This window comes from Salminus brasiliensis, chromosome 12 (assembly GCF_030463535.1).
Source record: "Salminus brasiliensis chromosome 12, fSalBra1.hap2, whole genome shotgun sequence".
NCBI classification, from domain to species: domain Eukaryota; kingdom Metazoa; phylum Chordata; class Actinopteri; order Characiformes; family Bryconidae; genus Salminus; species Salminus brasiliensis.
Window position 1 is genome coordinate 10,024,022 of NC_132889.1, and position 72,089 is coordinate 10,096,110.

Genomic DNA, 72,089 nt, shown 5'->3' on the forward strand with positions numbered 1-72,089 from the left:
ATTTAAAAACAAACCTTCTTTGTTCCTTTTTTAATTTCAAAAGAGTAAGCCACAATAGACCTGTGCAATTCAGAAGCACATTCCCACATTTGTTATTGTGATACATGTACGTGTGCACACACACACATACATATATATATATATATGTATGTATGTATGTGTGTGTATATATATATATGATATATATATAGAGAGAGAGAGAGAGATATATAGATATAGATATATAGATAGATATATATACACCTTGTATACATCTGTGCTTACATCCACATTAAAAAGTTTCTTACAAACTGGTAAATACTAGTTGTATGTTACGATTTCTTGTCACATCAATGTATATTAAAATGGCACAAAATGTCCTTAATTTCTTTAAACACAATACAGTTATGGAAATTAAAAATGGCCTTTAAGCATCTGGCAACATCACTGATGCATCCCAAACCCCTGATGTCCTGGGAATTAAACAGGAATACAACAGTTTTGTATCGAGATTTGCAGATCATCTGTATGTGAAATTTGTTTTCTATAACCCCCTCTATACTACTATAGATCTTGCATCCTTATTTTTACATTGTCCAAGTTACCTAATTTTTATTTGTCTTGCCTTCAGAGCATTAGGGACAGCTGACTGGAGTGTCAGTTTTCTAGCTGTAACACAGCATGCATATGTGTAAAATATGTTTCCCCAATAAAAAGGTTTACTGTTTATGTGAAAGTATTCAGTTAATAACTGATTTAAGTGTCATCTTTGTAGTTAATCTTTGGAGTACAGGAAAACATTCTGTCACACTAGACTTTGTGTGCCATCAGGAATGGACAAATGCTTCCATTAATAGTTTTAAAAATGATGGTAACTGTACATTTACATATCCTCATCATTAGTAAGGCCTAAGTAGCACAACCTATAGTAGCATTCAAGTGCAATTGTAATGTAATATGTAATGTCATTAAAAGACATTTTTGAAGAAAAATGGGTGCAAAATTTTAAGAAAAGAGCACCTCAACTGTTTAGCACAGTGGTAGATGGAGCATGCTATGGACTTGTGTTGCAGTCAGTGGCATGGGGGTCTTTTAAAATAAAATAAAATAGCACATCAAAAAGGCTGAAGATGAATATAAAATTGTTCCTATACATTTAACTAACCTAGCTATTAACAGTAAGACTTATTTTGCTAACGTTATGCAACAACACATGAATGCTAGTATTTTTTAAGTGAATCCATTTTACTTCTACCAAAAGCTCCCCCTGCCACTGGCTGCAACTCAAGCCCAAAGCATTGTCGATCAATCTCCGTGCTTAACAGCTGGATAGGTGTTGCTCTTTTTATGAAAATGCAGCCAAGCATTCTCAGCAATCTGTTTTAAACTTTGAAAACATCTGACACTGATTTTGTGTTAAGGATGCTGAAAACGTTTTTAAATTTACTTTTTGACATTTGTGTAGGTGTCACAGTAAAATCTAAATCATATTTGTGGTACACATAACACCACTATATCAGACCTAAAAGGAAGATATATCAGAATAAATATTAACATTAGCAACACCCCCCATAACAACTGCACGTATGTATGGCCCAAGCACTGATAGAGAAATAAATGATTCTCCAGAAACACCACCGACTGTACTTTGGAAAACTGGCAAAGCGGTACTAAAAGGCAAAACAATCTCTTACTCTTACCATACGAAGACAAAAATACAGAAAACGAGACTAACCTACAACAGAAAATCAGGGAATTATCGAATGAAATGAAAAAGAAAAAAAACAGATACAACTAAAAATGAATGAATGGAAATGTAAATCACAATATAATGAACTCATAAATAAGAAGACAATACAATTAATACAACAACTAACAACAGAACATTTTGAACACAACAACAAATGTGGAAAATTCCTTACTACGTAAAACATGACAGAAAAAACAACAATCCCAGTAATTAAGAAACATGAGATCAGGATGATTAGGCAAATATAGAAATCAATACTCATTAGAACATGATCCACAAAGAAATGCACAGACTATTCAATTTGATACATCATCACACAACGTGCCATAAGTTAGAAACTGCAATAGTCACTGTAGATGCAGACAAAGCCTTCGAAAGTCAAATAGATATTCCCATTCACTACATTACATAAACTAGGGTTCAGAGAATGATTTATAGACTAATAGATACACTTCCACACACTTCCAAGGCCACAGTTAATACTAACCGACTAATATCCCAAAATTTCACACTGCAAAGAGGTGCTAAAATCAGCCTGTGGGCAGTTGCTCAAACTATACAAATCATTGAAAGACTTTTCAGAATCTCAGATTACTTCATAAACTGGACTAAATCCACTGTTTTACCATTTAATATGGATTTAGCATAAACTCTCCCTATTCCTGTATGCACTCAACATATCACATACCTGGGCATTATAGTACCCACCCAGCTGTCTAAGTTTCACACACTTCATTTGAATCCATTACTCACAACTAAAAACAATGATATCTGCTGGATGAATCTCCCAATCACAGAATATATATCATCTATCAAAATGACAGTATTACCTAAAATACATTTTCATATTTTACATTCAACCTTCAATATTCAATATTATACATTCAACCTCCTCTTACCTGGTTTAAAACCTTAGAGTCCATCATCTCCAAATTCTAATGGAAAAAACAGAATCAAATAAACTACATTACAGAAACACAAAACTGTGTTTCCTTGAAGCGCCTAATTTCCAACAATATCTCCGCAAAGCAACTACAGTATATAATTAAATGGGTAAAATCAAATCAGATGAAATATGGAAAGATAATTTAAGACAATATAAAGTAATTCACAGAGAACACTAAACTGGATAAAAGCTATATAAAATGGCATTATCTGATTCTGTTTACACTTGTCATGTCCGCGTCGCAGCACCCACCCCCCGGGTGCGGACCCGAGCAGCGGCCTGCAGGCTCTCATGAGGACTTTTAGGTTGACGTTCGCGTTCATGTCATGCTTCACGGACTCTTAGGTTGACGTTCGCGTCCATGTCTAACTTCATGGTTTGGTTATTGTCATGTGTGTTTAATCTATGTTCATTGTTTTGGTAATACGTTTCACCTGAGGCTGCTAGCTCCCGGATTCTCTCCAGCCTCAGGTGTGAACAGGTGTCTTTGCTTTGCCCAAGTTTCTTTGTCACGGTTATATTTCAGTTTATCTTTTTCCCTGTAACTTTGCTGCATTTTCTTGTGTTTACCCTGTTCATTGTTTTAATAAACATTCTCGCATCGAGCCATCCACTGCGAGTGTTCACCCTCATAGTCAAGACCTAGCCAGTCATGACAACACTAACATACATGCTTTATGGCACTCTACGCCCATCAAACATTTCTGGCTTGTTATAAACTTGTCAACTAACTCCATTACTGAAACAGCCTACCCCTTTATCCCCATCACTCTGTCTCCTATGTGACACATCAACAACAAACCTAAACCAAGACGAAAGCAGAACACTTTGGGTGGCGCTAGCTACTAACAAACTGGAAAACATAATTATTAATCAGTGTGGAAAGTCACTCACAGAACATATAAAAATGCAGAAAAATATGAGCATTTACTATTAAAAAAAGACATTGAACACATGAAATTATGGACAATGCAACAACCTTTTTCAACAGATTATCCACATACGACTAACACAACCAGCATACATCTATAACCATTTTACTAATCTCACTTCTATCTGAATGTTCCTATACATGCACACACACACATACACACACACATCAATTCATCAACCCAGTGCCTATCTGTCTGTGCCCTGGTGTCAGTTCTGGACTGTCAGCAGCTGTTTACACTGCTCTGCCAACTAACTAAAAGACTATGGGCTATGCTGCTTGAAAGTAAGGCATTACCCTTCTGCTTCAGTCTGCTGTAAGCTTCAGTCCCTCACAGTGTTGTATTGTATTGTATTAATTTTTTTTGAGTCCTAAACAGCTGCTTAAAGGAGTCCATGGTAGGTAACTCTTGGGACAAGGATAGAAGAGAATTTCTAAAAGTTTGTAATTAGCATCACTGTAACTAAAGCTAATTAAGGTTTGAAATTGATAAGTTATTTGAAAAATCTCTTGGGTCACCCATACTTTTGCATGGTGCTTTCCTGTTTTCCACTCAATACAATAGCACAAAACAAAAATAATCCACTAATCGTGCTTAAATTGTTACCTTTTTGTAGATCAGTTCATCTTCTAATATTGTAAGTCACAGTGACAGAAACTTTCACAAGACGAACACAAATGTTTAAATGCCACTGAAAATTTGCAAATGTACCTAAACAAGACATATACAGTTGAAACCAGAAGTTTACATACACTATATAAAAAGTATATAAAAATGCATTTCTCTCTCTCTCTGACATTAAATCAAAATATTTTTTCCCCAATTAGGATTACCAAAATTATTTCTATTTGCTAAATGCCAGAATAACGAGAGAGTGATTTTTTAAGGTCATTTTTATTACTTTCTTTAATTTAGATTTCTTTACACTTAACAGCCTTTATATTTCAATGTGCCATGAATTAACATGAACGTAAACACTAAACTCAGTCTGACCCCTGATGTAAACTGCTGATGCTGTGTTTATTACTCCGAGGCAATTCTGGGATTGAGAGAGGTAGGGTTGGAAAAAGGCTGTTTGTATGGTATGGCATGTCAGCATTATGCGGCTCCAGGACAAGCAGTCGGGGGGTGACGGTACCATCCAGAGTGCTCTGTGGTGCAGGTGTGTTGTAGGGGGTTGGAGACACAACATGGATTGAAACACCAGACTGACCATGCTGGTCAGAGTCCTCAACAAACTCTGTCAACTCTGACCCAACTGCAAAAGAACAGAGTCATGTTAAGAAAGGCAAGGTCAGACTAAGGTCAATCTAGCTTTAGGGGACATCACTCATTTAGTTGTGTAACAATACTCAATCTGTACATCATAGCCAGCAGAGCAGCACCAAGTAACGGTTAAAACCCTCACTCAAGATAATAACCAGAAATACCCAGTAAGGCCTGGGATTTAAACCTGTGACCTCCTGATTTTTGGCACAGCTCTCATCCATCTTATTCCCTTATGTCTCTTATTCTAATTATTTAATTACTTAATTGCATATGCTGAAAAGAACATCCTGCCTACAGTGATTCGGATTAGCTTCCTCTGACATAGGAGACCTGCAGTGTGGCATTAGGCATGGTGCCAATAAATTCATGTTCATGTTCTAGAGAGTTCTATTCTATTGGCACTACTTCTCAACAGGGACTTGACATATTTTTTCAGTTTTTTTCACACCACATTTACTACTTACACATTACACATTTACAACTTAAAATGTCTAAAACTAGAATCAGGTGCACCATGTAAGCTTTAAATGATTAGAGAGGATTTTGAAGGGGCCTGTCTTAAAATGCCTAAAAGTAGAATCAGGCGCAACACATCAATTGCAAATGATATGCACTTGTTAGAGAGCATTCTGAGCTAGACATTTAGTTTGGTTTTCTGTTGATTGTTCAGCAATTTTTTTTCATCTGTTTTTTTTCCATGTTATGTAGCATACTGCAAGCATAGAGTTCTACGAGGTCGCAGCAAAGGTTTCCTTTATATGACTCTTCCATGAAAATGATGTTTGACAAACAGTGCTGCTGAGTAGAACGGTGCACCAACATGTTAACTTCTTGACAAAACTTTTAAGTTCTTGGCAGCCATATGAGGGACTAACAGTATACAGTCTGTATGTTCATCTCCACACTATTGTGACATTGTATTGTTAGCCTGTTAATTTATCAACTCCTATCAACTTTCGGAATTGCAATATTATATTGAATGCTTACTTAAAGAAATGTTATCAGAAATAATCAAGCCTGACTTAACAGTAAACTCTTCTTTCAGTCTTCGCTATATACCAAAAACTCTTACACTAGTATATTGTCTATGTTTACACCAAGGGCCAGTGTGCATGCTACTATTTAAATGTTTCCATATTGGTTGAAAGAGACTTTCCTGCATAGCTTTGAAATAGCTAAGTATTTCCAGCTTAGATGTTTGTATAATTTACAAACCTTTTTTTTAAACCAGCAATTTAGTGTTAGTGTAAAAAGCAGTTAAAAACACTACACTGGCAAAGAGAGAACAACGTGCTAAGAACTGCCACTGCCAACTTCAATGAACATGTCTTAATGAATTGAACCACCCTAATGAATAGAAATGAATAGAATTTTTTTTTATAAATATGGTCCAAGCCATTGGGGAACTGTATTGGGGAATTGTGAGTGTATGAGAGCGTGAGTGAGTGGGTGCAACCTCTGCTCTCCTGGTGTGTCCAAAACTCTTGCACCATTTTAGCAATGTCACTTTCCTCACGGAGTTCCTTTTGCCACCGTCTTAACTCTTGCACATCTGGACGCACACGAATCTACATACACAAAAAAAACAAAAAACAAATACAGCTTCATCATACAAACACATTTACACAAAGTACAGCTTAAAGAAAAAGTAACTGAAGTCTATGGAATTAATTTGGAAAAAAATGTGGTCTGATTGTAATATAAGTCACAATTTAGACACATAATCCAACTAAACAAATAACACAAACAGTTGTACTGTTCATTTCTTTTATTTAGCACAATGAGTAAACCTCCACAGTGCAAAGGTTTCCTACAGCTGCAAATAATTTGCACAACGTTGAAGAGGAATTTTGCATTATTCCTCTCTCCAAATATGTTTCAGTTTATTAATATTTCTAGGATGTCTTGCATGCATAGACCTCTTCTGGTCATGCCACAGCATCTCAATTCCTCAGTTGATTTACCTGTGCGATTTGGGTCATTGTCTTGTTGCATTATCCAATGTCTCTTCAGCTTGAGGTCATTGTCTACTGCCCTTACATTCTACTGTAAAATGATTTGAAACACTATGAATACGTTGTTTCCTAATTGATTGTGCCGGAGGCTGGCACATGTCTCATGGCAAGTGTTGCGAGCAAAAGCACGGAAAGAGAGCTAGCCCTAGCCATCTGGCTATTCCATCGCAATTCCTAGCAAATGTTTGCTCCCTCAAGCACAAAACTGGACTACATTCGACTCGAGCGAACTACCCACCATAAGTTCAGAGACTGCTGTGTTTTAGCCTTTGTGGAATCGTGGCTTATCGCCAACATTCCAGATCATTGCAGGAGGCAGTATGCAAACTGTACGAGGCCACCAGTGAGCTGCAGAACAAACACTCGGACAGACTCATTATCCCCGGAGATTTCAACCATGCAAATCTCAAGTCAGTTCTCCACAAATTTCATCAACATGTGGACTTTGCAACAAGAGGAGCAAAAGCACTGGATCTTGTTTGAACAACCATCCCTAGCGCGTACCGGGCACAGCCCTGCCCCCACGACACATTCTCTGATCACAAAATGACAATTCGGCACCCAAAGCAGTCGAGCAGGAGTTGCGTCTGACTGTGGTGGATGTGAGGAAAACTCTACGCAGAGTCAACCCACGGAAAGCTGCAGGACCGGACAACACCCCCGGGAGAGTGCTCAGTGCTCATGTGCAGACCAGCTGATGGATGTTCTCACAGACATCTTCATCTTCTCCCTGAGCAGCTCCACTGTCTCAATGTGCCTCAAGACCACCACCATCATCCCGGCCACCGTGTCCTGCCATAATGACTACACTTCCATTGCACACACTTCCATCACCATGAATTGCTTAGAGAGGCTAGTCGTGAGGAAAAAGGATCAGGACCCAACTGCCCTCTTCACTGAACACCCACCCTTCACACAAATTGTTCTCCCATCCTGTCCAACACAACAAAACTCTGCAACAGCTATTTCCCACCAGCAATCCGACTTCTCAACTCCAAAGACTAAATAGATAGACTCCTCCATACACACACACACACACACTCATTCACCCAAGATGTGAATCCCAGACAATGTAAAAGCATTGCACTACATGCTACCTCACTACATCACTGGACTCGTAGTATGCCCATTTTATTTGGGAAATAACCCTATTTCCCACTACTGTTTCAATCTGATTTATTTATTTATTGTACCCTGCCCGTACAGTTTCTGTGTTGCACTTGTGTTCTGTCGCACTGTGTTGCACCATGGTCTTGTAGGAATGTTGTTTTGTTTTTTACTGTGTACTCTGTATATAGTTGAAATGATAATAAAGCCTCTTGACTTGACTTGAATTCAACTGTGTATCAACACATTTTACAGAACACACGTGTGCAGCACAGAAGCAGTTCATGACCTCAGGCTGAAGAAACATTAGGTGATACAACACGATTAACGACCCAAAGTAATATATAGAAGTCAATTGACTAAATTGACTTGTATGGTTGAAAAAGATGGTGATATGTGTTTTGGCATTACCAAGCCAGTGTTCTGACCTTAACCATGTCAAGATGCTGTGGCATGACCTAAGAGGGCTGTGCATACAAAGCATCTGATGAACTGAAACATATGTGCAGGGAGGAATGCTTTAAACTTAAAAAATGTTCTACCTTTTTAAACAGTTGAGCAACAGTAATACCAATCTAAACTCCTGGCATTAATATGCGTCCTGGGTGATCTGATCTGACAAATGATTGCCAAAAAAAAACATTTAAACACACTATAAACGAATTTCCTGTGACCGCTTGTGATTAGATTTCTCACAAAATTTCCTCATGTTTCTGTACAGGCTGTTTGAGTTTTGGGCAGTGACGTGGTTGATGTGAGCAGTGCTTTGTATAATAATATAATAATACAAGACTCGAGCAACACTCTTAACTTTACATTCACATACCTGTGCAATCATTCAAATGTAAGTTAATCTGGATAAGAGGATAAAAAAGAACAAATACAGAGGACTCTTTTTCTCAGGTTAAAAGATGGCAGAAGAGAGCAGAAGCTACATTCACAAGCAACCTGCAACCCTTCAATCTTCACATACATGCCCCATTCTCTAACATCTCCTTTCCTTGCTTTCATTGTGAAACTGGGTCTGTTATATAAGCAATGCTGTGGTGAAGAGGGGAAGATGCTGATGGTTAATTCAGTGGGTGTTAGCAAGCAGCTCCAATCCACAACAGTAAAAAGGGATAATATACAAAAGGAAATGAGGGGCGAGGGTCAGCAAGAAAAAAAAGGTAGATATGTGAAGTTGGGCAAGGGTTGTGCTTCAGCTGTATGTGAGTAAGTTTAACTGCAAACGATATCTTTCATAACATATGTTCAGGATCAAAATGTATGATTTGCGTATGAGTTTGAGTATTTAGTGAAACATCCACCTGCAGACATCAAGTAGCTTGTTAGAGCTATGTCTTTTTGTATTAATATTAAGATTCCTCACAGCTGTCGTTTCATGACATAACATTAAAAACTCCATGTACAAATATCCAAATGAACCCTTGCACAAGCTTATCACATTAGTAGCTGTATTTATGTTTTTTACTTTTTTTAATAAGATTTTTTTCTTGAAGCTCCAAAAATACTAAAAACTCATTTGCCAATGTAAGCGAGCAGGAAACTGCTCAAAGTCAAATCCCCTCAAGTCTCCAACTTGCAAGTTCAAGGTCACAATTAATGTCACGTATAGTATACATTTATTTTTATGTTTGACAAGGGTTTGACATATGAAAGTGTGCTAAAAACTGTATTCTTCTTCATTATTTTGGTTAACACGTTCCACCTGTGGCTGACGTATTTAAGGAGGGCTAGCGCTAGCTGCCGTTTGCCAAGATTTGCACCCAGTGCACTCAATGCACACATTGTGCCCATCTATCGGACTAATCGTCGGACTCAGTGGATAGAAGTGGTTCAGTTGGACTCATGGACTCACGGAAAAGAAGTGGCCTCAGTATTCAACGTGTCGAGTTTGTTGTGTCAGTCAGATCAAGTCAAGTCAGATTTATTTGTATAGCGCATTTTACAATAGTTGTCGTCACAAAGCAGCTTTACATAATTAGTAATTAGTATAAGACAGAGACAAAAAAGAAATAACGTAAGATGAAGGATCAAAGACCCCCAGTGAGCAAGCCAACAGCGACAGTGGCAAGGAAAAACTCCCTCAGAGCTGGAGGAAGAAACCTTGGGAGGAACCAAGACTCACAAGGGGGACCCATCCTCCTCTGGTCAGAACTATTTAAACATTATTGATAAAAATGACCAAACTAGGTACAACAGATAGTTAATAGTGGTGATATTAATAGTGGCAGATAGTTACGAGTCCATTTAGGTTTTAACATGGTCATTAAACAGGTAGCAGTGGTAGGAGGGTGTGCCGCTGGTCTGTTATGGGTGGTGGTGGGTGGGGGGGTCTGATGGTCTGATTTGTATGTGGCAGGTGGTCTGGTGCAGGTAGAGTGGACCTCAGCGGGCAATCTTCCAGCAGGTCAGGCTGGGTGGCCATTTTACTCGGAGAAGGTAAGAGTGGGTTAGTACTGAGAGGATTTTATGGAATGTTGAGCAGTATCAGAGTGTGTAAGAAAAGGCTCTTCCCCCTGCTGAGGTTTTGCTGAATTTTGGGAATGAGTAAGAGGCCAGCACCCTGAGATCTAAGCAGTCTTGATGGTTCGTAATATGGAATAAGATCCCGCAGGTACTCAGGAGCGAGGCCATGTAGGGCTTTATATGTTAATAGAAGAATTTTGTATTCAATACGGAATTTAACTGGGAGCCAATGAAGAGCTGATAGAACTGGACTGATATGGTCAAAATTTCTAGTTTTAGTAAGTACCCAGCTGAAGTTTATTGAGGTTCCTGCTGTTACTCAAATGATAAATCTGAGTCGAATGTAACACCAAGATTTTTAGCTGCTAAACCAGGAATAAAGGAAGCATCAGCCAAGTCTAACACTAAGCCGGATAGTTTTTCTAGTGTCTTTTGGACCTAAAAGGAAAACCTCTGTTTTGTCACTGTTAAGGAGAAGGAAGTTATGTGACATCCAGAGTTTTATATCCTTTACACAGTCCTCCATTTTCTGTAATCTAAATTTATCGTCAGGTTTGGCTGATATATAGAGTTGTGTGTGTCATCTGCATAACAATGTAAATTAACGTCATTGAGCCTTGCGGAACTCCATATCTTACTTCTGTGTAATTTGAAGATAAATCTTTTATCTTTATAAACTGATAGCGTCCCATTAGATATGATTTAAATCACGATAGGGCTGTTCCTGTGATTCCAACCATGTTCTCTAATCTTTCTAGTAATATAACATGATCTATTGTATCAAAGGCTGCACTAAGGTCCAGTAGGACTAATAAAGATACATAGCCTTGATCAGAGGCAAGAAGGAGATCATTCGTAATCTTTACTAGGGCTGTCTCTGTGCTGTGATTGGGTCTGAATCCAGATTGGAATTTCTCATACATGTCATTTTTACTCAGGTATAAGCAGAGTTGTTGGGCCACAGCTTTTTCTAATATCTTGGATATAAATGTTAAGTTTGAGATGGTTCTGTAATTAGACAATACATCAGGATAAAGGTTTGGTGTCTTGATTAAAGGTTTTATGACTGCTAATTTAAGGGTTTGGGGTACATGCCCTAGGCTAAGAGATGAATTTACAATTGTTAAAAGAGGTCTGATTATAATTGGGAGAATTTCTTTTAGTATTTTAGAGGGAATTGGGTCGAGTGGACAGGTTGTACAATTTGCTGAGGAAATCATTTTTTTTGAGATCTCACTAAAAAGAAGGGATTGTTTTTGGGGGTTTTTTATCAGCGAGGCCAAATGAGCTGAGCGAGCTTTAATGAGTGCCTTTCTATATTGACTAAGGCTGTCCTTTCACGCAGAGTGGAACACCTCTAGGTTGTCCGCCATTTACGCTCTAGTTTCCGCACTGTTTGTTTTAAGATACGAGTTTGATCACTGTACCACGGTGCAAGCCCTTTTTGCCTTGTCATTTTACTTTTAAATGGTGCTACTTTGTCTATGGTTGATCGGAGGGTATTTTCTAAATCGTTTGTTAATTTAACTAGCTCCGTTTGGTCTGACGGAGTGTAAGCTAAGGTCGATAAGGGTGGGAGGTTTTTAGTAAACTGTACAGCTGTCATTGCAGTTATTGCGCACTTTAGACAGTGTTGGGGGGACAAATTAACATTTTGCCTAAGATGTAGCTCAAAGGAGATTAGATAATGGTCTGATATTACTGAGCTTTGAGGTAGAATATTTAGATGATCAATGCTAACACCCAGGGTCAAGACTAAATGTAGGGTATAGTTACAGTAATGTGTGGGTCCAGTTACATTTTGTGTGATGCCGACAGAATCTAAAAATGATACAAACGCCTTTGTTAATGGATCGTCTGCTTTTTCAAAATGAATATTAAAGTCTCCTAATATTATAACTTTGTCGCTGCACACTGCCAAGTCTGCAGCAAAATTCAGAATAGGGCCCTGGAGACCTATAAATATTAAGATAAGATAATCCTTTATTAGTCCCGCAGTGTGGAAATTCTCAATTAGTGTGAATGCATTTTTATTTGTGGCTGGATTAGATATATTAATGTAGATAATCTCAAAATAAGTGAAGGTGTTACAGTGGTTTTGAATAATATCTAGTGTATTCTGGTAGATAATGCATACTCCACCTCCTCTGCCTGATAATCTAGGACTATGTACATATTTATAATATGTGGGGGTGGCTTCATTTAGTACTATATATTGATCAGGTCTAATCCAGGTTTCAGTGAGGCAGAAAACATCTAGTTTCTGATCACATATAATTTCATTTACAATGACTGCTTTTCCAGGATAATGATCTAATATTAAGTAGGCTGAGCTTTAGGTCTGAGGTAGTGCTGTTCTTGTTTGAATCTGTGAATTTAACACTGATTAAATTATTAAAGCAAGCTGATTTAAATATTCTATGTTTGGCTTTAATTCGGGGCACAGACACAGTCTCAATACTGTGAGCCTACTGTATCTAGTGGACTTTTCCTGCTGTAGCTAACTTGGCTCACTGAACAGACCAGCGATACGGATTGAACCTTAGGAACGTTTGGGGGCTACTTCAGGAGAGTGAGCTCATCTCAAGGAGCTGCAAAGTTTCACATTTTGCTCTCGGGTCACGCTGCACAGCGCACCTTCTCAAGCCCCTGGGGACTAGGATTGCGCCTGCCTGGGGCACTGATCATCATCAGCAGTGGACTCAAGCCACAGACACCTAGACCCTGCACAAGTTCAGTGGTTGTGGTCTTTGTTTGGTTTCTGGTTTTCACGGTCACGGTCATGGTTTGTTTGGTTTCTGGTTTTCACCTTTGGGGGCTACTTAAGGAGAGTGAGCTCATCTCACGGAGCTGCACTCGCATAGCGTATTCAGGGTCAAGAGCTCAGGAAGCGAGCTACACGTATGCACGGTACTCATGGTAGCGAGCCCCACCAACGGATCGGTTCAGTCTTTTGGGTTTGGCGGCTGATCTCTCTCACACTCTAGTCACTTAAGTTCAAGAGCGCCTGACGAGCGCAGTCCTTTGCTTTGTCTAGTTTCCCCATGCACTGCCTGTAGGTTTTTGTTCATGTTTTAGTTCTAGCTCAGCCCCGGCAAGCTAGCCTAGCCCTTGGGTCTCGTCAGCCTCAGGTGTGCATCTTTGTTTTGCCCACATTCAGTTGTCACTGTTGTGTTTTGGTTGACCCTTTTTCCCCTGTAACATTTGCTGCCTTTTCTTGTGTTTACCCTGTTAATTGTTAAATAAACGTTCTCGCTTTTGGTCCATCCCCCTGTGAGTGTTCACCCTCTCTGTCTGACCTAGCCACTCTTGACACTGAATATATAAAGTGAATAAATAAAAAAAATAAAAAATAAATCTGTCTGCACACAAATAAACTCCAATGCCAATATCCAATCTTCTGACTCATGTATGACGAATTTCTAACACCCTGTACAAGAAGGGTAAGCCACACAAAGTAACTGCAGTAACATGGATCTTTAATCCATACAAACATCGCTCATTATTTAAAACATCACTGCAGTGCCACAAGCCAATTTCCTCCAAGCCATGCCGCATGTAGTAGTTTGTGGTAAAGGAGTCCCAACCAATTATTAAGGGTACAAATGAACATACTTGTAAGAAGTTGAACATTTCTGTAACATCCTATTTTTTATTAAATCATGATTCTTCATAAGATTGATCTCATGAAATATTCTAACAATTTCAGATACTGGATTTCTGGATTTTCATGAGCAATAAACCACACAAAGCCATTAGCTTTTACATTTTTTTAAATTCTAAACAACAATTACCTTTTTTCTCTAAACTTTTCCAAGATTAGAATTTTGTACACACAGAAAACATGCAAGACAAACATGGCTTCATGACTCTAAAACACTAGTATGAGCATGCCAGGGGATGGGGAAACTAACACCTATCAACAAAGTCTGATGTCGAGCAAAAAACAGTCCATAAAACGTGCCAACAGCTTCCAGATAAGGTTAGAAGTCTCTCCCAACTTTAAGCAAATTTTCATAAAGATCTTCTCACTGTGTTGTTTAAACAGCAGGTCTCCATGACTCGTTATTAAACACAGACCCAACCCGATTATTACCAGAAAAAAAGCTTGAAAATGGCCCTATTTTGGCAAATTCCTTCATAAACAGGATAACCGATAATTTCCTGCTCAACACTTACTCTATTGTTGGAAAGCCGTTGGAATTTTAATATAAAAATGTTTACATATCGCAAATAAAGAAAATAAGTGAAAGATTAAAAACAGCATTGTAATGACATGAAAACAAACAATTAATGGAACAGCTGTTCAAAAGGATCTTCTCTTAAAACGTGTATGCATGAGTGGCACTGAAATATCTTAATTTAATTTGTTTAGCAAATGTCAAGGGCCAAGGGCATTTTAAGGGTGTGTACACAAAGGGGTCTCATTTGTAACTGTGCTTTTAATCACGTACAATAATTCCACAATAAAGAACTAGAGATGCATCGATCCGATACTCTGATCAGAAATTGGTTACGATTCTAACAAAAGGAGCTGGATCAGAGTAACCTACAGACATGATACACATATCATAGCAAGCAGCAAGGCCCTAACTATCAACTAGTCAGCAAGTAATGCTTATAAACTAACGTTATCAATGTACACAAGGCCTAAAGCTGGTCCAGGTTTTTTTCTGGACCTCACTGATTGTTGTCTTAAAATAGGACACAGCATAATGTCCCTTATACATTTTGCATATGTGTGTTTCAAGTAGGTAGTCATGAGACACTCCAACCTTTCTTGGAAAGCAAAAACGAGAAAAAAAAGAGAGAACAGACGGCCAACAGCACAGTAAATAAGATAACAATTTGTTTCATCAGCAGTAACAAAAATACATAATATTGTCAGAAGCCAGAGAGATTATAGGCATAAAAACAGATCTAAAAGTAGCACTCCTCCTTTAGTCCTGAGAACAGACATTTACTGACACATACATACATACATACATAAACACATTTATTACTCCGGTGTTTCACTGGTGTCAGCCATCTTATATAACATTACCCAGAGGCAGGGCGAGAGAGACCACAGATGCCCCCTTTAGTTAATCATACTAAGCTGCTCTTAGCAAGTGTAGCGCTACAACAATGAATTTGTTTTATTTTGCTACTATTTCCAAACATTTATCTGCAATATTTACGTCTTTTTTGGTCATATTGATGTGCAAAGGCAAGCATCAAACTTGGTATTTTCTTCTGACTTAGCATCTGCTTTGCTGTGACTGAATTTGATCCTTGGATTCTGAAGCTCTTCTGCCTCTAGTGCAGGATCTAAATTTAGCCAAGAACATAACTCACCCGCCCAGAAGGACAAGACTTAACACAGCATTACTGATTACATAATCAGTAGGACTAAAAATTGATGCCTTGACAAAGAGAGAGAGAGAGACAATATTTAGTACACTGAGACAAATGTGGCACTGGTGGGAGTGGTTAGAGACCACATGATGACATTAGATAAGAACTTTGTCTGTGTTCATCTTTAAGTTGTGGGAACTGTTTTAAGTATTAAGTTTTAATATGTTATAATAATCATATACATCTCATGTATTTGATCATACATTTTATCCTTTTGATTTACACATAATTTACATATAATTTACATATAGGTTAATATAGTTTTTGGTTAGGGGGAAGGGATGCTCGAGACTGATCCCACCCCTACTGTGCTATTTGTTTCTTATCCTCTACTTAAATTTGTAATCTGTAATGTTATAACACAAGCAAATTTGCAAGCAAATGTTTTCTTTCACATTCAAACTTTGACTCATGGTCATCTTTTCACATTTTGAGATTTCAACAGACATTCATTAGGACTGTGAGTTTTCACATAGTTTTAAGTTCATCTTAATCATGCTGATGGCTACTCAGATCTGACTGGATGATGATAGCTAATGGTTTTAAGCTATTACATTAAATAGAAATCTGATAGGCTGATTGGCAAGTGACAGCCATATTGTTTGTAAATGTCAACATGTTTTTAATAATTACCTTAAATACCATAAATAAGTAAAAGTTATTTTTAAGGTACATTTACACTTATTGTTTGCTGGTCCCAAGTGCTGCATCACATTTAAAACATTAAACAAAATGAATCATAAAACATGAATATACCTGCAGCGTTTTTAATGTATACTGTGGTATGAAAATCTATGGTCACCATACCGTGTATACCGTTGCTTAATACTGCTACTGCAACTTATTAAAGAAAAGAATTAATGCATACTAAAAATAATCATTAACTGAAAACACAACTGTTCATTAGAGCTTTACCTAACATGTGTCACGCCCGCGCCGCCGCGCCCGCCCCAAAGGCGGTCCCGGGCCGCAGCTCACAGGAAGAGATTAACTATTTGTTACTGAACCATGTCGGGTTTATTCGAAGGAAGGACTTTTATGTTGAAATGGACTTTTGGGTTGACACCCCTTGTCGCCATTTTGGTTTCTGGTTTTGTTTGTCATGTGACTGTTCATTGTCTGGTTAATGTGTTACACCTGTGGGCTGGTGTATTTAAGTAGGGCTAGGGCCAGCTGCTGGTTGCCGAGGATTACCCTTAGTGCACCACATGCAACCAGGTTATTCAGTTAACGGTATAGACTCAGTATTCACCGGTCTGGTCTGTAGAGTGCATCCTTGTACAAGAGGACTCTCTCTCTACCTAGCTAGCTTAGCAGGGGAAGCTAACTAGCTAGGCAGCTCTCATCTCAGGGTCCGTTAGGGAGCTACTGTAGGTCTGTGGCGATCGTTCGCCAGGCTTCTTCGGTTCTGCAAGCTGGGGTCCTGGAGCTCCAGGAGTGAGCGACTCTCCAGCTTGCTTCAGCAGTTAGCTCTCCTCACCGTTGGACCGGAACAATCGTCTAGGTCTGGTGGCTGACTCCTCACGCTCTCAAGTCTAGTAAGTTCAATGTGCCTGACTAGCGCTACTCTTTCTGTCCTAGTTCATAGCTTTCCCAGGCTCGGATTGGAGGTTTATGTTTCTGAGTAATGGTATTGGCTCCGCCCCGGCAGCTAGCACTGCCCTAGTGCCTCACCAGCCCCAGGTGTGTTCCTTTTGTTTGCCCAGTATGGTTTGTCACAGTTTTGTTTAGTTCTTCCTTATCCCTAGTAATTGGTGTTGCATTTCTGTTTTGTTTATGGTTTATTGTTATCAATAAACTCCTCGCTTCGGTCCATCCCCTGCGAGTGTTCTCCTGTCATTGTCAGACTGAGTGGATCATGACACATGTAGCTTTCTTATTTATTTATTTTCAAAAGGAAGACATTTTAAGGGTCAATGTAAAATATTTATACTATGTATTATGTATAATAAGACTAACAACAAGGGGGAAAACTTTGAAGTACCGTATTCTGTGATAACGTAAAATTGTGATTTTTTTGAAGTGGTTATCATAATGTAAAAATCTTATACTTAACAACCATACTATGACCAGTTTCTACACATTGACAGTTTTTCTTATTACAGATTGCCAAAAGAAACCTTTTTCATTTTCTAAATTGAAAGAGACAACAACTGCTGCTGATATTTGCTTAGCAAATGTAAGCAACCAAGTTTTATATAAATAGATATGGAAACATAAATATTTCTTAGGTTCTACAGTAGAGGAAATAAGTATTTGATCTCCCACTGATTTTGAAAATTTGTACTCAAATAATTAAACAGTCTATGAATTTTATGGTAGCTTAATTTTAACAGTGAGAGATGGAATATCAAAAAGAAAATAATATTAAAAAATAATTTGCATATCATTGAGGGAACTAAGTATTTGATCCCCTAAAAACATAACTAATGTTGGCTCCCACAGACCACTGACACACCCTAATCTCAGTGTAGTCGTTACCTGCATGAGAGACACCTGTCCCAAACTGACACCTGCCAAGAGACTCAGTGACACTCCAACATCTTCAGCATGTGTAAGACTAAAGAGCTGTCTAAAGATGTCAGGGATAAAATTGTTGACCTACACAAGGCTGGAATGGGTTACAAAGCCATAAGTAAGAAGCTGGATGAGAAGGTGACAACTGTTGGTGCAATTATTTGGAAGTGGAAGAAGTACTAGTACCTAAGTACCTAGGCCTGGAGCTCCATGCAAGATATCACCTCATGGAGTCTCACTGATCATGAGAAAGGTTAAGAATCAGCCAAGAACTACACGGGAGGAGCTGGTTAATGATCTCAAGGCAGCTGGGACCATAGTCCCAAAAAAAAAACATTGGTAATACACTGAGACATAATGGTTTAAAATCCTGCAGTGCACGCAAGGTTCCTCTGCTCAAGAAGGCTCATGTCCAGGCCCGCCTTAAGTTCGCCAATGAACATATTAATGACTCCAAAAGAGACTAGGAGAAGGTGCTGTGGTCAGATGAGACCAAAATTGAGCTCTTTGGCCTCAACTCAACTCGACGTGTTTGGAGGAAGAAAAATACAGAATATGACCCTAAGAACACCATCCCCACCGTCAAGCATGGTGTTGGAAGTATTATGTTTTGGGGGTGTTTTTCTTTTAAGGGCACAGGCCAACTTCACTGCATTGACTGGAAGATGAACAGGGCCATATATCGCAAAATCCTGGGTGACAACCTCCTTGCCTCTGCCAGGGCACTGAAAATGGGTTGTGGATGGGTCTTCCAGCATGACAACGAACCCAAACCATACAGCCAAGGAAACAAAGGAGTCGCTCCATAAGAAGCATATCAAGGTCATGGAATGGCCTAGCCAGTCTCCTGACCTCAATCCCATAGAAAATCTATGGAGAGAGCTGAAGCTTCGCGTTTCCAAATGCACGCCTAAAAACCTTAAGGATTTGGAGATGATCTGCAGAGAGGAGTGGGCCAAAGTGTGGGCAAACCTTATTAAAAAAACTACAAGAAACGTCTGACTGCTGTGCTTGCCAACAAGGGTTTTGTCACCAAGTATTAAATGACGATTTCCTTCAATGAAATTCGTATTCTTTTTTATTTCTCATTTCATGTCATTTTCTCAGTCTTTCTTTTGATATTCTATGTGTCACTGTTAAAATAAAGACGTTTGATTTATTTTTTGTATTAAAACGTTTTAAGTCAGTGAGGGGGTCAAATACGTATTTCCTCTACTGTATGTTTTTGTTTGGATATGCATAGTAAACAGTAAAAGGTGCCCCAGATTTTCATTTGTCTCATAGTCAAGTTAAAGAAAATCCATATTTTAAATGTCAATTAAACAGTCCTATAGCTTCTTTAAGGAGTGAGTTTTCTCAGGCCACTGAGTAATATTTAGCTGCTTATCTTTGTAATACAGTTTTGGCACCACCTATAACGAAACTTTGTTACTGTGTAATTAAGTAAATTAACCCTGATTTCCAAAATGCCGAAAGTTAAAGACATCACTTTGAATGGTGCCATAGAGTATTTAAAAACTGTTCTGCTGCAGGGTGAATTACCCTAATGTGGGACATTTTTGCATTTCAGTTTTCTAGAATATGTTGCAAAATGCAGCAAATACATTAAACAAAAACCTTGTATCATGGATGTATCATAATCACACACACGCGTAACACACACTTCATGTGATTGTACCTCTTACAATGTTACTTTGTCACGCAAAGCCTTGCAATATCCATCAGTTTTTTAATGTTTGACATCATTTGAATCTGATGATAAACCAATAAAATAGTCCAGAATTAGTACAATCTTTTTACTTCCATTGGATGTTAATTCATTTTTGCCATCTATAGTAAAGCTGTTGCTTTGGATATGCAAGGCTTTTGCATGACAGCAATCATTTATCTGTTGCTAGACAAACAGTGTGTCTGATCAAAAAGCTGTAAACAAGCCCATTTAAAGTTTCTGCTATTTCTTCTTATCTTCTATCCAGACCATTTATCTTCTTAATTTGTCATAACATATTGAGGCAACAGGCCATATATGGCAATGGAACTGCTTATCAGTCGATTAAACAATTACTTTTGAAAGTGAAAAAGGAAAGGACTACGTAAAATGTCTTCAAAATCTAACTGATTTCTGCAATAGTCAAACCATTTGAAGTAAAGTTTACACTACATTCACATTTGATTGTTTCATTTCAAATCCATGGTAGTATACAGAGGGGAAAAAATACAAAAATGGTCACTGACTATAGGAGCATAAACCAAAAGGACTATCCTTCCAACCGCTCCACGGACAATGCTATCACCACTACCCTTCATCTATCTCTCTCCCACCTGGAGAAGAACACGTACACCAGAATGCTGTTCAACTTAGCATTCAACACCACTGTCCCACAGAACCATATCGGAAAGCTAAGCCTGCTTGGCCTCCCTCAGTAACTGGGTCCTGGACTTCCTGACTGGGAGGCCCCAGTCAGTCCAGGTTGGGAACAGCATCTCCAGCACCATCACACTGAACACCGGGGCGCTCAAGGGCAGTTTTCTGCTGTTTACCCTGCTGACTCATGACTGTGCAACAAAATACAGCTCTAACCACATCATAAAGTTCGCCCAACAGTGCTGGGTCTGATCAGCAAAGGCAACGCGTAAGCATACAGAGAGAAGGTACAGCAACCAAGGAGATGGTTGTTGACTTCAGGAGGGCACAACACAACCACTTTCCGCTCATTATTGAAGGGTCCTTTGTGTAGATCGGTAAGAGTTTGTTGATGTCCACGGAGAACCTCTCCTGGACTCTGAACACCAGCCCTACAGCCAAGAAAGCCCAGCAGTGCCTACTTCCTCTAGAAGCTGAGAAAGGCCCGTCATCCTCCACCCATCTTCTACAGAGTCATTATAGAGATCATCTTGAGCAGCTGCATCACTGCCTGGTTTGGAAACTGCACCATCTCTGACCACAAGATCCTCCAGCGAACAGTGAGTACAGCTGAGAGGATCATCGGAGCCTCTCTCCCATCCATCATGGACATTTACACCACCTGCTGCATTCGCAAAGCAACCAGCATTGTGGATGACTCCACCCACCCTTCTCACAAACTGTTCTCCCTCCTGCCGTCGGAAAGAAGGTACGGCAACATCCGGTCCAACGCGACACCACTCTGCCACAGCTCCCCCCCCGAGTCAACCTCCTCCATACATAAACCCAAGAGGGTGAATCCTGCACTTTGGTCCGGCATCCTGACTGGGAAAATCACAGCCTGTTTTGGGAACAGCACCAAACAGGACAGACGTGCTCTCCAGATCGTAAAGGACCTCTGCCATCCAAGCAATAGACTTTTCTCTCTCTTACCGTCAGGGAAGCACTTTTGCTCTTTGAAGGCAAACAGAGAGGAGAGTTTTACTTGCACAACATTTTGTTGCACTTCCACATTTTGCACTTTAAACTTGACAACTCACATTTAGTGTATATATTGCTATTTCTATTCTATACTATATATACAGTGAGTCCAAGAAGTATTTGATCCCTTGCTGATTTTCTTTGTTTGCCCACTAATAAAGACACTATCCTTCTGCACTTTTAATGGTAGATATATTCTAACATGGAGAGACAGAATATCAAGACAAAAATCCAGAATATAATTTTAAAGAATATATTTTAATTAATTTGTATTTCAATGAGGAAAATAAGTATTTGATCCCTCTTGCCAAACACACTCAATACTTAGTGGCAAAGCCTTTGTTTGCAAGCACAGCGGTGAGACGTTTGTTGTAGTTAACCACAAGTTTAGCACACACACCAGGGGGAATTTTGGCCCACTCTTCTTTGCAGATCCTCTCTAAATCATGAAGGTTGGTGGGCTGTCGCTTGGCAACTCTGACCTTCAGCTCCCTCCATAGATTTTCGATCGGATTGAGGTCTGGCGACTGGCTGGGCCACTCCATGACCTTAATGTGATTTTTCTTGAGCCAATCCTTTGTTGCCTTTGCTGTATGTTTAGGGTCGTTATCATGTTGGAAGACCCAACCACGGCCCATTTTCAGATCCCTGGCAGAGGGGAGGAGGTTGTCCCTCAGGATTGTGCGGTACATGGCTCCATCCATCTTCCCAGTGATGCGGTGAAGTAGCCCTGTACCCTTGGCAGAGAAACACCCCCAAAACATTATGCTTCCACCTCCATGCTTGACGGTGGGCACAGTGTTCTTGGGGTCATAGGCAGCATTTTTCTTCCTCCACACATGGCGGGTGGAGTTGAGGCCAAAAAGTTCAATTTTGGTCTCGTCTGACCACAAAACCTTCTCCCAATAACTTGGTTCATCTTTCAAATGATCATTGGCATACTTGAGGCGCGCCTCCACATGTGCTCTCTTCAGCAGGGGTACCTTTCGGGCACTGCAGGATGTGAATCCATTGTTGCGCAAAGTGTTGCCAATTGTTTCCTTGCAAACTGTGGTCCCAGCTGCCTTCAGGTCATTTGCTAACTCCTGCCGAGTGGTTGCAGGACGATTTCTGACTGTTCTCAGCATCATTGCCACCCCACGAGGCGAAATCTTCTTTGGAGCACCGGGCCGAGGTCTGTTGATTGTCATGTTATACTCTTTAAACTTTCTGATAATTGCACCAATAGTTGTTACTTTCACATCCAACACCTTACTAATCTTTTTGTAGCCCATTCCAGCTTTGTGAAGGTCAACAATTCTGACTCTGAGGTCCTGTGACAGCTCTTTGGTTTTACCCATGTTGGAGACTTGAAATCTGTGTGATCTGTCTGATTCTGTGGACAGGTGTTTTTCACACAAGTGATTAGTGAGAACAGGTGGCTTCAGGTCAGGTAACAAGTTGATTGGGAGTGTCTAACTGGTCTGTAAAAGCCAGAACTGCTAATGAATACTAAGGGATCAAATACTTATTTCACTCCATGAAATACAAATCAATTAATATATATTCCTTAGATTTATTTTCTGGATTTTCTTTTTAATATTCTGTCTCTCCATGTAAGAATACATCTACCATTAAAAGTATAGAATGATCATGTCTTTATTAGTGGGCCAACGAAGAAAATCAGCAAGGGATCAAATACTTCTTGGACTCACTGTATATATATATATATATGTTTTATTATGTATATTTTATTAATTGACAATGTATTATCTTCTTTGCTTATGTATCTTCTTTGCTTATGTTATTTTACATATTCTACATTATTCCATCCTGTTGTTTCATGTGAGCAGACAATTATAAAAGCATTTCTCTGCCAGTTGTACTGTGTATAACTATGTATGTGACAAATAAAACTTTTAGATGCTTCAGATCATCCAACACATTTTACATGATACAGACAACACAGGTAAACACACAATGCAGCTTTTAAATGATCATTTCATTAGATTTATTCAAAACCTATCCTCCATTTAAAAAAGTACTACAATTTATTGAAAAACTTCCGAACTTATCAACCTCAGTCTAATTTCCATCAAACCCAATGGACAATGTGGCACTGCTTAAATGTAAAATGACAAGGCAAAAAAAAGCTTGCAGCGTGGTACAGTGAACAATACGGTAATTAGAGTATAAAAGGCGGTCAACCAAGCTGAAGGTATTCCACTCTTCCTAGAACCATTTATCTCCTCTGCAAACTGTACAACCTACACACTTGATTCAATTCCTTCAAACTACTAACAAAATAAATACCCCCAGTTATAATCAGACCTCCACTCTGCATGATAGTACAGAGTATAGAAGGCCATTCAATATAGCTTGTCCAATAAATTTCCCCTCGCTGATATAGAATAACAAACAATCCTAGAATACTTGTGTGTATATACTAGTGTGATTTCTAAACTTATTAAACCTCTACTTTTTCAATATTAACAAAGAAAATATTAGACAACCGGAATTAGAGAAAATTATCACCTCAAAGATCACCTGTGGCCCAACACCTTTGCTCATACCTGCATAAGAACCACATGTATGAGAAATTACAATCTTGATTTAGACTCTATCATAACACAGACAGCTTTAATTACGATAACAAACTACTTTTCCTGCCTCTGATCAGGGCTGTGTGACCTCAGTGCAGCTTTTGATACCATAGACAATATCTAGAAAGGTTAGAAAACATGGTTGGAATCACAGCAAAAGCTGGGTGTCACATAACTTCCTCCTTATAAATAGTGGCAAAAAAGAGGTTCTCCATTTTGGTTTCAAGCCACAAGAAGGAAACTTAATAGACATAACAGAAATAGACTTAAAGTTAAATTTGGCCCTAAAGATCTTGGCATCATAATTAATTCAAAATAATTCCAATCTGGATTCAGACCCCATCTCCTTCTTGCCTCTGATCAAGGCTATGTATCTTTATTAGCCCTACTCGACCTCAGTGCAGCCTTTGATACATTCGATCACGCAATACTATTAGAAAGATTAGGGCAAGTAAACTCAAATTTATTTGTAAAGCACTTTTTACAAATGTTGTTGTCACAAAGCAGCTTAAAACAATCAGTAATTAGTAAAAGACAGAAAAAAAGAAAAATAAATAACATAAAAATACATGAAAAATCTAAGACCCCCAGTGAGCAAGACAACGGCGACAGTGGCAAGGAAAAACTGCCTCAGAGCTGGAGATAAAAACCTTGGGAGGAACCAAGACACACAAGGGGGACCCATCTTTCTCTAATTATAAATTATTGATAAAATTTTTGATTACTGATTTAAAGATTGACTGTATCTGAGTCCCTGAATTTTGGAAACTACTAAGAAGCCAGCACCCTGAGATCTAAGTATATGTCAGCCCCCGGGCCGCGATTCCGGGCCACAATCCACAGGCTCCTGGGGTCTTTTAAGTTAATGTTGAGTTGATTTCTATGTTCAGGTACTTTCTGTTTCACCACCCGTTGTCTACCAAGGACTTTTATGTTGACAGCGGTCGAAGTAAGACGCCATGTTTTCTGTTTATCTCTGATTTGTTTCACCTGAGTGCTGGGGTACAAAGGGAGCAAACGCAGATGCCTCGGCGCCGAGAATTACTCTTGCGATGCCAAGCTGTGAGGTTGGCTTCACGTTCAGGAGACTTCTAGGGAGGTCTACGAGTTCAAGTAGTGTATGCTCTATCGGAGCGGTTTCACGTTCAGGAGTTCACTGTCTGGTTCACCGGTTGGTCGCCAGGGAGATTTGGCGTCCGGTTCCCTTGCACCCTAGTCGAGTAAGTTCATCAGCGCCTGACGAGCGCGGTTTTGGGGTGAGGTTTTTGTTTGCTAGTTTCATTGGTTCCTTTGCGTTCTAGCCTTCTCTCCCGTTTGATTTGTCCCCTCTCGCTTTGCTCCCGGACTACTTTCCAGCCTCAGGTGGTCTTCCAGGTTAAGCCCCATTTCAGTTGTCACCTGTTTGTTTTCTGTTTCTGTTTATTGGACCCTGTACTTTGCTGCCTCGTTTTGGTTGTTTGTTTGTTTTGTTTGGTCATTAAAGACTATTTCCTTGCATTGCTCTGTCCCTGCGAGTATTCCCTTGTCTCGCCTAGCCAGCATGACAGAATTCTCGGCCGACACCCTCCGAACAGCAGGGATGGACGCCTTGGATCACGCTGTTCGCGCCCAAGGTCAATTCTTGGGGCAGCAGCAACACACTCTGCAGAGCGTGTCAGAGACTGTCGGCCACCTGGCGCAGCAACAGGTGGGCCAGCAGCACCAAGTCACCCAACTAGTGGGTGACGTTCAGGGGCTCACGAATCTAGTAAAGACTTCGTTGGAGCCTGCTAGCTCTCCCAGTCCCGTCTACACACCCCATAGCGCCAACCGGATACGTACAGTGGCAATCCGGAACTTTGCGAGGGGTTCTTGCTTCAGTGCGAGGTATTCTTTAAGAACTCTCCGACCGGCACTGACCAGGCGAAGATCGCCTTCATAGTATCCCGGCTCGCAGGGAGGGCTCTGGATTGGGCCACTGCCACCTGGACGAAGCTTAGCGAAGGATCCCTCTCGGAATACCTTAAACATTTTAAGGCGGTGTTTCTACACCCCCGAGAGGGACTCACCAAGGGCGACCTGCTGCTGCGCATGGAGCAGGGCTCCCGGTCGGCTGCTCAATACTCCCTGGAGTTCCGTACTCTGGCGGCAGGGAGCGGATGGAATCAGCCGGCCCTCTTGGCCCTGTTTCGTAACGGGTTGAACCCCCGTCTGCAGCGGGAGCTGGCCTGTCGGGGCGAGACGTTAGAGCTGGACGACTTCATCACGCTCGCGATCCGGCTGGACCAGCTCCTAGGTCACCCTACTCACCCTACTCTACTCACCTGGGGGATCGGTCACCTGCCCCAAGAAGCAGGCCAGCCAAGGTGCGCCAGGGAGTATAGTACTCTCCAGTTCAGCGGGTACGGCGGCCTCCGCCTCACCAAGTACACCGGAGAGTGAGCCCATGGAGGTGGGTATCGGCCGCTTGGCACCGGAGGAACGCAATCGTGGGGCATCGTCGCAGAGACTGCCGGAGGAGGATCCTGATGGCTTCCCGCCCAAACACCGATGGGCGCGGGGAGGGGACTCCTCGCGCTAATGCGGTGAGTCTGCCCGTTCCGGGGCTAGTGTCAAGGTCGATCACGTTGCCAGTAGTAGTGACCTACTAGTCCCAGTGTGTGTGTGTTGCAGCGTTGATCGACTGCGGTGCGGAGGGGAGCTTCCTGAGGGCCAACATCGTGGAGCGTCTGAGAATCCCGGTGGAGGAACTCCAGAGACCTCTCCGCATCACCTCCCTGGACGGGCAGCCCATGGGTCCTCGCCCCATTACCCACGTGACCACTGGGGTCCACCTAGCCGCGAGTTTCTTATACCAGGAGGAGGCCTCACTGCTGGTACTCCCGGCCTCCGAGCATGCTCTGATACTAGGTCTGCCATGGCTTAGTAAACACAACCCTCACATCTCCTGGCCAGACAGGGAGATAGTATCTTGGTCCTCATATTGCCGCACACACTGCCTCAATCTCGCCCCCCTTAGCATCGGGTCCACCTCTGTGGAGAGCCCTGAACCAGAATCCCTAGTCGTCCTGCCGTCCGAGTATGAGGACCTTGTAGATGTCTTCTCTAAGTCCGGTGCTGCTAAGCTTCCCCCCACCGCCCGTACGACTGCGCCATTGACCTAGTAGAGGGAGCGGTCTTACCTAAAGCACGTGTTTACCCCCTCACTAGGGAGGAGGAACGGGCGATGGAGGATTATATAGACGAAGCCTTAGTCTCCTGTCACAAAGTCTCCTGTAGCGTCAGGGTTTTTCTTCATTCAGAAGAAAGGGGGGGGGTTGAGGCCGTGTATAGACTACAGGGCACTTAACGCTATTACCAGGCGCTTCCCCTATCCCATGCCGTTGGTCCCGTCTGCCCTCGAACAGTTGCGGGGGGCCCGGGTGTTTAGCAAGCTGGACTTGCGCAGTGCGTATAATCTCGTGCGGATCAGGGAGGGGGACGAGTGGAAGACGGTGTTTATGACCACCAGGGGGCATTACCAGTATCGGGTCATGCCAGATGGCCTAGCCAACGCCCCCTCTGTCTTCCAGTCATTCATTAATGACGTCCTGAAGGACTACCTCGGACGATTCGTGGTGGTCTTTCTGGACGACATACTGGTGTACTCCCCCGACCTGGTCACCCATGTGCGCCACGTCCGCCTGGTCCTGGCGAGACTCAGGTCCCACCAGCTGTTTGTTAAATTAGAGAAGTGTGTGTTCCATGTGCCGGAGATACCTTTTCTGGGTTACATTATCAGTGAGCGGGGGGTTCTTATGGATCAGGCAAAGGTTCAGGCGGTCCTGGATTGGCCGTCACCAGGCTCGGTCAAGGAAGTACAGAGCTTTCTAGGGTTTGCAAACTTCTACAGGAGGTTCATTAGAGACTTCAGTAGTTTGGCAGCGCCCATCACGTCATTGCTTAAGGGAGCCCCGCGGCGCATCACTTGGACGCCGGCCGCGGAGGACTCGTTCCAAGCACTCAAGCGTGCTTTCAGGTCGGGCCCATTGTTGCGCCACCCCGATCCCCGTAGGCCGTTCGTAGTGGAGGTGGATGCCTCCAGTACAGGGGTGGGGGCCGTCCTGTCACAAAGACAGGAGGTAAGCGACCGCTTACACCCCGTTGCGTTTTACTCAAAGAAGCTCACAGGAGCAGAGCGGAACTACGGGGTAGGGGATCGGGAGCTCCTGGCGGTCAAGATGGCGCTGTCCGAGTGGCGTCGGGAGACCGTGTATAGGTCTCCACACGGGACATGCGGACTGGTCTTCCATCACAGAAGTTGGCAGCTAAGTACATGGGTCCATACGAAGTTGTCAAACATATTAACGAGGTTTCTGTTAAGGTTCGTTTACCCCCTCACTCACGTATACATCCGGTGTTTCATGTGTCGCAGCCCAAGCCTGTGGTGCCTGGGCCCCTGGACGAGGCCACCCCGGCGGACACGCCACCGGAGCCTGTAGAAGTGGAGGGGACCCCCGCTTACACGGTCCAGCGAATACTGGACTCCCGACGGCGCGGGGGGCCGACTTCAGTATCTTCTGGACTGGGAAGGGTATGGTCCGGAGGAACGCTCCTGGGAACCGGCTGGAAATGTCCTGGACCCGGCATTGGTCCAGGAGTTCCATGAACGCTGTCCGGACAAGCCGGCTCCCAGGCCTCGCGGTCGCCCCAGGAAGTTGTGGGCCCCCGCCCGTGGAGGACTCACCAGTCAGCAGGGGCCACGGCCCGTCTCGTCGGACCGAGAGGGCCCATTCTTGGACAATCCGGGTTCTCAGGTGTATGGCCGGCGACCGTGGCGTCCCCGTCGGGGGACCCAACCGGCCGCCTCGGGGGGGGGGGGGTACTGTCAGCCCAGCGGCGCCGCGCCCCCCCGGGGGCGATTCCGGGCCGCGATCCACAGGCTCCTGGGGTCTTTTAAGTTGATGTTGAGTTGATTTCTATGTTCAGGTACTTTCTGTTTCACCACCCGTTGTCTACCAAGGACTTTTATTTTGACAGCGGTCGAAGTAAGACGCCATGTTTTCTGTTTATCTCTGATTTGTTTCACCTGAGTGCTGGGGTACAAAGGGAGCAAACGCAGATGCCTCGGCTCCAAGAATTACTCTTGCGATGCCAAGCTGTGAGGTTGGCTTCACGTTCAGGAGACTTCTAGGGAGGTCTACGAGTTCAAGTAGTATATGCTCTATCGGAGCGGTTTCACGTTCAGGAGTTCACTGTCTGGTTCACCGGTTGGTTGCCAGGGAGATTTGGCGTCCGGTTCCCTTGCACCCTAGTCGAGTAAGTTCATCAGCGCCTGACGAGCGCGGTTTTGGGGTGAGGTTTTTGTTTGCTAGTTTCATTGGTTCCTTTGCGTTCTAGCCTTCCTCCCCCCGTTTGATTTGTCCCCTCTCGCTTTGCTCCCGGACTACTTTCCAGCCTCAGGTGGTCTTCCAGGTTAAGCCCCATTTCAGTTGTCACCTGTTTGTTTTCTGTTTCTGTTTATTGGACCCTGTACTTTGCTGCCTCGTTTTGGTTGTGTTTGTTTGTTTTGTTTGGTCATTAAAGACTATTTCCTTGCATTGCTCTGTCCCTGCGAGTGTTCCCTTGTCTCGCCTAGCCAGCATGACAGTATACTTGATGGTTTATAATATGTGATAAGATCTCGCAGACACTCAGAAGCAAGACCATGTAGGGCTCTGTATGTTAATAGAAGAATTTTGTAGTCAGTACGGAATTTAACTGGGAGCCAATGCAGACATATCTTCAAATTATATAAAAGTAAGATATGTTCTGCAAGGCTCTATTTTAGGACCGTTATTATTTACATTATACATCTTACCACTGGGAACAGTTAAAAGCAGACATGATGTTAATTTCCATTGTTATGCAGATGACAGCTCTATATAATCAGCAAAACCTGACAATAAATCCAGATTAAAGAAAATTGAGGACAGTGTAAAGGATATAAAACTGGATGTCACATAAATTCCTTCCTCTTAACAGTAACAAAACCGAGGTTCTCCTTTTAGGTCCAAAAGACACTAGAATAGGAAGACATAAGAAATGAAACCAAACGATTTGTTGTATTTCATTTCCTATTTTAAATTAAAATCATATGGAGCTCTAAGTGGTCCAGTGGACGAAGGCGCTGCCCCTATGAGCCGAAGACAAAAAATCAAAGAATTTTGTCTCTACATAATATGGGGTAGGGGATATGGAACATTAAATTTGCTGATGACATGACAATCGTGGGCCTGATCTCCAAAGATGATAAGGCAGCCTACAGAAAGAAGGGTTAGCTTTCTGTCACACTGGTGCCAGGAAAACAACCTTTCTCTTAAGCCCAGCGTATTATCGGGATTCAGCTTCCAAACCTTCTAGATTTATACACCAGCCGCTGTCTGAGGAAGTCAAAGAGGATTATTAAGGACTTCACCCACACAAGCCACTGCCTGTTCTCACAGCTGTCCAGCAGCAGGAGGTACAAAAGCTTGAAGACCAGAACCAGTCCAGATAGCTTCTATCCTCTAGGAATTAGACTGCTTAACAAACAATAGCAAAGTGTATCGCCCAAAGTCCACAAGCTATGTCATCTGTATCATCACACCTCCTCCCCATACAAACACATTCTGCACCCTGTACTTACAACTGAAACTCCTATGCACTGTCACACTGCATCCACAAAGACTTCACCCCACCCGCACTACACCTGAATTAATACCCATCCATTTTCTAAATAATGTAAACATTTATATTTTATCAAACCTGTACATTTAAGCTATTGAGACTCGTGCAATATTATAAACAGATAGTATGTATAGTGTGTGTAAAATGTGTGTACATGTATAGTATAAGTTAATGTGTAAATATTCAGTATTTCTATTTTGTAAATGTGTGTTCTTTTGTTGTACTACTGTGAGGGACAATGCATCAACATTTTTCACTCACTTTACACCTGTGTAATGGGACGTGACAATAAACTTCATTTGATCTTAAGTTTAATCTATGTAAAAATTTCATGTGATTTTTTTCCAGGTACTATGAATTCTGCCTAATAAAATGGAGATTAAACAAGTTTGCACATTATAAAATGACTGGGGGCCCAAGCTTTGGAAAAAAGGGGTCCAACCTGTCCTCCTGTGTTTATCTCTGTGTTGATAGTGCTGAGGGTTTTTACTACTATATGAGGAGAAAATTACAAAGAGAATTACAAAGAGACCATGGCTTATGACAAGTGGTAAACATAACAATGGGGAGGACTTCTGTATAAGCATAGTCAAAAAATGTCCAACTGCTGCAAAATGGGTATTAAATAGATATGGGTTGATGTAAGCTCTGCTTTGTTTTAAAGTGTATTAACTGTCTTTTAGAATTGGAAGGAGTTTGAAGCTGAACTTGCAATTTGCAGGCGGTCCTCTGATTTAGTTTTTCTGATGTGGAAAGTATATTTATTCCTTAAGTGCCTAAAATAAAGCTATTGATCTATATCCCAATTTCTTCTGGCAAGGGATTATGATCTATTCCTTGCATTCAGTAAGGAGGATATTTCGCTGACCATCCAGAGGTTACACCTATCTTGCATGTCTAACATTTTTTATTGGGGGCATGCTTGTTTACCACTGCCAGAAATGTGTTCCTAAAATGGTCCAACACTAAGGGCATCTGGGATTTCAGTGTTTCAAATTCCTTCCAACCACTATCTGAGAATCTGACGATTTAGATATATTGGAAAAAAATAGATCTATTAAGTCTGCTCTGAAAAAAAAAAAAAAAACTGTAATTTGTTAAGGCTACTTCTGAGTTTGTCACTGTTTGTTTTAACCAAGAATCAGATACTACCACTTTATCTGGATCAGACTGTGAAATGAATTGCTCATGGTTAAATGTATTACGAATATGCTTTTTCTTCAATTTGAAAAGCAGTTGTTTAACACAGTCAATCAATGACTAGACTGACATATAGACAGACACACGTGGCACTCTCACTACCAGTGACGCACATGCAAAAATAGTACAGATTTATACAAACTGATAGACTAACTATGCAAAGTTACACTATTCACTGGCAGGAGGCACGGGTGCGGATAGTCTGGGTCCATACTTATATGGTCTTACTTTGAACCTGAGGCAAACTGATCGGCCCTGACTTCACTCATTCTAAAGAGGTATGCAGGTTCTGGGATAAACATGTTTTTGTAGCATGTTATGTAGTTTCTGGTGATATACAACCACTCAAAGCAACATATGATTAACATTACGTAGTGTAGTAGCTTATGCAAAGCAGCCTCAACACACATTCGTAATTTAGCGAGAAAGCGGAATGTCTGATGGGGAGGGGGAGAGTCTGGCAGACCCTCCTCTCACGCAAAGGCTCTGGTTAGAGCTCAGCCACTTTGATAAATGCTGCATATCTTTCATGCCTTTCTTTTTACATGCTGTTAATAAACTGTGGTAACTGCTATCCAAGTGTGCCTTAAAACATGACCAAAGAAGTCAACTAGCTTGGTCAAGCTGATAGACCAGGTACACTATTAAACTCAAATTAACACACACACAAGCAAATGTAATGTTACATAAGGTACATCTCAAATATCATATCAAATATCAAGTATATTATCATGAAAAGAAATCCAGTCCAGGTCATTTAAAATTAATTTCAAATTATTAGAATATCTGATTTAGATTAATTTATTAATTAATAATAAATAATAATTTATGTATTATTTAATTTATTATTTAAAATACAGTGTATCCATCTGTCTAGTTCAGCACACTTAACCACAATCATGGGGAAAACTGTGGACTTAACAGTTGTCCAGAAGACAATTATCAACACCCTCTATAAGAAGTGTAAGTCGCACAAGGTCACTGCTGAAAGGGCTGGCTGTTCACAGAGTGCTGTATCAAAGCATATTAATGCAAAGTTGTCTGGAAAAAATGGAAATGTGGTAAAAATAAAATAATAAATAATAATAAAAAGGTGCACAAGTAACGTCGAGTAAAGTCATAAAGTCGATTCAAAACTCTGGACTGTTTTAGTGCATAAAGAGCAGATACAGACATACATTTCCATTAAAAAAAATAGGACAATAACTGCTGCATTTTAAATATCAAGCCACCCCTTAATCAGAGATGTCAGAAGCATGTAACCTGGGATAGGGAGACAAAGGACTGGACTGTTGCTCAGAGGCCCAAAGTTCTCCTTTTAGATGAAAGCACATTTTGCATTTCATTTCTTTTAGAAATCGGGGTCGAAGAGTCCTAGAGGAAGCGTGGAAAAAGTTCATTGTGAAGTTTTCGTAGTCTGTGATGGTTTGGGGTGCTATGTCATCCGCTAGTGATGGTCCTTTTTTTAATCAAGTCCAAATTCAACGCAGCCATCTACTAGACAAATTTAGAGAATTCCATGCTTCCATCTGCTTTCAAGCCTTATGGAGATGCTGATTTCTTTTTTAGCTGGACTTACAGTGCCTTGCAAAAGTATTCTTTTCAACCTTTTGCCATATTTCAGGCTTTAAACATTAAGATATGAAACTGTAATTTTTCATATAGACTCAACAACAAGTGGAACACAATCATGAAGTGGAACTAAATTTATTGGATATTTTTAACTTTTTTAAGAAATAAAAAACTGAAAAGGGGGGCGTGCAAAATTATTCGCCTCCCTTGCGTTAACACTTTGTAGTGTTACCTTTTGCTGCGATTACAGCTGCAAGTCGCTTGGGGTATGTCTCTATCAGTTTTGCACATCGAGAGACTGAACTTTTTGCCCATTCTTCCTTGCAAAACAGCTCGAGCTCAGTGAGGTTGGATGGAGAGCGTTTGTGAACAGCAGTTTTCAGCTCTTTCCACAGATTCTCGATTGGATTCAGGTCTGGACTTTGACTTGGCCATTCTAACACCTGGATACGTTTATTTGTGAACCATTCCATAGTAGATTTTGCTTCATGTTTTGGATCATTGTCTTGTTGGAAGATAAATCTCCGTCCCAGTCTCAGGTTTTTTGCAGACTCCAACAGGTTTTCTTCCAGAATGGTCCTGTATTTGGCTCCATCCATCTTCCCATCAATTTTAACCATCTTCCCTGTCCCTGCTGAAGAAAAGCAGGCCCAAACCATGATGCTGCCACCACCATGTTTGATAGTGAGGATGGTGTGTTCAGGGTGATGAGCTGTGTTGCTTTTACGCCAAACATAATGGTTTGCACTGTGGCCAAAAAGTTCGATTTTGGTTTCATCTGACCAGAGCACCTGTTCCACATGTTTGGTGTGTCTCCCAGGTGGCTTGTGGCAAACTTTAAACGAGACTTTTTATGGATATCTTTGAGAAATGGCTTTCTTCTTGCCACTCTTCCATAAAGGCAAGATTTGTGCAGTGTATAACTGATTGTTGTCCTATGGACAGAGTCTCCCACCTCAGCTGTAGATCTCTGCAGTTCATCCAGAGTGATCATGGGCCTCTTGGCTGCATCTCTGATCAGTCTTCTCCTTGTCTGAGCTGAAAGTTTAGGGGGACGGCCGGGTCTTGGTAGATTTGCAGTGGTCTGATACTCTTTCCATTTCAATATGATCGCTTGCACAGTGCTCCTTGAGATGTTTAATGCTTGGGAAATCTTTTTGTATTCAAATCCGGCTTTAAACTTCTCCACAACAGTATCTCGGACCTGCCTGGTGTGTTCCTTGGCCTTCATGATGCTCTCTGCGCTTTAAACAGAGCTCTAAGACTATCACAGAGCAGGTGCATTAATACGGAGACTTGATTACACACAGGTGGATTCTATTTATCATCATCAGTCATTTAGGTCAACATTGGATCATTCAGAGATCCTCACTGAACATCTGGAGTGAGTTTGCTGCACTGAAAGTAAAGGGGCCGAATAATATTGCACACCCCACTTTTCAGTTTTTTATTTCTAAAAAAAGTTTTAAAAATTACATTTTCATATCTTTATGTTTGAAACCAGAAATGTGGCAAAAGGTTGAAAAGTTCAAGGGGGCCAAAACTACTACCAAATGGTTTACTGACCATGGTATTACTGTGCTTGATTGGCCAGCCAACTCCCCAGATCTGAGAGAGAATCTACGGGATATTTTCAAGGGCAAGATATGAAACACCCAATCTAGCGATACACACAAGCTTAAGGACACTATCAAAGCAACCAGTGCTTTAATAACATCTCAGTAGTGCTACATAAAACCATAGCAACCACCTACAATACCACAGGAACCAGTGGGGACCACTTCAGCTGCACAACTATTCTGTGTTACTTTCAGGAGATGCACTTTTCTAGTCTTGTATTTGTCCGTTGTTCAATTTTTTAAAAGCGTAGAAAAACATGAACTCACTGAACTAATCATGGTTGTCTGGCATAGGCATGGCAATTTTCCAAACCTTGAGGTGCATAAAAAGTCTGGTAGAGAGTGAAATCATGGGAAATGTAACATCAGTCTTGTGACTGGCCAATGTACTGCTCATGTAAGCAGAATTCAAGATAAGGTCTACCTTGGTTACATGAAGAATATTGTGAAATATATCATTCATTTATTTATTTAACATGTAAAGTAAAATAACATACTTTGAACATGTATATTCTCATAAGATTACCTTAATTAGAAATAAAGCATCTTAAATAAAGCAACTTCCCTTTGGGCTTTAAATCTCACCTTGTAACCTTTCCAGAAGGTCTGGATGAAAAGTGCAGCCTGCTCATCAGTCAGTAGCATAGAAAAAGGGATAACTGCCCTTGGACTACGAAACAAAAGAGCAAAATGATTATCTTCTATAGTTTTTTGTAAAAACAAAGATAATCTTACATTAAGACTGTAGTAGGTTGATTCAGGTCATGAAAAAGATGCAATTAGTTCAAGGTACATTAACTTGTGTTGAAAAACAAGATGCATTAGAGAAGTAAAAGAGGCACTGCTGATATATAAAATGAATTTCAGTTCTTTAGACAAGGACATGCAATTTTGTGAAGAAAACCCTCTTCCACTCACTGTGTGCTGAGCCAGTTGGAGACAAAAGGAATCTCATGGAAATCCAGGGGAGTCTGACCAGTCCTCTGCTTATTTTTGCTGAACAAGAGAAAAGAACAATGCATTGAAAACACTTATTGGTCAGTATAAATGATGCTAGAAATTATGAAAGAATATCAAAATAGAAGTTGGGATATATAATTGACTAATGTAATTTACTTACTTGTACAGCCATTCAGTCAAAAAGTCACAACCATTAAATGTAGTTCTTTCTTTCTATAAGTAACAGATAATAAGATTTTAAAGTTATAGCTTAATGTAATCATATAACATAATTGCAATTAATTCAATGCAAGTTACAGAACCCTAGACTTCTTAACGTCTGACCTTCATACAAAGGTGTTTTTTTACTGCTTCTCTCAACATGGCCTCTAATCCGGGCAGCAGCACAGGAAACACAGTTTTTTCCAAATACTGAGTGTTGGGGCCTGTGGATCAATAATATGCTTAAGTAACACTTAACTGAACCCTGTTACACTGGAATGTTTATGTCACAAAAAATACACTATAGTATATAACTATACTATAGGCTTCTTTTATCAGCTTTAATTAAGCTTATCATGTAGCCTAAAATGTCTGTTTCTATTTTCAAGATTTTGGCCATCATTAACAAAATGAATATCTTTTTTACCAAACAAGAATTAACTGACAAGAATTAACCGTGGCTTAGTTTTGGATTTATATATCTCTCCCTATTAAAAAAAAATAAAGGTGTTGTCTAGATAAAATTTGATTTAACTTAAATTAAAAAATACAAGTAAATCAGTAATCTGTAATATATATTGTTTAATATTCCTCCCAATCCAAATTGTTTCAACTTTCCTGAGAATATGTGGACATGAAAACTTGAACAAACCTTGCATTGTCATTCAAGCGTCGGGTTAGAGCGCCGGGTTATCGATAACAGGGTTGTGGGTTCGATTCCCGGGCTTGGCAAGCTGCCACTGTTGGGCCCTTGAGCAAGGCCCTTTACCCTCTCTGCTCCCCGGGCACTGGAGTTGGCTGCCCACCGCTCTGGTTGTGTGTACTCACTGCCCCTAGTTCACTAGTGTGTGTGTGTGTTTACTACCACAGATGGGTTAAATGCGGAGGACACATTTCGCTGTACAGTGTACACTGTACAGTGACAAATACGTGCACCTTTACTTTTTACCCTTTGAAGAAAAATGAATGGTTCACCTGTCTCACCTGACCACAGGAGCCATGTTTTTTTCTCTAAAGACCTCATTTCATTTTATGTAAACGGTAAAAAGATGCTAAATATTTGTCTCATCTGTCAACATGACGTTCTCCTACAAAGGACTGTGGCTTCCTCAGTTAAGTTCTGGCAAACTTTCATTAAGTCACAAGGTGCAACACAGTCAGGTTGTTAGGAAGTTCTTCAGCCAGTATTCGAACATTCCTTCGTTGCTACCTTCCATAAATGCTTCTCTTCCATCCACATACAGGGAGCATTGTTACTAGTTTTTCAATGACTAAATATTTCTTGCCATTTAGCAAAATAAATATCTCAAGGGCTCATTTGCACCTCTGTGTAAAAAGCGCAGAATTAAGAAACAAACCATGAGAGAACTCTAAGATAAAGGTTGAGAGTTTCTTCTAAAAACCTGTTTCAAATCTAAATTTCCTCTGATAAAAATAAGTAAATAAATACACTGCTTATGGTAAATTATGTTATGTTATTAAAACATCACTCATTTTGAACTGTGAAACAGTCTGTGATTAGCCATGTCCTAAAGCAGCTCATCACACGAGAAACAGCCTAAGCTTTTTCAAAAACATCTGTTCACATAAAAAACAGACACTAAGATTTAATAGCATTAGCAGCACTTAGAAGTTGGCCCTACTGACTGAATTTAAGGCTTTTCATGTTTCTGCTATGGATGTTCTCTTACGCAGGCCAATTGACATAAAACAACATTAAACACAACTCACATAATAATAAAAAATGGAAAAATGGAAAATAAAGTAAATAAACAAACAGAAAAAAGTTACAATAAAAATTCTAATGACGCACAGTATAAAATTCAACAAGATCTTGCATCACCCTATGTCAGTCAATCTGGTCAAATTAGTTTTTTATATAGTCAAAGTTGGGCTGCCACACCTCATAAAACATTTCCAAATTGTTTTTCAAAAAGTATGTAATCTTTTCTAGGGGTACACACAATCCAAGGAATATTGAGCTCATGTTTACAGGTACAAGCAACACAATTTTTAAGTGCAATTAAAAGGATTTTAATATGCCTTCTAGCAAACCCTTTTTAGGGTTAGAATTGGTCAAATTACCCAATAGGCAAACTTTTGTATCTAATCAAAAAGAGATGCCATGAATCTCAGATAATGTGCTGCCAGAAGTCATGTACTTTAGGTCATGACCACGTAGAGAAAGTACCATCAATAACACTAAAAACCCATCTATAACACAGGGGAAACATTTAAATTTAAATTCTGTAGCTTAACTGGAGTATAATAAAGTTGATATAGAAAATTAAATTGAATCAATCTATATCTTGAGCTCGTGGTTGAAGTGACACCATCCCTACAAAGATCTCCCCACAAATTTGGATCTATAGGCAAACAAAGTTCTTTTTCCCTTTTTTTTTTAGATCTATCTGGATTGTGTATTGACTTTTTCCGTGTATAGACCTAGTCTAGGAGATTTACCTAGACACAAAAATGCCTGATTAATCTATTAATTGAGGAGAAAATGGATTTTGGTATTTGTATTGGCAGAGATTGAAGTAAATAAATAAAAAGAAATTTGTGCAAGATATTAATTTTACCAGCCTTTATTCTACCCAGTAATGAGAGAGGGAGGTCTAGGCATCTATCAACATCCACAAAGGGGCAACATTTAATTTAAATAAATCCCCAAAATTACTAAGTGTCTACTTAAGTGTCTAATACCAGTGGTAGTACTGCTAAGGGGAATTTATGGCTTATGGAGTTATAGTTTATAATAATAGTATAGTATAGTTATAGTATAGTAATCAAAAAGTGGAAGAATTTCAGATTTATACAAGTAAATTTTATATCCGCTAAACAGACTTTATGAATTCAGGATTTTTACTATTAGACAAAGATCCTACATGATTAGTTAAATATGGTAAAAAAAAAAAAAAATGTCAGCGAATAGTAAGATTTTATAGGTAAATGGGCCTATTTGAAATTTGTGAATAAAAACGTTATTCCTGATAGCCTCAGGCGGTGGTTCAATAGCTAAAACATCTTGTCTACAGAGTCTTGTCTACAGACTCTAAAAGTGTTAAAATGTGTAAAAGACATACAATTAGTAACAAACAGTAAATCACTAAGTGACAAAGTGGAATGTTGGAATTTTTGTGGAATTTTTGTCATGTGTGAACTATATTTGCCAATCTGTATTTTCTATTTTGCAGTCATATGATGTAAGTGAGACTCACAGGCATCATCAAGCCACCAAACTAAAATAATGTTTATTATTATTATTATTGCTGCTGTACTAAACAACATTAAGCAATATAAATGTAATAAAAATACTCCTGAATGTCACATAGCATATTTAAAACTAAGTGGTTTACTGTAGTATGAATGGGCAGACTTGCACATTCTTATCTAAGGCCTAAATTATAAGGTTGTATTATGTATGAAATCATTAGGCCTAATTACTATTGACCGATACTCAACGTTATGACACTCAGACTCGAAAGGTCAGATCTCAGATCACATTGGAACTGGGTCAAATTAGAGTATATAGACATCAGTTGGAGTTAATGTGTTTGTGAAATAGAAATTCTAAGGCTAGAACCAATTAATGGGGTTTCTGTCTCAAGATGAAGTTACAAAATAAAACACATTGCTCACTTTCTTTTGTGGCCATTAACAGACAAGCTGCAGAGAAGAACACACTTGTGCAACAGTGATATCCATCCACAATCAGCATTCAGCAATTACATGAGATTACATGTTTTCAGATTATGTGTAAAACAGTATGGAAAAAATGTCCATGTTGCTTACCAGGAATTATATTAATTACAATTTATAAATGTTTTTTAAAAGACATTTCTTTAGTGTTTGTTTAGTAATATTACCATCATATCTTAATATTGTTCATGTAGTGTCAATATTGTTCATCATGTTTTATTCACAGCATTTATACTATCAATGCAGCTCCCCAACTTAGGTAAGACACTGTTCTAATTAACACAAGTAAATTTACTTTATTTTTAGTGCAGTTTTTAATCTTATAATCCAGACTGACTGACCTACCTGACTCCCAGTTTAATTCAACTGTTGCTGCATTTGTGCATTAAACAGCAAAAACAGCAGAAAACAGACAAACGTTTCATGGAAGAGTGGTTTAAATCATTATATTCTGACATATTGAACTGCTGTTCTGTGTACTGTGTAAGTCTTACTTAAATTCTCCGCTCCACCTTACCACCAGCTACTCTTTTTAGAAAATTATCCCCTCCATTCCATATTAAATAGCGCAGCAGTTAATGTGCACATTTCAACAGCAGAATGTAGCTGCTGCAGCATTTAAGGTGGAACTGGAAATTAGAATGAGATAACTTTAGCCTTGTTGCTAACTCTTACCATCCCTGCTCTTATCAATTAAAATAAAGCTTTTCTTTGTTTTGTATAACGAAATGAGGTCACTTATGCACAATGTTTAGGGTAGTTTTGTGTTTCTCACTGCAGCAGTTAAAACCAGAGGGCGCTCTGCTATAAAACCAAGGATCAGAAGTGGACTGGGATTTAAAAGCAGACATCCGGACCCAGTAAAAAAATGCCTGTGATCCCTAGAAGTCGTGGTGCATGAAAATGTAGGGCAGAGCTAAAAAAATCTTACTGTCGCTCTGCAAGCAGAATAAGGCAAGGCCTAATTCTGGCAAAATGCACTCGGTGAACATATACTTAACCCCTCAGACTTATCACACCGGCCAATACGTCTCTAATTTAGCCAATCCTGAGAGCAGAGACGGTTGGTAATCTCTTGCTGTATGTCGATAAACACACTGACTTATTTTTTCTTTTTAAAGCACTTACTGGCCATATACCTTTATACAACACAACAATGCTCATAAAAATAGCAAATTACATCACTCTTAGCAGTATAACCCTTCAGGTCCAGAAGTTTAATTGAACTGGGAAAATCTGCTTTCAAAAACAGTGCACCAGCTGGTGTCCATCAATCATTAAAAACTCTTCTTTTATTTCAATCTAGTTAACATTTGTTTTGTTAAATATGTCTGCTTTAGTTGCCTTTTTTACCATTCATTTAACATTCTTTATTTTATTTTTCCTTATTATTATTTTTAGTTATTGCTGAACCATAGTTTCTTGTTTTATGCTGAACTATTATAATTTATTAATATTATATCTGACTCATTTTACTATTCAAATTTCTTGTTTTCATTTTTAATCTATATTTTATGTATATGCTAAACTGTAAATAAAGATCGCCCTCAATGTAGTTTAAATAAAGGTTCAATTGAATTGATCAGATCATATTCGCAAGTTAAGGATTACAGCTGTTTTGTGCAAGGCTCCTTGGTCACAGGATGCTGCATTCCCTTGTTCAACTGCTAGAACCACTAAAACCAGAGTTGCACTGCACTCTGTGTGCTGTATTAGCCAGTCTGGTGTTTTGTTAGCATATCTGTGTCAAATTCTACTATTTGTAAAATGCATAAAACTGATGTATCTCGCAGGGATAGAAGAGAAAAGACTTAATACCACAAACCAGATCCTCTTTCAAGACTCCTATATTTCACTAGTCAAATAGCTACCTGCACATCTTCTTGCATGCAGTATTATGTTCATTTTTACAAATCGATAGAGCTTAGAAATACTTTCACTACCACTTCAATAATAAATTTCTTCCATTTTAAGGAACTTGTTCCAAGGTCAAAATAAGAGCTATATGGTGTGCTAAGTACAAGGTATGTGGTTCAAAGAAAGTGGATGGTGAGTGTATACTGTAAGAGAAACCTAACCATACTTACATTGCTGATTCTCTAGAGTAGGTATAGTACTGGTAGAAGTGGGAGGCTGCTCTCTGGATAGTGAACATTTCTTTGAAACATGATATAGAGCCAGAACAGCAGGACAGTGGAGTTCCTGTATGTTCCCAAACAGTTCTGAATCCACTGCAACCTAATGAAAGGCATAGGAATACTAAATTATTCACTTGACTTCATGTTAAAACAGCATTATGTATTATGTTTTTATGCTTTCACTGATTTATTTAAAAGAGTGAGACATATGTCCTAAAAAAGAAAAAAAAAGAATTTGGTGGTGTTTTTTCTGTGTCTTGAACTAGAACATTGCACAGAGTGGGTGAAATAATTCAGGAGGACTACCTCAAAATTCTTCAGCATAACCTTAAACCAGAGCTAGGCGATTAAAAAATGGACCCGATTGGGTTGTGGGATGGTTATAGCAGGTCTACATTAAGCTTTTGGAATGGCCTTCTCTATGTTCTGATGAAACAGATTGATTTCAGAAAAACCCAAAATGATCCAAATGTATGCACCAAATTTGTGTTTATTTTTCTATTAAAGATGTGTGTTGTACACTGAAATTTGAATTTAACATTTATGTCCATGATTAGTGGATTATGTGCATGTAATACACAGCTGCAAGTAATAACATAAGTATTTATGCCTGTTCAAACTCCTATAATCAGTCTAGAAGTCTAAAATAAAGCAGTCAATGCTTACAAGGCAGGGGAAGGCATTAAAAAAATGCTTGTGGTTTCTGCAGTGCAGACTGTTATTTTAAAAATGGCAGTTCAGAGAAACTGTGAAGATCAAGTTAAAATCCTGAAGACCAAAACAATTCTCAGAAGGAACTGCTTGTATGCTAAAAAGGCAAATCAAAACTCCCATATGACCATGTCAAAAAACTAAATGTTTGAAGTATGCTGTGGGACATCTAGAGAAGCTACATGAGTTTTGTAAACAAGTGCTGTGAACTAATAAAGTCAAAATAGAACCAGACACAAGCAGCAAAATGTATGTTAGGTCAAAGCATCTGTTTGGCTCCAAGTGGCTGTGCGTTCCATTGTGCAGCCATTATGGCCTGGGAGTTGTAAGGTCTCTCTCACGTTGAGTAGATGGCACTCTCTTCTCTCATCACTCTTAAAAGTTGTTGGCAGACACATATTTCTGTTAGCTGGTGTGGAAGAGCTGGGGACCCTGAGCTTTCCTTAGAACGAGTCAGCCTGGTGATATGTATTCACATGTATTGGAGGAGACCTGTAGTCTTTACCTTCCTAGTGTCAGGAGCATTGGTAGTGCTAGGGGGAGTCAACTGGCAGTACCAAATTGGAAGAAAAGGGGAAAAAATCAATAAACAATTATTTTGAAAACATCTGTTTAAAAGGCTAAAGCTAACAAGAGGATGGCTACAACAGCAGGATAATGATCCTTTGCACTGGTTCTCACAGTCCCCTGTTATGAAGGTTACGAAGGTTTAGTTTAGAGTAATGTTATAGTAAAGTTCAATATAATATAAAACTTTCACATTATAATGAAGATACAAGAACACCAAAAACCAAAAATGTGTTAAAATCACAGATAAAGATTAAAATATATCTGACCAACATTGGCATGTGCTTCCTCATGGTGCTTTGGGTGACAAGGGTGCACATCAATCCGTGCTCTGTGCAGTTACAGTTGAAGGCCGTAGTAGCATTGTACCCTGTTAGAATAGAAAAGAATCAGTCATTGGCCACAAGTTTCTCAGATTTAAAGTGTAGTGCTATCTTAATTTAGATACGTTACTAGACAGAGAATCGTTTTAGAGATTTCTGCTCATCTGTGCCTGTAATTCCCTGAATGTAGTCTGGACTGGTCACAGGAAATTCCGAGTAATGTTAGCAGTGTCAACGGGGCTTAAAACTTGTAATTTCGGACATATTACGTTGGCCTCTTTGGGAATGCTTAACTGGTTAAAGCAATTAAACAATAATGAATTTGGAGGGAAAGATATGCCACCCTAAGTCCTAAAAATCAGCATTCAAACAATAGAAAATGTCCGTGGTAGCAAAATAGCTAGCTAGCTAGCTATCTAGGTAACTAGCGCCTTACGGAGGAGATGAGGACAACTCTTATATAAAAACGTGTAGTTTTTTCAATTTATTTTGTTGCTGATGTATAAATAATACGTCTAAATATATGTATTAATGTAGCTAAAGATGTAGCTTACTATTAAATATCTGTTTCCAGGTTAGTTTATGTCCCGTCAACTTGGCCATAACAACTAGGAGATCAACGTCTCTGGTGTAGTGATTGTTTACCAGCGGTAACTAAGGAAGCTTCTTCTTCTTCTGCATTAGGCAGAGTAGACACTGCCTCTCTCGGTTTCAAATCGGCACTACCCCGCTCCTTTAAAGTATAACATTAATCCACAATAAACAATTCAAGTATTAAAAGAAAAGAAAAAGTACTGCCGGTATACATCTTGGGACATATAAATCTATAATAAATCTATTATTAAATTGTACCTAATTTATGTTTACAAATGTTGATAGTTTTTATATTGTGGTATTTTAGGAGCGTGAGTATACCCTCCTCTTTTCCTATAATATATTCTTTGAGCTAATCTGTCATAATCATGTTATATTTATGTAGAAGATCAGAGTCTAAATAGAACTGACTCTCATTACGTAGAGTTACAAGTAATGTACATGTTAAGGAGAGTAGTTGTATTTATAATATATTTATATTATGTGTAATAAGAGAACAGAAAAGTAGTGCCCCCCCCAGAAAAAAAAAAAAAAAAAAAAAAAACATTTTATCATGAGGGCCACAAAAGACATGTGGGATATCCAGAGAAGAGGAAATGTAAGAGGTTGTGAGCAAGGCCCTATTCTTTAGTTAATAGCACTCTCCATTGGAGACTGAGGTGTCTTACTTACCACAAGATAAATGTTACATTTCTTCTTGATGCTGTTGAGTTACAAGTAAATTTTGCCCTCGCACCATTTGTTATGCCAAATAAAGCAAGGTAAAGGAATGTTTGTAATGCTTAGGTTACTAATTTCTTTAAGTCAAGTCAAGTCACATTTATTTGTATAGCGCTTTTTTACAACTGTTGTTGTCACAAAACTGCTTTGCATAATTACTAATTAGTAAAATACAGAAAAAAGAAATAACATAAGAAGACAAGAAAGATCCAAGCCACCAAGTGAGCAAAGTGACCTCTGTGATTTACTCGGAGAAGGTAAAGAGACAAAGTTTGTTCTGAGAGGATTTTATAGAGAGCATAGAATGTTGAGCAGTATCAGAGTGTGTCTGGCAACTCCGGCAGGTCTGACTATAACAACCTAATTAAAAGGAGAGAGCCAGATAACACAGGTAACACAGACACGGGAGCACTCTGAAATGTTAGCGTCCATCTGCTTCACCATCCACAAATCTGAGTGATCGTGTGACAACCTTTATCTAAAGGGAAACATTAATTACCAAAAGCTAAACTAAATGGATGAGTTTTCAGAAGATTTTTTTCTGAATTTTGGGAACAACTAAGAAGCCAGCACCCTGAGATCTAAGCATTCTCGATGGTTTATAATGTGTAATAAGTTTTTGCAGGTATTGTAGGCCATGTAGGTCTTTATATGTTAATAGAAGAATTCTTCTTTAGAACTTTTCAGAATCTTAAGGCCAAGGTAAGTGAATCTGAGATGTTAACAGAAATAATAATGGCAACCTTGACAAACACCTAATTTTACATTTAATGAAACTGAAAAAGTCAAATTGAAAGCAGAAGTTTCCAAAATGAATGCATGACCAATGCTGTCGAATACTTTTTGGGGAAAAAAAATCAAGAGGTTCCCACTAAGCTGGTCTTTATAATTGATCAGATACAACACAAGTCTGATGTTATTTGAAATATGACTGTTCTTCAAAACCCCTAGCTGGCATTCATGAATGAGCCTATTAATTCCACGGTTTAGTCTTTTTGCCAAGACAATAGCCACAATTTGTCAAAATGTCCTTATTTGGCTTAGGAATAAGGATGCCTTGTTTTTATGAAGAGGGCTTCATTAAAATGAGCTATGAGGTCCATTAACTCTTTATAAAATTCATCCCATCATATCCAGATGATTTATTATTTTTCAGGCTTTTTATTGTTTTTATTGCTCATTTTATCTATATGTAATATTGGCAACATAACCTATTGAAGTCATCTTTAAGCTTTTTCTTTTCAGTTAAGAGCATGAAAAGTGTTATCAAGAGAACTGTACCTGAGAGACATACCATTTTCTATAATAATGAGTCATAAAGTTTGTGGTTGTCAGCTGTTGTCAAAACTTTGTGTCTAGCTCTAGAGCTACGGATCAGCATATGTCATTGACTTCTCTTTTCTCTTCGTTGTTAATGTTTGGAAGGCCATAAAGCAAAACCCCAGGGACGACGGATGTTTGTTTTTTCTCTTTTATTATGGTTAGAGCCTGGATTATGTTTCATTTAAAGCTCATGGAGCAAAGGTTTTTTTTATTATTAATTTTCTATCTGTCATGTCTGGTCAGGCGTGGCAGTGAAAAACTAGGAAATACTTGCAGGGACTTGATGATGCAAAACTTTAATAAACAAGGGCAGTGTAATACAAGATGGGGGTTTACAAACAAGATGGGACAAATCAATGCAGCAGCAACTAAGGGACAAAACTAAAAAAAAAAAAAAAACAATACAGGCTTGACAACTCAGGCTGTACTGTAACAAAAACAACAAACGTGTGTCTGGAAAGAGACAGGAGTTTGGGTCTACTAGGGACAAACAAGACATAAAACAAAAAGGGCAGAACAAATTAAAAACTACTGAGCCTAGCTCAGGAAGGGACATTTACATTACATTTACATTTTCGGCATTTAGCAGACACTCTTATCCAGAGCGACTTACAAAGTGCTTTGCTATTTACCCAAGAAAAGCCTTAGCTAGTTCGAATAGACCAATAATTCAAAAGATACCTCTAAGCTTAGACATTGCTAAACACAATACAATAAGGCGAACATAGAACTGGGCAGAATGAGAACTTAAAACCACAAGCAGCGCTTGGGTGCAAAACAGGGCAGAGATAAAACAAAATCACAAGCAGGGCTTGGGTGTACAAAAACAGGAGGATAACCAAAAACTGCGAAACAACACTTTGGATACCGACAGGGAGAAACAAAACTTGAAACAGTGATAAATAACAACACAACAAAACCAAAGTGTTACAGTGTGGTGTGGGCTCAAGTGCAGTTAAACCTTGTTTTATTATTAAATGAAACTACCCCTCTTACGGTGTGTGCTTGGTGACTGTCGGGCTTGAACTCCCATCCCTGGTAATGGGAGCCTAGTGTATTTCCACTGCGCCAACACAGCTGTAAGAAGTGACAGTATAAACACTGATCATAAGCAACATAGAAAACGGCGGGAAAACAAACAAAGGAAAAACCAGGAGTGATGTTTACTCAAACAAAAAACACAACTCAAACGCTTTTCACTTCTAACTTCAGCTTTTCGCTGTTCACAACTTAAACTGTTTTCTCTTTTCATTTCAGCTTCTCTTTACTGTTCTCACTTAAACTCACTGTTACCGTTCGCCCCTCTACAAAGGTGCGACGGGGAATTGTGTTTGGCTGGGTGTATTTATACCGTGCCACATAGGTGGGTCTCGTCAGCGTTGATTACCGCTGGGGATTCTGGGGCTTGGAGTTCTTTGCTCCAACCCCACCAGCTTTTATACTTTGCTGGCCGGGCCCCCTGTGGTGGCTGACGGTACATGCTGCCTGCTCCCACAAAGAAGCCGGGGAATAAGGGCAAACACAAGACTAGGAAAAACAGGGAAGCAAGGGCAAGGCTCTCTAACAACCAAGCAACCAACAAACATAACAACAAACAAATACAATGCAAGCAGGATTACCCCAGATCAGACAGAGCACAAGAGACATGGCAATGCAGGAATATATTTTAGCTGACTGTGGAAAACTCAGGAAGCTTCAGCAAATTCACTCTTCGGAATCCTGGCTTCTGACAGTGCTCGTGGGCGGAGCCCTGGGATTACCCCGGGGAGGAGCATGAGAATGAGGACCTGACAGTATTAATGTTTTAGGCAAAATAATAAAATCTGCAACCAAAATGTTGAGAATCAAAATGAAAAAGTATGTTGCAAATGCAAAATCTAAAACACATCAAATATATACATTTAAAAGATTGCTTGATTACTTTATTGGTCTTTGCAGATATTTCATACTTTTTTTGGTTTGTATTGTGATTTTGCTCAAATGCTCCATATTGGACATATTGGACCTTAGGTACGTCTAACCCAACTAGCTAACCCAACTATAATTACTAGCTTTCAACATTATGTTATAATGGCCAAATACAACCAAAACAATATTTCAGTCTTACTTGTGAAGGGTAATAACCTGAGATTTGGTTTGGACTTTTGGACAAATTAGGCCTCTTTTTCCAGTACAATGTTAAGAGAAATATGAGAAGTTGCCTGGACCAATATAGCAGTGGCGCTGATGCACGATTGGCCAATGCAGCGTCTAGGTATATATGCCTATGAGGACAGCAGCAACAGCAGCTGGAGAACTTGCAGTGACTTATGTTGGCATAGCAACACTTCATCACTTCCTGTTAGTACAAAACAGGGAATGTTAATGTAGTATGTTAAGTAATAACCTCCCAAACCCACACTATTAAATTAGTATATAATTTATACCTTACAGTATTACTGTGCAGTATGCAACTCTTTGGTCTCAACAGGACTTTTTTCATAATTTATCTTAGTAACGGCAGAATGATAACTGGAGTACTATGATGTGCTGTAAAATTGAGCAGTGACCAGAAGTTGCTGAGTGCTGGCATGCATTTGAGTTCATGAGTTTTTTTTAGTTGAGTTTTCTTTCCATGATGGCTTAATTGAATAGTTTTTGTGTGAGAGCTGAAATGTATGTATTCAATGTATTAAAATAAAAATCATTTTTATGGATTAGTCAGTGTAGGTTCACTGTGCAAATCAAATAAAGTCACATTTATTTGTATATCACTTTTTACAACTGGTGTCAAAAAGCAACTTTTCAGAATCAGTAATCAGTAAAAAGACAAGAAATCAACAACATTCGAAGACATGAAAACCTAAGACCTCTAGTGAGCAAGCCAAAGCCTACAGTGGCAAGGAAAAACTCCCTCAGAGCTGGAGGAAGAAACCTTGGGAGGAACCAAGACTCACATGGGGGGCCTATCCTCCTATGGTCTGAACTATTTCAGTGGGTGGTGGGTGGTGTTAATGGGAGAAAAACTCCCTCAGAGCTGGAGGAAGAAACCTTGAGAGGAACCAAGACTCACATGGGGGGCCCATTCTCCTCTGGTCTGAACTATTTATAAATTATTGATAAAAAAAAAAAGTCACCATACCACCAAGACTGTTCTACTCAGGTGTGCAACATAATCATAACATAATAATTACAATAATCATGGTATAGAATAGCTTAAAATTGTTATAGTAGTAATGGCAAGAGTAATGAGAGGAATGATAGTTAATGGTGGTAATATTAGTAATGGCAGATAGTTCAGAGTCCATTTAGATTTTAATATAGTCATTAGGCAGGTAGCAGTGGCAGAAGGGGGTGCAGCTGGTCCGACATGGTTGGTGGGGGGGTTTTGTTGGTCAGACCGATGGGTGGCAGTTGGTCATATGCAGGTAACGCAGATCTCAGTGGTCTGTCTTCTAACAGGTCGGGCCAGATGAGTGGGCAGCCATTTACTCTGAAAAGGTTAAGAGACAGAGTTAGTTCTGAATGAATTTATGGATAGCAGAGAATGTTGTTCTGCTGTGTCCCTTCTTCTAAAGCGTAATTAGAAGTCACCACATAAAGTCAACTGAATATAAACCCACCATATCTCTCTTTGCTTTGCTCCTTTGAATTCCTTTTTGTTTTCTTAGCCTGGTTATGATAGCTCGTATTGATTCTTTTCTGGATTTCACTTTTTCACGTTTTCCTGTTTATGTATTTGCTAAACTTTTATGTATTTGCTTTTTGATTATTTTATAATGAACCCAAACCATATTTATACAGTTTATGGTTTGTCACAAACGTTAGTTGGTAAATGTGAAAATTACATTTCAATCTGTCCTCAAACAAAGCTACCCATCATGGAAAGAAAAAAATAGATCATTGACGTGTGACAGCACTCAACTCCCATCCCTGCTCAGTTTCTCAGCATATCAGTGCTCCAGTCAGGATTCTGCTGTTACTACAACAAATTGAAATCATACTGAGACCAAAGAAAGCTGATAGTAAATGACACATGGCTTGAAATGTACAGAGATTTTAACAAAGAAATGCTAATGTTCTGTTACCTCATCTAACTTAGCCTGGCCTTTTCTCACCTCGAACACAGTAAGTCTTAGAAAGCTTAAATTCATACCAAATGTGAGAAATAAGTATTAGCCTGAACCTAGTGTTTATATGCACTCTAATCGCAGTGCAATTTGTGTAGTATAGGTGTGCTTTGTTCTATGTGCTATGTTATCCTATGTAATTTATGTTATGGCTTGACCCAGACATTCTGGTCAAGATCTTTCCCCATGGAGAATGAAAAGTGACTTGAGTTTAAATAAATAAATAATTTAAAAGATAAATAAATGTTTCATTCAAATAAATGAATAAATACATTTTTGTCATTAATCATTTTTGTCACTGATCATTTCATATATCAGTTTTATTTGGGCTGTTTCTACATATATTTATTTATTTTTACATTGATGTATTTATGTATTTCTAAAAATAATTAGGTTTTTCCACACCTCAGGATTTATTTATTTCAACGTTAATTTATTCATATATTTCCACATTATTTTTATTTATTTATTTCTGTATTTCAAAATTTCTTAATTCATTAATGTATGTATTTTTTACAGGCCATTGCAAATGATGGTCATCAGCAAATGATTCTGAGATTCATGAGCCAAATGATCACCTCCTATATCATCTGGAAAGAGAAATGGATGGTTTTGTTTAGCTCAGTTCTGATATGGATGTGGATATTGACCTAACTGTTAGACCTAACTGTTGAATGTCTTAAAGAAGTTGCCCGCCAACTTCACAAACAGAGAACGCAAACATTGGGCGTCCATTTTTCATTTTACCTCTGAATATAATCAAGTCATTTTGAACCACAGGCTGGAGACACAGCACAGTTGTCTGACAGAACAATTTGGAAATTATCCCAGATGGTGGCACAGTACGGAAAAACTTATACTCAGCATACTGTCTGCATATTTTCTTTATCTTAATTTTCGCTAAAATGTCTTTATATCTTTGTACATATTTGTAGATAAGGTAGTGAGGGAAGTGTATTTCAGTTTCCAGATTTTACAGTACATTAGGCTATATCACAGGTAGAGACAGAAATACCACTGGCAGAATATGTACTTGTGCTGCTTCATCACATCAAAAAATATTTTTCTTGTGTTGCTCTTCCTGAAAATGAAGAATATAGGCTGCTGTCTTGCTTTACATTGCCATGCTATGCCAGAAAAAAAAAGTTTTTTTGATATTGGGCTATAAACTGACTTAACCTAAAACTCTTAGACCTGATAAAACCTCATACATACATATATGATATCCTCAAATAGGGTAGTTTGTTATATGTATGTAATTTCTACAGGACACAGCAGCTGTTTTGCAATATTTTTGCTCCAGACAGCACAGATTTTAAGTCATCATGAAGCTTTAATTGCAGTTAAGATAGTGACTGAACAACTGACCTCTTGTGATTATGTTTTATTTGTAATGTGGTCATATTTGTGTCATGTTGACTATGTTTTTGTTTATTGAGTCCACAGCCTATTGACTCCAAAAGGCAACAAAGATCTGGATGATCCTGTGATCCAAATTCTGCAGCACCATACCAACTGTGGATACAAAATGATGGATGGGCACCTGAATGCACAGGGCAACCGCATTCAGAGTATGTTTTTGTAGTTATGAAAAAGAAGTAATTCACTGGACTACTCTATTTAAAATGTTGCAAATAATTTGATTGGAAAACGTGTGGAAAATGTGTCACAAGGCAGTTGTTAATAATTGGCAATAAAGGAGTGATTGCATTTGGGCAATAGTGTACAGAAAGAGCTCAATTTGCAGGTGTATTTTTTGCCTGGAAGACAAGCGATTTTCCTTCACAAGCCGAGAAACTCGTTGAGAAACTCATTTACTCATAGAGTAAAGATTATTAAAGTGCTTTCTACGATAATATACTAGTTCTGTCTTGATGCTTTAAATCTGTACAAATTGTTCTACATGGTGTAAGTAGTAATAAGTACCACTTTATGCCAAAACGATTTACGACCGTGAGAAATTCCCACGCGACGTCACGTGGGAATTTCCTACAGTCGAAAATCGTTTTGGTATAAAGTGACGTCACGTCCAAGACCAAACGTCTGGAGCATTGGTCTTGGAAAATGAGCTTTGGCTCATATTCTGGGTTTTACAGAACATCGGTGGGTCGCTGAAATGCACCCGTTCAATACAGCAAATGTAGAGCAAATCTTTTCCGGGATTTGTATAGGTTTGCCGTGCCGCTGTATAAAAAAGGTTTTAGTCTAGTGCGCCCACACCCCAAGACGGCTGCTCAGAATATCGCTAAAGACTACCGCGGATCCCAGTCAAGATAAATTGTTTCTGGGACAAGTGTCTAAATGTATAGCTTTAGGATTCTGCCTTTAGCCGGTCTTACACTCGCAACCCTTTTCTTTTTCATCACTTTGACGTAGAATCTTTACATTTGACAGCGAATGGCGTTTCCTACCCCGCTACGCCTTTCCGTCTCGTTTTTCGAGTTGGACTAAAATATTCTCTCAGGAGTAAGTAAAAAGTAAGAAAAAAAATACGTATATAACATGGATTCCTTTTTTACATAAATATGCTAAATACCATACGTAATAATGCGTTGTATTAATAATACAAAACATGATAAATATGATTAATCAATGTAGTTAAACACATTTACGTCAAAACATGATAAATATGGATATGGAATAGTTCAATTTTTTTTTGTCTACATCAAGATGGGGAACATGTGTAATAAACGAAATCACAACGTGCAGAAGAACAAAGCAGTAACAGTAGCAGCAGCATTTTTTATTTTTCACCAACATCAGGCTTTCACTAGAATTCTATGCAGGGATGCAGCAGCCTCTTCACACTCATCATCAGACGCATGGTTTTGCGAAGGAATGGTCTTGCATTCCTTCAGAACGCTGAACCACTTTTGTTTGAACACATCTAGGAAACGAACTGGCACACATTCCACGTAGGTTTGTTGATTATGTAGTGGATGGTCAATTTTATACCCCTCACACTGTTGCTCATTCCATTCTCTGATCATATCCCCAAGAGCTTGTGCACAGATCGTTTCCAAAAGCTTTGCCAATTCTCTCTTTTTCTCATTTATCGGTTCCCCGTTTCACTCTCCCGATATGTTTCAGAAACTTTTTCTTCCTCTTCTTCTTCACGTTGACCAATCTCCTCATCCTCATCATCATCATCAACCTCCGATTTTATAACATCCACAATTTCTACGTCCTCAGATCCGTCGCTCACTTCGGCATCATCCTGATTGCGCCTAGAGGATGTGAGATTTGTCACCTTTCCGTATATCACATCACATCACATCACTTTCCTCGTCCGTAAGGGGTGAACCGGCCCGACTTTCCATGCCGTTTCCTTTTCACTGCAACACTCTCATCCCAGGTACGTCGAAGTCGATGCAGGTGCACTTGTCGCTCGCTGGTGACAGAGAAAGAAAATTGTTGAAAGTATCGTACGTGATTACTGTGAGTTGAATCGTCAAACATAAGTCATCTCGTATACATAAAGTATTGAAGCTTATTAAGGTAAAAACAAACAAACAAACAAAAAAACTTTTACTTTTATCGGTCAAAATGTTGCGGGTCGTTTCATAGATGTCTAAAAGTTATGATTCCGGCAGAGAACCATCAATGATCTTCTTGGAAAAAGTAAATCCATTGCTCTTCGTCATTTTTACACAAGCTTTTTTGACGTACGACCTCAGCCTTCGCACCTTCAGCTGAACTCTGTAAGCGTTATCGTGGTCCGTGTAGCATGAGATGATCAGAGTTATGCGTCGTTGTTGAAAGGTGGGTCTCACCTTTAACGTTTAACAGTCCACCTTTCCTTACAGACACAGAGAAGCTTGAATCGTAAAAACGGTGGCTCTCGTGTTTCGTGTCTGAACCAGCATAGACTGGATTTCACCAACCTGTTTTGTTTTCGGGATGGTTTGATTGAGCATGTAGAGCTCTCTCTCAGACAGCGTCACATCAGGTTACAATTCTCTTCTTTCTCAGAAAAGGTATATTTGCGGAAACAACGTAACGTTCCCCGTTTGCGTACTCCCCGCTCGGTAAAATGAGTCAAAGTCTTTAATCTGGCGTCGTTTGAACAATCTATTAAGAGTACCGGAAAACAAAGTCGCTCTGTCTTCTTTTCCCCAGCGTGACGTTTTGTTTCGCATCATTCTTTTTGTCATGTATATCCCCCGGATGTTTTACCCTCGAAACAACATTTTCAGACACGATTTCCTCTCTAAAAACGGACGGCCAGTGTTCCACATGAATGTTTGCAGGCCTTGAAAATATTTTTAACCGTTGCAATATGTTTAACAAAAGGCGTGAGATTCAGACAACTGTTTCATGAAAACATACGCCTAACTTTACTCCAACCCAAACGTCAAACCATACAAATTTACGACTTTGCTTCTCTCTGATTAAGGGTCTTTAGTGAAGCTGTCACGCACGCATTGATGCGAAGCAAAACTGAACATTGCAAGTAAAACGTTGCTTACACGTGCGCAATGAGGTCACCTTTTGTGGCAAGTCAGCAGAGTTGAAAAAGAAGCGACCCCTCTAGCGATTTTTTTAAAGCGACTAGCAACAAACCTAGCGACTTATTTTGGTGTTATTAGAGACTTTTGAAGACTCCGATGTTGTTCAGTGACTGTCCTCAGCAGCGGGTGCTGCCGTGAGCCCCGTCCCACAACACTCACAGTGCTGTCTCACAGTCAGAGCAGACCCACACCGCACCACACTGCAAATCAACTGCGCATGTCAGGAGTGTTGGAATGTTTAATACTATTCAGACTTTTGATCACTTCGCTTTTATTTGTATATTCGTCAAGATGTCAGCAAAGACATGATCAAAGATTAACTTGAACTTAAAGAACATTGTACTGAGTAGTGTTGCAGTTGATGTAAAACTCTCACAAATCTGTGCCTTCTGTGTATGGAACTTATCTGTTCCCTGAATCTCAGTCATCCCCAAAGCTGTGAGACACATTTGAATGTTTTATGCTGGATGTTTTACAAATTGCACCCATTTTTCCTATTTTTATTTGTGCAGCAAGAAAACATTAGAAACAGTTTAAGTCAAGTCAATAGGCTTTATTGTCAATCAAATGTTTGACAGTTGATTGAAAGATGGATATTTGTTTTGTTCTTACACTGTGACACATAATACTTCTGCAGTTTGTATTTTTTATTTCTGTGCAGCAAGTGAGATTTTTAAAACAACTTTTGAAATATTGGCCTAATTTGTTTTGTCCTTACTAATTTTTCTTGTATCATGATTGTACCATTTTATTATTTCAGTTGTTAATTGTAAATGCAATTCTATTAGTAGGGCAAAACCAGGCGTAGGCCTTTCTAGTCTCCCGTCTCGCGGGTGAAGCTCTGGATTGGGCCACTGCCACTTGGCAGGTGCTTAGCGAAAAGCCCTTCTTGGTGTACCTTGAACATTTCAAGGCGGTATTCCGACACCCCCGAGAAGGGCTCACGCAGGGCGACCTCGTGCTGCAGTTGGAGCAGGGCAACCGATCGGCAGCTCACAATGCAGTGGGAGTTCCAGCGGGGCCCAATGTGTCTGCTCCAGTGCCAGCGTCGCCCGCCACGTCTCCTCCAGTGCCAGCAGCACCCGTCACGTCTCCTCCAGTGCCAGCACCGCCTGCCGCGTCTGCTCCAGTGCCGCGGCACCCCGTATTGGGGCTACCTGGAGTACCGACCACCACCGGCGCCCTGGAAGCCCACAGTGGTCTCATGAAGGCGCCGTAGCGAAGTGGTCTGGACCAAAACCTGACAACACCTCCAGGCCTTCCTGCGGCGCCGCAAGACTCTCTTGGATTTTCTGTGAAGCTTTATGATTCCTCATGCAGTTCTGGTGGGTTCAGGTCAGCTAATGTTTTGGTATATGTTCAAGAGTGACTCTTAGGCACGCTAGAGGTAAGCGAGGTACACTAGCTATCTGCTCTAGTTCTAGTTCAGAGTCAGGAGCTAGTCACTGCATTTATCTAGAGGCAAGCGAGGTCTGTTCGCTTCCTGCTTAGTTCACAAGGCGACCCTGATTCTAGGCAGTTCACTGCTAGGTTAGGTTAGGTTGGCCTTGTTCTTTGTTCTGGCTGCTGGTTCCCCAGCTACCCCTGTCTATATACAGTGCTACTCTACCCTTCGTTCTGTTATCTCCCACGTCGCCCAAGCACGGCTTGTGGCTTTCTGTTTGGTCCCCTTTTTGTTTATCTCTCTAGTTTATTCCCTGCTCAGCTCACTGCTCCTCCCAGTCCCAGATTTGTTTTGTTCGCCATTTGAGTTGTTTTGATTCTGTTCATGGTTTTACCCATGATCCTGCACATCACATTTTGTATTCCTTGGTTTTGTGGTCGGTTTTGGGTAATAAACCACTTTGCTTTGACTCTGTCTATGCGAGTGTTCATCCCTTCAGGTCAGGCCTCACACGCCATGACAAAAACAATAAAAATCTATTTATAATGTCTGTCAGTGCAAGTATTTTTTGTTTATGGTATGGCAATCATCAGTAATAACACTTACCATAATGTAAACACATATTGAAAAGGAAACATTACTGTTATATTGCTACACGATTACTAGTGCTAGTTTTAAAAGTCATGGTTTTGTCAGCCCCTCGGTATCGTGCCCTCCCCTGGGGCAATGCCGAGCCGCCGCCCACAGGCTCACACAAGGACTTTTGTTTTGTATTTCCGTTCATGTTTTGATTCATGGACTCGGTTCAGGTTCATTTACGTCATGTGTGTTCAGTTCACATGTTTTGATTCAGGTTTGTCATGTCTTGTTTAGCTAATGCCTTTCAGCTTCAGGCTGGGGGTACTTAAGGGGCTTCCATGCTAGACTCCACGCCGAGAATTAAATGGATTGGATGTGTAAGGACTAGGAACCTCGAGGTTGCCCGAGGTTCCCTTCTGTTATCCTAGTAGCATTAGGTCAGCTTCAGCTCGACTCTGTCAGCGACTCTTGGTCTTCTCGGAGGTTCGAGCATCAAAGAGGTTTGCTGATTGTTCCAGGGAGAGTATCCTACGGCTCTCTATCCAGTTATACTGCTCATGGTCATGAGTCAATACCAGGTCTGTTTGGCACTGCCGTTTGGTTCTGTAGCTGGTCCCCCCAGCTCTGTTTTCCTATCTCCTAGTTTTCCTAGCTCCTGACAAGCGCAACCTTGGTTTTCTCGCATTTCCTTCCCAGTCCTTTCCAATCTTCTAGCTCAGCTCCTGGAGTCCCACCAGCCTCAGGTGTGTTTTGAGTTGTTCCTTTGTGTTGTCATGGTTGGGTTTTTCATTTGGCCCTGTATTTGCTGCCTTTTTCTACATTTCTCCCCTTTTGGTTTTACTGTATTCTGTAAATAAATTTGCTTGCAACTGGCGGTCCAACAGCAACAAGTCGCCCAACTAGTGGGTGACATTCAGGGGCTCACAAAGCGGTTTCAAGCTTTGTTGAAGCCAGCTAGTTCTCCCTGCCACATCACCATGTCCCCAAGCCACTGCCACCTGGGAGGAGCTTAGTGTGAAGCCCTTCTCGGAGTACCTGCACACGTATTCTAGCCTTGCCATGTTCCCTAGCCATGCCCCATATCCTAGCCATGCCCTGTTCCTGAGCCATGTCACCCAGCCCGCAGCCACGTCCGCGATGGGACCACTGGACAGCGAACCCATGGAGGTGGGCGTGTGCCACCTCACACCGACAACTGCGCCTCTGGTGGCTGTGCCCTGCACCTTGGCTCCAGTCACAGCGGCGCCAAGTGCCTTGGCCCCTGCCAAGACAACGCCCTCTGCATCGCCCCCTGGCAAGATGACGCCCTCTGCATCCGTTCCTGCGTTGGTGATGCCCACCGCATCCGTTCTTGAACCTGCGGCCCCTCGTATCAAGGCTACCTGGGGTACCGACCATCACCGGCCCCCGGGTAGGCCACAGTAGACTCCCAAGACTCTCGTTTGATTAAGTTAAGTGGTTTTAGTCCTTGGTTGGGTTTTGTTAGAATTCATGTCATGTTCATGTCTTGGGACGTGGCCACCCTGGCGGCCTGGAGTGGACCCCCATTCACGCGGTCTGGCAGGTGTTGGGTTCCCGGAGGCGGCGCTTCATGGTCTGGGAGGGGTATTTCAGGGTGGGATTTTCGGGGAGGGGTATTTTCGGGGGCCCCGGTAGCCCCTCCACTGGTGCTGCACTCTTGCGTCTTCGACGGTCACATCCCAGCACACCCAACCAGCGGGGTTCCTCGGATGTTTATGCTCAAGGTTGCCCTAGAGGTTACCTTTTGTTATCCTAGCTGTTATCGGCTCGACTCTGTCATCGACTCTTGGTCTTCTCGGAGGTTCGAGCGTCAAGCGAGGTTTGCTCGTGTTTTAGTGTTCCCTTTATTTTTGAGTACTGTAATATGTATGTAACTTATGCAATTATTTTAGTGGTGTACAGCATTATTCATTTATTTTTGTTGGTTAAATGATTTAAATATTGTGTTAAAAGGCAGTGGCATTGAACTTAAGGGCTCATTATATACCCAGCAAAATTAGGTTCTCCAGCATTGCACGTAGCTGCTTTCTTTTTTGTGTTTCTTTTGGTTTGCCTGTTGGGTACGCTCCACAACTGTTTCATGGCAGGCCTCCTTGTTACAGACCAACGTCATGATTTGTTGGTAATGTCTTCATCTGCAAAGATTGCCCGGCTGCCATGTGCGCAACGTCTGCAATTATTTGTTTTTTACAAAATTCAATCACTTTGTTTGCCGATACTAGGTGAAAATCCTCTTCCAAATGGACTTCCATTAACCAAGGACATTGGTTAAGAAAAATGTGCTTAAAAGAATCTCTGAATCAAAGATTCATGTTTTAGGCGACCTCCACCAACATGCTTAGCTGTCTAAACCATGCCTGAACTCTGAATGTTGGATAAACACAATTCTGATATGAACTCTTTACTGCACCCCTAACTCTAAATATAATAATATTCCAAAAACCTGTCTGATTTTTGCCTTTTTGTTGTTTCGTTAAATGCCTGGAAGTACTTTTGCCAAAAGCTTAAAAGTGTCTAAAAGATGCGTGTATCACAGAGGACCAGAACAGGCTTTGTCTTCCCATTTATTTATAGATTTACTTTTTTTTTCTTCTTTCTTATCCAGGTCCAGCAGCGGAAAAACAGACATACCTCTTTTACAGTTTAAGACATGGGGAGCACAGCTGTCATGCTGTTCCTACCAAATGAAGAGATGGAAAGCACAGTGCTGTCAGGTCCGCGTCGCCGCGAGGGGAGCAAACGCTAGGGTCTGGGCCGAGAACTACTCTTGCGACGCCAAGCGTTATGTTGGCCTCACGTTCATGAGACTTCTAGGAGAGTCTACGGGTTTCGGTAGTGTATGCACTATTGGAGCTGTTTCATGTTCAGAAGGAGTTCACTGTCTGGTTCATTGGTTGGTCGCCAGTGAGATTCGGCGTCCAGTTCCTTTGCACTCTAGTCATGTAAGTTTATCAGCGCCTGACGAGTGCGGTTTGGGTTCCTGTATCTGGCTTCCCCCCTCCGTTAGGTTGACCCAGCCTCGCTTTGCTCCCTGGCTGCCTACCAGCTTAGGTGGCCTTCAGGTTTTGCCCGCATTAGTTTGTCACGTTTGTCTTGTTTATCCCTCTCTGTTATTGCTGCACTCTTGTGTTTTCCCCCTGTTCATTTGAATAAAACGCTATCATGCATCGCACCGTCCCTGCGAGTGTTCACCTGTCCATGTCTAGCTTAGCCAGCATGACAAGTGCATAGTACAATTTTTTTTTATATGTTTTACAAAGTTTAACATGTTTGCAGTTTCCTATACACTGCTTAATAAAACACAAATGTACTGAATTTCTGCTATATAATTTCTAGAGAAATGTTTAGATTTTCAAAAAGAATTGAAAGAATTTTCAAATTAATCTAAAGTTCATCTTTATCCTGTCCATGAATGCACTGTCACTGTGCTAGAAGCACTGAAACAGTATTTAAATAACTTAAATGAAACCACTTAAATTAAACCTCTACATTATGCAAGTGCAGTCGCTAAATGAAAACAAGATATTTTAGAAAGTTAACATCAAAATGCAGTTCTTTGTATTTTGACATTGATTAGAGAGTATAATCCACTCTGTACTGTGCAGAAATGCCTTTTTCCAGTGTTACAGTCACAGAAATGCATTTAACAGCTGTAGTTGTACCTGTAAAACAGCATAACAGCATTTATAAGATAAACAATTCAAACGACCCTAAGTGGCCTGACTTTGAATTAAACATTGTTTTAGTGCAGTTCCCTTGTGGAAAAAATGAAGACATCAATTAAAGGAATTTTAACAGGAGAGGATTTAATATTACAATGCAGTTATTTGCATTTTGACATTGATTAGAGCATTTCATCCACCAAGTTGTGTGCAGAAATGTCTTTTTGCAATACCGCAGTCACAGAAATGCCTTGTAACAGCAGTAGGAGCATGAAACCAGCATTTTCAGACTAAAATACTCAAATGGACCAGCTTTGTCAACCTGTCATTAAAACATCACATTAGAGGTTTTCATAAACTTGTGTTTCATTGTTCAGAACAAGTATACGAGTCAATTCTGAATGTAAGTCATTTAACAGTTTTCTTGTAAAAATCACAATATGAAGGATATAACATCATTTTGAAAAAAAAGGCCAGCTTTTTGGATAATGAGGTGTTCTTGAAGGGACTTCTCTTGAAGACTAGACTTGACCACCATCTTTCAGTTGCAATCATTAAACATTTTATTCCAATCAAAAGTACAGTGTGAAGAGAGTCTGACAATTCTCGGTGCCCCTCTGCTTTCTCTCCCTAGACAAAGGAACATCTCACATTTTATACCCTACTACACATCATATGTTGTTGTACTGTTCCCATATGTAAGATGTCAATGTCTAACCCATAAGGGGTGAAAAGCAGCCCCCACTGTTGCTTAACATACATAGTACACTTGAAGACACAGCTGGATCTACTTAGCAATACAGTAACAGTACTTACATTGGAATGTATGTCCAATCTTAACAATTTCCTATACTTGTACAGCTCATGTGCAGTTTTACCAAGTTAGGCCTGAGAATGAATCTCACTCTCCTTTCTCAAGTTTAGCCTATGGGCCTCACCATATTATTCCTCGGGTATATAAACAACCGCATAGCTAATTATAGTTATATATACTACAATCACAAAACTGCTCTATGCTGTTAAGATGAGCGTTTCATCTACTTTGTCTTATGCATAAACGCACTTGCAAATCTTCTTCTTCTTCATCTATCTTCTACACAGAGCTCCTTCTCACCTGGAGAAGCCCGGCAGTACTGTGAGGATCACCTTCATTGATTTCTCCAGTGCTTTTAACACCATACAGCCAGGGCTCCTAAAGGACAAGCTGGGACATTGTGGAGTGGACAGTCACCTGTCAAACTGGATACTGGACTACCTCACCAACCGACCACAGTATGTGAGGGCACAGGACTGTGTCTCTGACTTGGTGGTCAGCAGCACAGGAGCCCCTCAAGGAACGGTCTTGGCACCATTCCTCTTCACCCTGTACACTGCTGACTTCATGTACAGCTCACTGACCTGTCACCTCCAGAAGTTCTCTGATGACTCAGCGATCGTCAGCCTCATAACCAATGAGGAGGACAGCGAGTACAGAGAACTGATTCAGGACTTTGTGGACTGGTGTCTGCAGAACCACCTCCAGATAAACGCGGGGAGGACCAAAGAACTGGTGGTGGATTTCCGCAGGTGCCGACACCGCCCTCCATCAGTGAACATCCAGGGTATGAACATTAAGAGTGTGGACTCTTATAAATACCTGGGTGTTCATCTGAACAACAAACTGGACTGGTCAGTCAACACTGCTGCACTCTTCAAGAAAGGACAGAGCAGACTCTACCTACTGAGGAGACTATGGTCCTTTGGAGTGCAGGGAGCACTCCTGAGGACTTTCTTCGACACAGTGGTGGCATCTGCCATCTTTTATGGAGTGGTCTGCTGGGGCAGTAGCATCTCGACGGCAGATAAGAAGAGACTGAATAAGCTCATAAAGAGGGCCGGTTCTGTCCTGGGGTGCTTCTTAGACCCAGTGCAGGTAGTGGGAGACAGGAGGATGAAAGACAAGCTGGCATCTATGCTGGAGAACAGCTCCCACCCCATGCACGAGACTCTGGCAGCACTGGGCAGCTCCTTTAGTGACAGGCTGCTTCACCCCAAGTGTGTGAAGGAGCGGTATCGCAGGTCCTTCCTTCCTGCTGCCATCAGACTGCACAACCAGCACTGCTCCCAGCAGACCACATACACACACACTTAAACTACACACACATGTTCAGGGAACAGAGATCCCTCAATGCAAAAATACTATGTGCAATACCCCCCCCCCCCCCCCACATGTGCAATTAAGAGTAATTTGCTGTAAATAATATTGTTATTGCTTTTTTAATTCTTAATTCTGATTTATATCGTGTACATAGGGTAAATTATTATATCTACATTTTTGTAACTGAGTGTCTTGCTATCCCTTTCTGCTGTGACACAGAATTATCTTGCACAGTTCTATCAGTGATAAAACAGACTTCTCAGAATAGACATCTCAAATAACCGTACTTTGGTCAGCCTTTCATTAAAACATTATGCAGGTCTGATGTCTTTGCAGTTAAAAATTATTAAGAACATTTCAACTAGTTTGCAGTGTGCAGAAACACCTTGTCGCAGTATTAGAAACACAACAATAGTATTTATAAGATAAACAAGTCAAAGGTAAAAAAAAAAATCAAACTTATAATTTAAATGTTATTCTAGTGCAGTTTTTTTACATATCATTTAACAGTTTCCTTGTTAAAAACACCACATGAAATATATAAAGTCATTTCTAAAAAAAGAGATTTTAAAATAACAATACTGCTCTATGCAGTTAGACACAAAGGTGAACATTTCATCTCTGTGGTGTGCATGAACATGTGCATGGTTCTATCAGCCCTAAAACAGGCTTTGCAGAATGATCATCTCAAATAAAGCCGCTTTGGTCAGCCTTTCATTAAAAGTTTAGGCAAGTGCAATTTACTCGATGAACAAAAAAATACTAAAGAAATAAAGTCATTTCTAAAAAGCAGGAGATGTTTTCACACTACAATACTTTTCTTTGCAGTTACAGTTTATTGAGAACAATGGGTCATATGAGTAGTTTATTTTATGACTGCTGTCTTGGTGCTCTTAAGATTGTGAAAATGTGTTTCAGCATGCTACAAACTCTGTTAAGACCTCCTGTGATTCTAAAAGTGACTTCCTTTACTTCATATTGAAAACAGCACGTAACTTATAACGTTTTAATTGAAGGCTGATCTCATATGGTCATTTGTATATTGTTTCTTAAAAATGTTGTTTTGGACTGCAAAAATGTGTTTCTGCACACTTACAAACTCCAACAAACATTGTAATTCAAGATTCAAGATTCAAAGCTTTATTGTCATATGCACAGTAAGGAAACTAGTTTCCCTGTACAATGAAATTCTTACTTTGCTGCCCACATTGGATGTCATAGAATAAAAAGTATAAATATAAATAGACAAATAACAAGGATCAAAAATTAAACATGCAGAGAATATATAAAATAAAATATAAAATGTAAACAATTTAAAATTATACAGGCTATATACATTGTGCAGGTATGTGCTACATTAGTTACATTGTAACAGTCTGTAGTAAAGAATTGTAATTATAGTCAAAAGCTGTTAAAACCTCTCCTGATTCTAAAAGTGACTTTCTTTATTTCATATCATGTTTCTCATGAGGAAAAAGCAATTGAAAAACGTTTTAACTCAAGGCTGCGCACATATGTTCATTTGTATTGGTTTTCTCTTAAATGCTGTTTTGGTGCTTCTAAGACTGTGAGAATGCATTTCTGCACACTCCAAACTTCACCAAACATTATAATTTACAGACAAGCTGCAAAAAAAAACCCTTTCTTGATTCTAAAAGTGACTTTCTGTACTTCATATCATGTTTCTCATGAGGCAGCAGCACTTGAATAACATTTTAATTCAAGGCGATCATATGGTCATGTGTGTAGTTTTTCTCTTAAATGCTATTTTGGTGCTAAAAACTCCAACCTAAAAAAATACAAACTACAACCTCATAAGAAAAAATAAGTTTTTCATAAGGAAAAAAGCACTTAAGTTTTGATTCAAGGCTGAGCTCATCTGGTAATTTGAATTGTTTTTCTCTTGAATGCTGTTTTTGTAAGGGGTAGCTCTAGGGCAAGGCCTCCTCCTGCCACCAGGGGGAGGCCCCGAGTCACCCCAGCTAGTGATTGAGCCCAATTCCCTACACCTGGGCAGTAGGCTATATAGGCACACAGATCCAGTTGCCCCACTGCTGGATCTTTTGATTCTGGTGGTGTGTGTATCTGTGTGCCTGTGTAGTCTCGAGTGGAAGGCTGAGTGTGTGTCACTCCCCTTCGTGTGTTTCCCTCCCGAGTCTCTCTGTGTGTCTGTGTGTGTGTGCGCGTAGCACACATACACTCGTGTTACAGAGGAAGGCAGGTGTCTGTCTTCCCTGTAACTTCTCAGTTTTCTGGTTTCTTTTGGGAGATCCTTTTTGCTCTTCAGTTGTTTTTCCCTCCAGAGTTAAAGAGGTAGCCAGTTCTCCCCTGGCGTCCTTTGTTATTAAACCCATCTCCTTTTAAGTTTCATTTGTTGGCCGTTTTCATAACTGCCGCTTTGGTGAAGCGGCAGAGCGTCAGTCTCGTGACGCGGCGGCCTGGGTTCGAGTCCTGAGAAATTTTACTTTTCATTTCCGGTTTACCTGCTCTAAGATTGAAAGACTCTGCACTTGGGCCCGTTGGTCACGTGATCGTGGTAGCTCACTCAGTAGCGCGCCGGCCCTCCAACACGGCGGCCTGGGTTCAAACCCCGCTGTAAGTGAGCACCACATTACAGTTTTGGTGCTTCTTAGACTGCAAAAAATGTGTTTCGGCACACTTACAAAGTAAAACAAACGGTTTAACTATAGTCAAGCTGCAAAAAAGATAATGAGCTGTTAAAACTGCTGTTTAGGTTATTTTATAAAATAACTGCTGTTTTGGTGGTTGCAAGACTGCGAAAAATGGTTTTCGGTATTAAGCTGTTAAAACCTCTCCTGATTCTACAAGTGACTTTAATTTCTTCAAATTGTGTTTCTCATGAAGAAATGAAAGTCACTTGAAGAATCAGGAATGGTTTTAACTGCTTAATACTGTTAAATTGCAGTTTCAGTAATCAACATTCAACATTTGTTGGAGTTTGTAGTGTACAGAAAACCATTTTTTGCTGTCTTACAAGCACCAAAACAGCATTTAAGAGAAAAACATTACAAATGACCATATGAGCTCAGCCTTAACGTTATTCAAATGCTGTTTGAGGAAACATGGTTTTCTGTACACTACAAAGTCCAACAAATGTTTTCGTGCTTTTAAGACAGCGAAAAAGGTAAACAGAATGGTATTAAGGAACGGTATTAAGCTGCGAAAATGTTTTTTCTGCACATTAGAAACTTCAAGAAACGTTCTAATTATAGTCAAGCTTCAAGAAACTGTATTGAGCTGTTAAAACTACTGTTAAGAGCATTTAATTAAATAACTGCTGTTTTGGTACTTGTAAGACAGCGAAAATGGTTTTCTGTACACTGCAAACTCTTACAAACGTTTTAATTACACTAAACCTGCAAAGAAACGGGATTAAGCTGCAAAACCTCTCCTGATTTTAAAAGTAACTTTCATTTCTTTATATCGTGTTTCTCATAAGGAAACAGCACTTGAATACCGTTGTAATTCAAGGCTGAGCTCATTTGCTCATTTCTATTGTTTTTCTCTTGAATGCTGTTTTGGTGCTTGTAAGAAAGCGAAAATAGTTTTCTGTACACCACAAACTCTTTCAAACGTTTTAATTACACTCAAACTGCAATGTAACTGTAATAAGCAGTTAAAACCTCTCCTGATTCTACAAGTGACTTTTATTTCTTAATATCGTGTTTCTCATTAGAAGGCTGAGCTCAAATGGACATTTTTATTGTTTTTCTATTAAATGCTGTTTTGGTGCTTCTAAAACTGCGAAAATGTGTTTCTGCACATTACAAACTACAACAAACCTCGTAATTACAGTCAATCTGCAAGCAAGTGTATTGAGCTGTAAAATCCTGTCTTGATTCTTTACTTCAAATCGTGTTTCTCATGGAGAAAGAGCACTTGTAAAACGTTTCAGTCAAACGCTGAGCAAGTGTGGTGTTTTGTATCTTTATTTAACATAACTGCAGTTTTTGTGCTTTCAAAGACTGCGAAAGTGTGTTTTGGCACCCTTACAAACTACAACAAACCTTGAAATTACAGTCAATCAGCAAGAAACTATATTGAGCTGTTAAACTTGTCCTGATTCTAAAAGTAACTTTCTTTACATGATATCGTGTTTCTCATGGAGAAACAGAGCTTTTACAATGTTTCTAATAAAGGCTGAGCAAGTGAGCTCATTTGTATTGTTTTTTTATTAACTGCAGTTTTTTTGTGCTTCTAAGCCTGCGAAAATGTGTTTCGGCACACTTACAGACTACAACAAACCTTGTAATTACAATCAATCCGAGAGAAACTGTATTGAGCTGTTATATCCTGTCTTGATTCTTAAAGTGACTTTCTTACTTCCAATCGTGTTTCTCATAGAGAAACAGCTCTTGTAAAACGTTTCAATTCAACACTGAGCCACTGGGGTGTTTTGTACATTTTTTAACAAGACTGCGAAAGTGTGTTCTGGCACCCTTACAAACTACAACAAACCTCGAAATTTCAGTCAATATTCAAGAAACTGTATAGAGCTGTAAAATCCTGTCTTAACTCGAAAAGTGACTTTCTTTACTACAAATCATGTTTCGCATGGAGAAACGACACTTGGAAAACGTTTCAATCAAACGCTGAGCAAGTGGGGTGTTTTGTATAGTTTTTCAATTAACTGCAGTTTTTTGTGCTTCTAAGACTGCGAAAATGTGTTTTGGCACCCTTAAAAGTACATAAAACCTTGTAATTGCAGTCAATCTGCAAGAAACTGTATTGAGCTCTAAAATCCTGTCTTGATTCTTCAAGTGACTTTCTTTACTTGAAATCGTGTTTCTCATGGAGAAACAGCACTTGGAAAATGTTTTAGTTCAAGACTGAGCAACTGGGGTGATTTGTATATTTTTTTAAATAACTGCACTTTTTTGTGCTTCTAAGACTGCGAAAATGTGTTTCAGCATACTTACAAACTATAACAAAACCTGCATTTTCAGTCAAATTGCAAAAAAACTGTATTGAACTGTATTGAGCTCTAAAATCCTGTCTTGATTCTTCAAGTGACTTTCTTACTTGAAATCTTGTTTCTCATGGAGAAACAGCTCTTGTAAAACGTTTCAATTCAACTGAGCCACTGGGGTGTTTTGTACATTTTTTAACGTAACTGCAGTTTTTGTGCTTTAAAGACTGCAAAAGTCTGTTCTGGCACTCTTACAAACTACAACAAACCTCGAAATTTCAGTCAATATTCAAGAAACTGTATAGAGCTGTAAAATCCTGTCTTAACTCGGAAAGTGACTTTCTTTACTTGAAATCGTGTTTCTCATGGAGAAACAGCACTTGGAAAACGTTTTAGTTCCAGACTGAGCAACTGGGGTGATTTGTATATTTTTTTAAATAACTGCACTTTTTTGTGCTTCTAAGACTGCGAAAATGTGTTTCAGCACACTTACAAACTACAACAAAACCTGCGTTTTCACTCAAACTGCAAAAAAAACTGTATTGAACTGTATTGAGTCTCTAAGATCCTGTCTTTATTCTAAAAGTGACTTTTTTACTTGAAATCGTGTTTCTCATGGAGAAACAGCTCTTGTAAAACGTTTCAATTCAACTGAGCCACTGGGTTGTTTTGTACATTTTTTAAAATAACTGTAGTTTTTGTGCTTCTAAGACTGCGAAAATGTGTTTTGGCACACTTACAAAGGACAACAAACCTCGTAATTGCAGTCAATCTTCAAGAAACTGTTTTGAGCTGTTTGACTATAAAAGTGACTATAAAAGTGACTTTCTTTACTACAAATCATGTTTCGCATGGCGAAACGGCACTTGGAAAACGTTTAAATCAAACGCTCAGCAAGTGGGGTGTTTTGTATAGTTTCTCAATTAACTGCAGTTTTTTGTGCTTCTAAGACTGCGAAAATGTGTTTCAGCCCACTTACAAACTACTACAACCCCTGCATTTTCAGTCAAACTGCAAAAAAACTGTATTGAGCTCTAAAATCCTGTCTTGATTTTAAAAGTGACTTTCTTTACCTGAAATCGTGTTTCGCATGGAGAAACAGCTCTTTTAAAACGTTTCAATTCAACTGAGCCACTGGGTTGTTTTGTACATTTTTTTAAAATAACTGCAGTTTTTGTGCTTCTAAGACTTCGAAAATGTGTTTTGGCACACTTACAAAGTACAACAAACCTCGTAATTGCTATCAATCTTCAAGAAACTGTTTTGAGCTGTAAAATTCTTCAAGAAATCGTGAATTCACTATAAAAGTGACTTTCTTTACTACAAATCATGTTTCGCATGGCGAAACGGCACTTGGAAAACGTTTCAATCAAACGCTGAGCAAGTGGGGTGTTTTGTATAGTTTTTCAATTAACTGCAGTTTTTTCTGCTTCTAAAACTGCGAAAATGTGTTTCAGCACACTTACAAACTACTACAACACCTGCATTTTCAGTCAAACTGCAAAAAAACTTTATTGAACTGTATTGAACTCTAAAATCCTGTCTTGATTCTAAAAGTTACTTTCTTGACTTGAAATCGTGTTTCTCATTGAGAAACAGCACTTGGAAAACGTTTCAATCAAACGCTGAGCGAATGAGGTGTTTTGTATAGTTTTTCAATTAACTGCAGTTTTTTGTGCTTCTTAGAGTGCGAAAATGTGTTTTGGCACACTTACAAAGTACAACAAACCTTGTAATTACAATCATTCTGCGAGAAACTGTTTTGAGCGGTTAAATCCTGTCTTTATTCTAAAAGTGACTTTCTGTACCTTAAATCGTGTTTCTCATGGAGAAACAGCTCTTGTAAAACGTTTCAATTCAACTGAGCCACTGAGTCGTTTTGTACATTTTTTTAAATAACTGCAGTTTTTTGTGCTTCTAAGACTGCGAAAATGTGTTTCAGCACACTTACAAACTACTACAACACCTGCATTTTCAGTCAAACTGCAAAAAAACTGTATTGAACTGTATTGAGCTCTAAAATCCTGTCTTGATTTTAAAAGTTTCTTTCTTTACATGAAATCGTGTTTCTCATGGAGAAACAGCACTTGTAAAACGTTTCAATCAAACGCTGAGCAAGTGGGTTTTTTCGTATAGTTTTTCAAGTAACTGCAGTTTTTTTGTGCTGCTAAGACTGCGAAAATGTGTTTTAGCACACTTACAAAGTACAACAAACCTTGTAATTACAATCGATCTGCGAGAAACTGTTTTGAGCTGTAAAGTCCTGTCTTGATTCTAAAAGTGACTTTCTTTATTTGAAATCGTGTTTCTCATGGACAAACAGCACTTGGAAAACGTTTCAATCAAACGCTGAGCGAATGAGGTGTTTTGTATAGTTTTTCAATTAACTGCAGTTTTTTGTGCTTCTGAGACTGCGAAAATGTGTTTCAGCACACTTACAAAATACAACAAACCTTGTAATTACAATCAATCTGCGAGAAACTGTTTTGAGCTGTAAAATCCTGTCTTTATTCTAAAAGTGACTTTCTTTACCTGAAATCGTGTTTCTCATCGAGAAACAGCTCTTGTAAAACGTTTCAATTCAACTGAGCCACTGGGTTGTTTTGTACATTTTTTTAAATAACTGCAGTTTTTTGTGCTTCTAAGACTGCGAAAATGTGTTTCGGCACACTTACAAAGTACAACAAACCTTGTAATTACAAGCAAGCCGCGAGAAACTGTTTTGAGCTGTAAAATCCTGTCTTTATTCTAAAAGTGACTTTCTTTACCTGAAATCGTGTTTCTCATGGAGAAACAGCTCTTGTAAAAGGTTTCAAATCAAACGCTGAGCAAGTGGGGTGTTTTGTATAGATTTTCAATTAACTGCAGTTTTTTCTGCTTCTAAGACTGCGAAAATGTGTTTCAGCACACTTACAAACTACTACAACACCTGCATTTTCAGTCAAAGTGCAAAAAAACTTTATTGAATTGTATTGAACTCTAAAATCCTGTCTTGATTTTTAAAGAGACTTTCTTTACATGAAATCGTGTTTCTCATGGAGAAACAGCACTTGTAAAACGTTTCAATCAAAGCTGAGCAAGTGGGTTTTTTGTAAAGTTTTTCAAGTAACTGCAGTTTTTTTGTGCTTCTAAGACTGCAAAAATGTGTTTTGGCACACTTACAAAGTTCAACAAACCTTATAATTACAATCAATCTGCGAAAAACTGTTTTGAGCTGTAAAATCCTGTCTTGATTCTAAAAGTTACTTTCTTGACTTGAAATCGTGTTTCTCATTGAGAAACAGCACTTGGAAAACGTTTCAATCAAACGCTGAGCGAATGAGGTGTTTTGTATAGTTTTTCAATTAACTGCAGTTTTTTTGTGCTTCTAAGACTGCAAAAATGTGTTTTGGCACACTTACAAAGTTCAACAAACCTTATAATTACAATCAATCTGCGAAAAACTGTTTTGAGCTGTAAAATCCTGTCTTGATTCTAAAAGTTACTTTCTTGACTTGAAATCGTGTTTCTCATTGAGAAACAGCACTTGGAAAACGTTTCAATCAAACGCTGAGCGAATGAGGTGTTTTGTATAGTTTTTCAATTAACTGCAGTGTTTTGTGCTTCTTAGAGTGCGAAAATGTGTTTTGGCACACTTACAAAGTACAACAAACCTCGTAATTGCAATCAATCCGCGAGAAACTGTTTTGAGCTGTTAAATCCTGTCTTTATTGTAAAAGTGACTTTCTTTACCTGAAATCGTGTTTCTCATGGAGAAACAGCTCTTTTAAAACGTTTCAATTCAACTGAGCCACTGGGTTGTTTTGTACATTTTTTAAAATAACTGCAGTTTTTGTGCTTCTAAGACTTCAAAAATGTGTTTTGGCACACTTACAAAGTACAACAAACCTCGTAATTGCAATCAATCTTCAAGAAACTGTTTTGAGCTGTAAAATTCTTCAAGAAATCGTGACTTGACTATAAAAGTGACTTTCTTTACTACAAATCATGTTTCGCATGGCGAAACGGCACTTGGAAAACGTTTCAATCAAACGCTGAGCAAGTGGGGTGTTTTGTATAGTTTTTCAATTAACTGCAGTTTTTTCTGCTTCTAAGACTGCGAAAATGTG

At 39.7% G+C, this 72,089-nt stretch overlaps 1 protein-coding gene across 2 annotated transcripts; it reads right to left on the reverse strand.

The window, feature by feature from the left end:
• Nucleotides 1-3,583: 3,583 nt before the first annotated feature.
• On the reverse strand, nucleotides 3,584-44,651 carry iqck (IQ motif containing K). Of its 2 annotated transcripts, none has more exons than XM_072692894.1 (8): nucleotides 44,565-44,651; nucleotides 43,961-44,057; nucleotides 36,693-42,509; nucleotides 36,529-36,581; nucleotides 36,327-36,404; nucleotides 35,994-36,078; nucleotides 6,333-6,444; nucleotides 3,584-4,865 (listed from the first exon to the last, which is right to left on the reverse strand). In XM_072692894.1, exons 3-8 carry the CDS (start codon nucleotides 36,729-36,731, stop codon nucleotides 4,591-4,593), a joined length of 642 nt encoding a protein of 213 aa, XP_072548995.1. In that variant the 5' UTR covers nucleotides 36,732-42,509; nucleotides 43,961-44,057; nucleotides 44,565-44,651; the 3' UTR covers nucleotides 3,584-4,590. The 2 variants fall into 2 exon arrangements, with proteins under 2 accessions (XP_072548995.1, XP_072548994.1); XM_072692893.1 differs by having other exon boundaries at nucleotides 43,957-44,057.
• Nucleotides 44,652-72,089: the final 27,438 nt, after the last annotated feature.

Bases quoted from the DNA above. Each gene is read 5' to 3' on its own strand.
- iqck (XM_072692894.1), bottom strand. From the start codon at position 36,731: ATGTTGAGAGAAGCAGTAAAAAAACACCTTTGTATGAAG. The intron at 36,582-36,692 runs GTCAGACGTTAA...TGTTACTTATAG, and splicing joins AAAAACACCTTTGTATGAAG to AAAGAAAGAACTACATTTAA. The intron at 36,079-36,326 runs GTGAGTGGAAGA...TTTGTTTCGTAG, and splicing joins TCCAACTGGCTCAGCACACA to TCCAAGGGCAGTTATCCCTT.